Source organism: Octodon degus, unplaced genomic scaffold (genome assembly GCF_000260255.1).
Source record: "Octodon degus isolate 3935 unplaced genomic scaffold, OctDeg1.0 scaffold00069, whole genome shotgun sequence".
Classification (NCBI taxonomy): domain Eukaryota; kingdom Metazoa; phylum Chordata; class Mammalia; order Rodentia; family Octodontidae; genus Octodon; species Octodon degus.
In genome coordinates this window covers 8,910,021-8,977,332 of record NW_004524645.1, presented here as the reverse complement: position 1 = coordinate 8,977,332, position 67,312 = coordinate 8,910,021, and the positions used below count along the sequence as shown (strand labels likewise).

The 67,312-nt window shown below is 39.5% G+C and overlaps 1 protein-coding gene across 1 annotated transcript; it reads right to left on the bottom strand.

Annotated features, from left to right (window-relative positions):
• Positions 1-12,247: 12,247 nt before the first annotated feature.
• Positions 12,248-45,577, bottom strand: Grpr (gastrin releasing peptide receptor). The gene is made up of 3 exons (XM_004635078.1): positions 45,144-45,577; positions 14,557-14,908; positions 12,248-12,661 (listed from the first exon to the last, which is right to left on the bottom strand). The coding sequence occupies exons 1-3, from the start codon at positions 45,551-45,553 to the stop codon at positions 12,272-12,274; spliced, it is 1,152 nt and encodes a 383-aa protein (XP_004635135.1). The 5' UTR covers positions 45,554-45,577; the 3' UTR covers positions 12,248-12,271.
• Positions 45,578-67,312: the final 21,735 nt, after the last annotated feature.

The window sequence follows — 67,312 nt, the reverse complement described above, 5'->3', positions numbered from 1 at the left end:
CTCCTTCATGACTGAATAAAACCAGGGTTTGGCCCGGGGTAGACCCCTTTGTTCCAGATAGACATCACCATAGCTGGACTTAGGACCCCTTGGCTCACCATAACTAAAAATATGCTTTAGCACCTTTATTCTCACCATGGATTACACTGTAAGTGGTAGATTGGAATTAAGGTGATAAAATTCCAATAACCTATCCATGGGATTATAAATATAAACTTCCCAGACTGAGACAAGGACCAGTGTTATTGTTTGTGTGTATTTGTCTCCTCAAAGCCTCATGCAGTCATTGAAGTGTAGTTCTATAGTTTGTGATTAATTCATGATCCAAGGCTGGGATTATGGGTCTGAGTACTGCTGGGATTATGGGTGTGAGTGCTACACCCAGCCTAGGGCAGATAGCCTGAATCCAACATAAAGGAGACAGACTTGCTCTTTGTTGCTGTTGTTGCTGCTACTGCTCTAATTTGCTCTTGTTATTTTGCTATTTTCCACTGCCATGAACTGCTGCTGCCCTCTGACATGTGCCACTCTGCCTTGGAGCCAGCTGAGTGTGGACTGAAACCTCCACACACTGTGAGCTAAATAAACCTTTCCTTCCTTCATTTTGGGTGTCTAGTATTTTGTCCCAGGAATTAAAGAAGAGTGAGACAACCAGGAAGGGCTCCCTATAATTCTTTATCTCTTTTAGTCATCCTTGGATTGAACTTCACATTCTCAGCAACTAGACTATCCATCCCTGCTTTTTGGGGAGTTCCTGTCACATGAAGTATTGTTTTCCATCCTTTGACTTTCAGTCCATGAATTTCCTTTTGAGTTAAATGTGCTCTTGTATGCAGGGTATTCTTGGGTTTTGTTTCTTGATCCACTCTACCAGTCTGTTTCTTTTGATTGGTAAATTCAGGCCATTTACATTGATGGTTATAACTGATATTTACTGGAATATTTTTGTCATGTTATTTTTCTGTTATAGGTTCTGTAATTTTCCCCTTTTTTAATTAACTGCTCTGCTTGGTGGTTCCTTTCTGTTATTGTTCTTGAAGTTGTAGTCATTTCTGTCTCTTTATAGAATATTTGTCAGTACTCTTTATAGGGTTGGTTTGGTGGTCATGAATTTCTTCAGTTGTTCTTTTTCATGGGTCTTAAATAAAAAGGATCTCCTTTCTCCATTAATTTTGAAAGGTAGTTTTTTAGGGTACATCAATCTGTGTTGTAAGTTGTTTTCTTTCGGGACCTGAAATACTTCACTTCAAGTTCTTCTTGACTTGATGGCTTGTGTTGAGAAATATGCCATGATTCTTTCTTTTTTTTTGGACCCCGGGCTTGACTTCGGGCCCATGTGCTTGCCAGGCCAGTACTTATTCTACTGAGTTATGTCCTTGGCCCTATGTCATGATTCTGATGGGCTTTCCATTATAGGTGATCTGTTTCTTTTTGCCAACCATTTTTAATATTCTGTTCTTTTGCTGAATTAATATTCTATTCTTTTGTGGAATTTCTGGGATTTTAATTATTGTGTTTCTGGATATAGTTTTATTTTGGTTATGGCTAATTAGACTTTTATATGCCTCATTTTTCTGTATGTCAGATTCTTTTTCCAAGCTTCAAACATTTTTTGCTACTGCCTCTGAAAACAGTCCTTATATGTCATTTGTGGACTCCTGTTGTTATGTTGACACATATCAGTCTTCTATTGTTTGTTATTTCCTTGTTCCTTGTTATTTTAAAGAGATATTTCCCTTTAGAATTGCTAACTACAGTGTTGTCTTCAAGGTGTGAAAGTCTATCTTCAGTTTCATTCAAGTGGTTTTGCTAACATTCAATGAAATTATTAATTTCCTGCATATCTATTTCAATCTGTTTTGTGCATTCTAATTCTTTCCTGTATTATTGATTTAATTTTTCCTTCATTTCTGTATTCTCTATTTTGTATCTATGTTGTTCTTTGATGCACTGAACAATTCTTTCGTGATTGTTGTCATTTCATTTTTACCTGCAAGATTATTTGTGATGTCATTTTTTCTATGGCTTGATAGAGTTGTTTCTTTACCTCAGTTGTTACCATTTCAGATATTTCAAGTGCATGACTTATAATTTCTTCTATGTCCTTGTCTCCTGTCTTTTTTTTTTTTTGGTACTGGGGATTGAACTTAGGACCCTGCACTTGCTACGCAAGGACTTACTCTACTGAGCTATCTCCCCAGCCCTCCTGTTCTTGTTATGGGTGGACTAGAGGTCTAAGATTGCCTTTGGCTCCTTTGTTTTGAAACTTTTGAAGCCCCTAAATTTCAGCAGGGTTTATGGCCAATATCAGGGGCTCAGTGTTCCTTCCGCAGTTTTGGGCTGAAGCAAGCTACTGCTTAGCAAGGCTCCTGGGATGGTTCTTACCCTTGTCTTTGAAAATAATGAGTTACTGGAACACAGCATTCCTGGTTTTGTTAAATTGTGTCTATAGCTGTTTTCTTTTTAAAAATTTCTTGTTTCTATTAGTATATGTTGTGACCTACAAAAATCCCATACATCTTGGGGAATTGGTATGTATGCATACTGAGTCATCATTTTTACTTCCCCTCCCCCCTTGCTGCCCATCTCCCCCATCCTTAGATCCCCTCACCATCTCCACATAATATACCTCCTTGTTTCTTGTTGTCTTTAATCTTACTCTTTGAATTATTTATAGTTTGGGACTGTCATATAAGAGAAACCATGTGATATTTAACCTTCGGTGTCTGATTTATTATAACTAGCATTATGGTCTTAAGGTGCATCCATTTGCCTACAAATGACTCAAATTTATTCTTCTTTATAGCTTAATAGTACTCTATTAGGTATATATGCTACACTTTCTTCATCTATTCATCAGTTGATGGGCCTATTGGCTGTTTTCAAAATGCAGCTATGCTAAGTTGTACTGCTATAAATGTTCATCTTTATGAACATTGAACACAGTTCTGTCCATATTCAAGGGGGAGGAGTCAGCTTTTGCATTGTTTCCTTGAAAAGATGGTTTGCTCTTTCTTTTGTATTACAAGCCATTGGTTAGCACTGCTGAGCCTAGTGAATAGAAAGGTTGCCCAGTGTGTTATAACCTAGCCATGTATCAATTTGCAGAAAGAATTGATGACTCTGCCTGCCTCAGTGACATCATTTCCAAGCCAATTTGTTTTCATTTTTCCAAATTTCTATAACTGAGCATAGACACAAATTATGATAGTTTCCTTTAATGTTTTCATTTGTGAAATAAGAGGGTGTGTCTGTATATTCTCTGAGGTGTCTTCCAACTCCAATAATCCATGCTTCTAAGAGAATATTACAGTTTCTCTATTACTGTCTGTGAAAGAATAAAGCTTTTTCTTTTCTGAAATGATATGCACAATGTTTCCAAAGATACTCCACACTTCCTAATAGAAAAGCCCACTTGGTCTTCAGCAGGAGCTCTGAGCAGTTAAAGTTAACACAGAGCAACTTTAAATGTCAGTTTGGCTTTTTAATTCCCAAGTGTCTTTAAGCTTTTCTTTTGTCTATCTTTCTGTCTAATCCATGCAAATTGGAGACACAAAGTCTACCTCAGGTACAGTTATGACTACCTTTAGTTGTTTAAAATCTTGACACTTGTATATGCTACAAATCGAGAGAACGGGAGTGTATGGCAGGGGAAGTGGTAAGATATCTGGGGCAGAGCCTCTTCTTTCTAGATGATCCCCTCATGGTGGCTACATGCAACCTGGTATTCAAAAGCCCCTTTGCATAGCTGTCAGTATAATACCACATGGAGTTTACTGACTGCTTCTGAGAGGAACCCTTGGTGTTACCTGTTCTTGCCTCGGAACAGAGAGTCTTGACAGCCCTTATTTACATTCATCAAAGTGGTGTTGTTTCTTGGCTGTCAACATTCTTATATTAGTCCATTAGACTAGGTGGACAAGATTTTTTTAAGCTCATGCTTCTAAGGGTCCAAGATCAAGGGTCATGATGGCCTTCTTGATGTCAGAATCCAGAGGGAGGGCCAGGTATCCTATGGCAAGAGACAAGGAGTATATGTGTCTGTGTGTGTGTGTGTGTGTGTCTTCTGATCTCATGCCCTCTTCTCAAAAAATCACTGGGGTTCAATTATGAGACTCCATTCCATGGCCCTATGTAATCCTTATCATCTCCCAAAGGCCCCAGCTCTAGCTGTCACAGCTGGATTACATTTTCATTCTTTAATACTTCATAATAGGAATGAAGTTTCAACACACAAACCTTGGACAACTCTCAAACTATAGCATTCCTTATTCAGAATTTCATGACTGTGTTATTTCTGGTGCTGCCCTATGTTTGTGCTTGAGAAATTTACATATTCCTGAAAACTTGATTACTGACTAAATCAATGCACACATTTCATATAGTGGGACTAGTGACAGAGGAAGAAAGAATTTGCTCCCTAACCTCTGACCCTGCAGGCATAAGTAAAACAGTTTGTTGAAGTAAGTGTCATTTGTCATCACTGTCTTTCCAGATGCTGTTGTACAGTCTGTTATTCCTTTTCTTCACAATAAACTATTGGTTAGATGGAAAGAAAAAAGTATCATTCAGATAGGGAGTAGGTTAAACATCTGGAGCTATAGGCTAGATTTCCTTATCTTGATTCATAATTTTTAAGAGCTTTCTTGCTCTATGATTCTTAGCGTATTCCCCAAAGCAGGAGTTCTCAAAATTTAGCATTCAAGTCCTAAGGAAAGTAATTTAGAATGACTATCAAAATTATAAAAGCATATAGTCTTTATTTCTGAAATTCTATATTCAGGAATTTTCCTACAGCAATATTTGTTCATGCATGAAATAGTATGTTATTCATTGTGACATGGTTGATTATAGGGAAATATTGGAAGAACCTAAATGTTCTTTCAAAGAGGGTGGATAAATAAATTAAGGAGTATTGCCAGGTATGGTGGAGCATGCATGAAATTTCAGTACTTCAAATGCTGAAGGAGGAGGATCATTGCAAGTTCAAGACCTGCCTGGGCTACAAAATGAGTTCAAAGTGAGTTTACACCTGCATACCTAAACCCTATCTCAAAATGAAAATTAATTAATGTGTATTATATAGTTGCAAGAAGGTGTGAGAGAACACTTTATATACTGGTATAGAAAGATCTTCAATATATTGTATGTAGTAAAGGAGTAAAACAATGAATATGCTACCATTCCTGTAAATGGTGGTAGAACACAGGAAAACTCCTATCTGTTTTTATTTGCATATGTGTAAATAATGCTCCAGTATCCATAAGAAGGAATTTATAACAGCATAACCGATGGTCACCAGCTTCAGAGAGGTGATGATAGGTGCCGAGGACTTTGAAGACAAGGGACAGTGATAGTTGAATAAGTTTTCACTGCTTACATTTCCATGTTTTTTATTTTGAACTGTAAGGATGGCTCACATATTTGAAAGGTCATTACACATTTAAAGAATCTAATAGAACAAAGTAAAACATTAGGACTGATAGATCACGTGGGGTACTTATTTGTAAAGATGGACTTCAAGTGTTCCAAGTCAATATAAAGATTGAAGAATCTGAGTGTGTGTGTGTGTGTGTGTGTGTGTGTGTGATTTTTTTTTAATGTATCTGGTACAGGGTCTCACTATGTAGCTTGGACTTATAGTGATCTTCCTGTTTTCAGCCTCCCCAACGCTGGGATTCAGGCGTGCACCATCATGCTCGGTCTCAGTGGCTGATTCAGCGTGCCTGGGCGTGGGCCCAACATGGCCTGTGATGTCAGGGGTGGAGCCTGGTCCCTGAGCTTGCCTAAGAAAGCACTTAGTCTGCTGAGCTATCCCACTGGCCCTGAGAATCTGTGTTTTGCAGCAAGTAGCCTGGCTGATTCTGAAGTGGACAGCCCAAGGAATCCAGGAACTGAGGGACACACAGCCACAAAGTACATTCACACAGTTGCTTTTTATTGAACATTAGATACATGCATCAGTATGTTTCATAAATTATGCTTATTACTTTAAAGAATGACAACAATATCTTCTATGACACAAATATGCAGCTTACTAGACTGGATTTGACCTAATGTCATTAGACCACATACTATGTGATAGAAGGATTGGAAGCATTTGTTGAAAAATAATATTGCAGTTCAAGAACATACTTTATAAAGTTTTACACAGCCACACAGTTAGGTTTGCACATTTAAAAGGATCGGAATCATTCACATTAATATTGTCAATTTCTTCTAAATTTGTCCAAAGAATCTAGGCAAAGCCAAGCCATGATGTTATTTACACTAAGTACCACACCTGGAACGTGTTCTGAGTTACTTAACAGAGTACATTTTTCAATACAATAAATATTTATAGTTAATACAAACATGTACAATTATACTTCACAAAAAGTTTTTTAAAACAAGCCATAAAATAACATTAAAGATATTTGTGTTATGTATTTTTACAACTCATTGAATTGACTTTTTCAACAAATCCTATCACTGCAAGCCCTACCAGCTTGGATACAAGAAAGGCCATATTCAAATCACTAAAACCCAAATTACAGCAAGCATTTTAAAAAGAGAATCAGTTTTGCTTTTTTGAATGTTATAAATGTATTGTCAATGTTAGTAGCTACAATTGAAGCAAAGTGGTGAAATATTTGGATTCACAAGAGGCCCAAATTCGATAATGTACTTTATTTCATATTGAAGCCCTAAGCTACATCAAAATTTTCAAGCTTGTCTGAGACTTAATGAGGGCTTGAATGCATGAGGTTTTATTAAAATGATTGTTTTAAAAGACCATAAAATTATGAAAGTCCTTTCAGGTCGCTATATGACACTGAGAATGAATTTTCAATTTGGAAGGGAAATAAGGCTTATCTTCTAGTAACATATGATCTCACAGAGTGCAGAGAGAGGATAATAGCTGGGTCAATAACACGGTAGCCAGGGCTGGGCTCTCAGATTCCTAATTCCCTGCCTGAGTTCCTCACCTGGTACCTTAGTCCAAGAGGTACGTTCTATTAGAGGCTGTTCATGTAGCCCGGGTCCCCAGGCTCCATGAAACCATCCATACCTCACTCTTATGCAGCAGAAGGAGGAGTGGGCAGCTCCACCTCTTCTTGACACCTTTTCTCCAACTAGAAGGACTGCTTCCATGTAGGTCCTCTCTTTCAGTCCTTCACCAAGTTTTGTTTCCCTCTTCAGTTAGTCACAAGTAGGAAATTTTCCCTAAGGCTTCTGCTCACCAGAACAGAGTCTCTGCATGGGGGTGAGGGTACAAATACCTATACCAAGGGACTTCCCTGCTCTATAGATTTGTGCTGCTTATCTACCTCACCCTCAAGAAATTCTTAATTTATGTGTTTGTATGCATGTTGTGTGTATTCTTGAACTCCATCGCTGGCTCAGGCAGCTGGCCAAATCTGGAGTAAGGACTAGAGTTTTCCATTAGGTACTGTGAACTGAGTTTCTCTCACAGGCTGGGTTTCAAAAGTGGTGCTGATGAATGTGGACTCACGATTCAGGTTCACATTTATATTGTGCCATTCAACTGTTTCATGTGACCTTAGGGTCACTAACTAATCTCTCTGAGCCATCACTTTATATGTCCAGTATTGCATTTGGCACGATGGTGCTTGGTAAAATTGAGTCACTTCTTTCCCAGTACTTCCAGAGCCATTGGACTCCATGCAGGTTTGGGACAAAGGCAACATATTTCATGGGCTGTGGTTTTGTTTCCAAGGATCCCACCCTTTGGGGCCTTCCATTTCACTGTGATATGGAATGCTGTTCTCACTGTCTCTCCTGCAGCAGCCAATGATGACCCTGTTCCTCCCTTGTGTCATTAAACAGAGTTACTTCCAGGGGCAACACAATATCTGGTAAACTGGGAGACAATGATCAGCACTGTTCTTCTGTGTCACATATCACAAATTGGGCCATGAGAGTGAAGCATAGCAGAACAAAATGAAATTGGCTTAAATTGAACTAGATGAAATTTCCTTTTCGTAAATCAAATGTGCTCTAAGATTGACACTTTCAGGTTTCAGGCTCATAGTTCCACGGGCCTTTTAATCTAATGGTCACCAGTAAGTGAATTTAATATTTATAGATGCCCATAGTGGAGGATGTAAAGCAGTTCTTTGGCCATCAGGGAAGGCTTGGATTAGGTAAGGTAATGAGTGTAACAGTGCTTTATAGAGCATGAATGCTAGGTAAATGTAATGTATTCTCTTGACTTCATGATGGACATGTACTATTGTGACCCAAAGGCTCTTAAATTTAATATATGTGTCACATTGAAAGTTAATTTTTTTTTTAAATTTCACTGAATGTATTACTAATGTGGAGTTTTAGTGAAGTTTGTTCCCAGTGTGTCATTTGTTGATTGCTCTGGATATATTTAGCTAGATCTAATGCTTGTTCCATTTTCACCTAACAAAGGATGTCTTTGGGGCCAGAATTATAGGAAGAGAGTGCACAATATTTGCATTGTGGCAGCGGGGTTCCTGGGTGGGGCTGCGCTGGCCCTTCAGACACTGAATCAAGTAAAGCTTGTGAAAGTTTCCTTTCACTAAATAAATTCCACAAAAAGCCTGGTTCTCAGTGAAGAATTTCTGTTTGTAGCTATTAATCCACTTCCACTTCATGAGATTGTTGTCAAAACTTAAGCTAATGTGCTCCATTTCCTGAAGAAACCCCAGGCTGGTTCTAACATATCCTTCCAGCCCCAGACTCCTCTCCATGTGAGGGGTGCAAGCAGTGAGAAAGTTTATATCCCCCAATTTTACCAGGACACACATGGGTGTCATTCATTGAATTCTCCTATAGTCAGGTTTCCCTGATTGTTTCTATCTGGAATCTGAGAAAAGTGACACAGCCACATTTTGGTCCACAGATGAGGATGGCATTCAACATATCTTCCCCAAACTAAGCTAACTCTTACCAGAAATCATCTGATGCGTGAATAGACTCAGAAAACAATGACTGACTGCTACTCCTGCCACAGACAAGGACTTTATAACCCGAGTATGCACATGTTGTACAGTCAAGTTCATTTACTTCTATTCATTGTGCATTTTCACAAGACGAGCTTGGTTCATTCAGTTGCAGTCTTTTCCAAATAGTTTATTTACCTAAGCATTTTCTACTCTCCAAAAGGAAACCAAATTGTTGGTGGGGCAAAGAGGGAAACCCAGGGCTTGTTAATGGGCAGAAAGCCAGTTTCAGTGGAATAAGAGAGCAGCCAGAAGAGCAGGGCTTAGCCATGCATGTTTATGGGGAATCATAAAAGCATCAAGAGGGAGGGGCCTTGTCTGCACAATGCAGGGAGGATCATCTCGCTGAGCAATATCACTCCCAACAGCAGCTGCACCTTCCCTGTCGGCAGCAGCTGTTGGTGGGAAGACTGCTTTGTTTATTGCTTAATCTATCACTGTTGAGCTTCCTGCCTCAGGGAGGCTCAATTTAAGATAGATTGAAAGGTAGTATCTGTCAATTGAATAAACACAGATGGTTTTCTACAGCAAAAATTGATTTTTTTTCCCTCACCAAAGACATAAGTGCTAAACGTGATTATGTTTAGAAGCCAGGCATGAAATGTGTCAGCTCAAGCCCCTGCCACACTGTACCCTGCTGAGAGGTGATGCCACCTAGGTCTTGCGTCTCCCACATGAGAGTTTTTTTTTTTTTTTTTTTTTTTGGCGGAACCAGGGATTGAACTCAGATCCTTGCGCTTGCCAGGGAAGCGCTTATTCCACTGAGCCATCTCCCCAGCCCCAGAGTTTTGGTTCTTGAGGTGAAATAACTCTTGGATTTCCCTATATAAGGGCCTACTTATGTCCTCCATAGTAAGACAATCTGAGAGAACCCAGTAGTTAATTCACAAAATCAGTTTTACCAGTTCTTGGTCACTGGTGACAAACATCTCTTCCAACATTTTCACTTAAGAGTCTTAGAAGTAACAAGATTTGCCTAAGGACACACAGCTATTCGCAGAGCTCAGTCTTTTCACTCACTTTCCAGATACCAAGAAGGAGACATACGAATCTATGCCATAATGTTAACTCCAAGAGGCAAGAAGATGAGTCTTGCTCCCAAAATGTATATGGAAAGCAGGTGGATCAGAGAGATGTGTAAAACAGTACTCAGATTCTCTATACTAGAAATCTAGGTATTTAGAATGCTATGTATATGAGCAACTAATCAAGTATAGAATCATTTATAGTCAGAGTTTTAAAGGAAGCCAAGGGCAAAGTTGTGGAACAGTAGTTGAAAATAATAGGTAAGTGAAGTTGAAGAAGGATGAGTAGGAAGAGCAATCTTTGACTAATGAGAAGATTCAGCAGTATGTTCCCTCATGTTTCTTTTCTCTCAGATTCTAAAACATTGTAAGCTGGTCTGGGCTACACAGTGAATTCAAGGCCACCCTGCCACACATATCAAAAACCCTGTTTCAAAAGTCAAAACAAAACCAAAGAGACATAACTATAAACAAGGAGGAGACTCAAAAAATTTTAGTGATTTAATACTTGTCACTGTCTTCTTATTCTCATGAAGAAAAAATGAGTCCAGAGAAGGGAAATTGACAGCCAAAGTCATATAACCAGAGACACAGTTCGACCTCAAGAAATCTTGGTCCTTTCAGCTACACTGCCTTCTTGCTTTTCAGATTATGTGATGTAATTATGGACTAGGCAAGCAGGTGTCTGCAGAACATAAGAACAAGTGGAAAGGAGAAGTGAAGAGGCTTAGCTGCAGCTAATACACCTGTGAACACATCTTTACAACTGTTTTGGTCCTAACTCCGAAAGCTCCCCAGGCAGTGAGCATTTTTTTGATGGAGACAAAAATCTTTTCATCTGTGTCACATGGAAAAGAAAGATGATTGTTTCTCTTACCTACAGAGAGCAATTCTGAACTAAAATTGCCTCAGGATATAAGGGCTACATATTGAGGCACATTTGCAATATTTGGATTCATCTAAAAGTGACTCAAAAAGTTTGTGATCTGTCAGAATATGCCTATCTTTGAATCAAGAAAAATGTGAATTGGGGCTTCTATGGCAAGACAGGCTAATCATTGTAGAGCCAGTTTTACTCAGAAAACAGATTTCAGTCTGGTCTTTTTCTGCAGATAGGCTATTTCATAATTACTCTTTAAGTAGAAATAAATCTGTGCCTATTTTTAAATGGTTCTTAAAATGAAGCCCTTCTTATCCTTCTTACACATATTTAGCTAGAAGTACATGTTATTGAAATTGTGTCCATTTTCCCCCATAACCTTAGGGGAAGCATAGCATCAATGTAAACATGTTTCTATTTCCATTCAGAGGTGATTCCTTCTTTTGTATGTTAAAATCAGTGCATTAACAGAGTAGCCAAAGGTAGTCAAATCTAAATAAACACAAACCCTGTACACCAAGAATAAATACTAACATGTATGGATTTATAGATATTTGATGAATTGATTGCACAGTCAAGTTTTTTTTTTCTACAGGATTTTTCTTCTATGGTAAAATGGCACCATGATGATTAAAATTGAGTAACAGCGATCAGGTCTTTGAGGAATAAGAAGTTAAAGTGTGAGAAATCAGCTACAGCCACCCCTGGATCTTTATGCATGTGGTTATGTATTTGGTTGTATTTTTGCCTTGAAATTACATATTAAGTTGTTTCTCCTGCGTTCCCCAGTCACATCTTTTAAAAAATGAATGTTTAGAGATTTGTCTTACGTTGAACTGGCTTCAATTATTCTAACTTTGCAGAGTGCTTCTCATCTATGTGGCTCTTTCAAAGGGTTGACTTTTGTGGTGGGAATGTAAATGAATGTTGTTTCTTGGTTTATGTACTACAATATTCCTGAAAAGTATGTTGTCAGATTTTTAAAGTATTAGCATCTGCTTAAAGCAGTGATAAGGTGAGGTTGATCACAAAGTAGTCAATGCATGGTTTTTCTGTTGTACAAAGCTGGTCGTTCATATACAGTATCTATAACTTACTTGGTCAAACCTGTATACAATATGTGGGCTTGAAGCTTAAAATGATAATTCCCTATTTGGCCCCTTTTCTAAAAAAGGGAAGGTTTGTTTTCCATTAGAAGAAGCACTGACACGTCAAAAAGGAAATGGAAGCCTTAAAGCCTACTTTGAAACACAATAATGATCCCACTGGGCTGATTCCACCCACCCACCATGCACCAGCATAAATCTGGAGCCTTCAACAACAAACTCAAGGCTCATGGCTAGCCACAAAGTAAAAGAAGGAGCCTCCAGGGGCCAAGGTCAAAAGTTAATCTACACATACCCCTCATGACAGATGTTTCCATTGATGAGGCTGAAGGTAGCAACTGAAGGGTTGGTGCTCTTGAAAGAGGTCATACAGGTGGTACTTCTGCCAGTGCTGTGGGAGCGGTTCATCAGGCCAGGCCTGCAACAGAGGAGCTGGGTGTTGAACTGTTTCCTGAAACTCTTGCTCAGCAGATAGAGGGCAAAGGGATTCACACAGGAGTTGGTGAAGGCCAGGAGGCGCGCACAGATGCTGGTGACGAAGTGAAGCATGGAGGTGTCCACTTCAGAGTAGTGGTAAGAACGGTACAGGTAGATGATGTGGTTGGGGAGCCAGCAAAAAGCAAAGAGGGCCACAAACACCAGCACAGTCTTGGCCAGCCGCTTCCGGGATTCAATCTGAGGAGAGAAACCACATGGAGTCAGGGTAACCAGGGAACAGTGTGTGGCCAAGGGAGTTGAACATTCAGTCAGAGAAACAGAGAGGAGAAACATTCTCACACCGAGAACCATTAGGCAAACACAAGCTCACACACACAGCTGTAGAAAAATAATTCAGCAAGAAAGAGAGTCCAGGGGCCGGGGAGATGGCTCAGTAGAATAAGTGCTTCCCTGGCAAGTACAAGGGCCTGAGTCCAATCCCTGGTTCTGCCAAAAAAAAAAAAAAAAAAAAAAAAAGAAAAAGAAAAAGAAAGAAAGAAAGAGAAAGAGTGAATCCAAAAAATGGAAGAAAAGCAACAGAGACACACAGAAAGAAAAAAAGTCAGAAGCACACAGATGGATGAGCCAGGAAATGGCAAGCCACAAGGGAGAATAGAGTGGGAGCAAGCTGCTGAGACCAGATCTGTAAGCAAAGTTGATTACATGCTTGAGTGAGTTGCTCAATGAAATTCTAGCGTGAGCCCTCTTCCTCGGGAGACTAGGGTGCAGTTTATCAGTCATAGAACTTCATGCCTTTCTTTGCTCCTCAGTTAAATAATTTCTTCTTCCTTCTTATGCTGCAAACAGCAGCCAGTTTTGTTCTTCCTCACTGGCCAAGCCAAGGTAAATCCCTATTATTATTAATGTATAATCTCAATTTATTTCTGGACTGTACAAGAAAATTAGTCAAAGCGAGGTGAGCATTTTCCATTGTTCCCAATGCTTTCTTTGACCTCGAGGGGAAAAATTTCTCTCATTAAGGAATTTTGACATAACGTGAAAGGCTAAAGTCAGCAACTTCTGACATTGCCAGTCCTACGGATAACCCACTACTATTATGGACTACTAGATTATATTGAATTATTTTGCTGAATTCACACACCTACAATATTTAAATGGCAATGGAATACCCATCTCTACTAAAGCTAAACAAAGGGGATACAAAGGAAGGACCATTTTGTATCTGTATACACAAAATAGTTAGGCTAGATATACAGCTACTTTCTCTTAATTCAATGAGAAGAAAGATTTGTACTAATAGTATTTGGAGAGGATATCATGTCTGCATCTTGTACTATGAATAACCACTAAGAAGATAACAATATGCAATGTATTAATTATTGAAACTGTCTTGTTAATCGGCTTTGAAACTATCTCATTGCTATCTGTTTCTCAATAAAATTAATAAGAAAAAGGAATTTTGGGTGCAGTGCATTATTGTCATGGAGAGCTCTTTCAAGAAAAGAAAGTTTTGCTGACAACTGCCACTTTTCCTTGATAATTGAGACAAAACAAAAAAAAAAAACATGTTGAAAAAGGAGGACTCCAAAAGAGTCAGCTGTTCATCCTATTTTTCCATCATACATAATCACAAGATCTGCATCTTGGCTAAAGGCAAGAACTGACAAAGAAAAGAAATCCATAGTTCCCAGTTTCTGCCATTTGACCAGAAGAGGAAAATTATGAGGATCATAAAGGATAGGAAGGTTTAGCACACATGGAGGGCACTGTGCATGCTGCTAAGCATTGCATATGGTGTCTCCTGTAATCCTCTAGTCACCTTATAGTAAGAAAATTGAGGTACAAGAGACAGAGAATAAGTCATGTCTGGATTTGACCTCACAGCAGTGTTAGCCTTTCTTAAGCAATTTCCTTCTTTCTGTCTTCTTGCTCCCTCTGCCTTGTCTTGGTAACTCTCTAGCAAAACAATGTGTTTAGAATTTAAAGAAGCATCTGGTTGCACAGGTCCCACCTCCTTTCCTTGCAAAATCAAGCAACAGGGAAACCTAAGTTCTGTATTTTTCAGTGGAGACCAAAGGAAATGAAAGGGCCCAATTCCTCAAGGAGGAAATGAACCTATCTTAAGCACCCACCTGCTTCTTGACATGGATATTTCCTTCCACAGGAAGATTGTAAGCACTCTGGATCAGATTTTTGGCAATGAAGTAGTAGTAGACCGAGATGATTGACAGTGGGATGATGTAAAATACCAGAAAGGAAGCCATGGAGTGGATTTTTGGGTGCAACTCATTTGAATGTGGGTATGGGGCACAGCTAATGAAGGTCATGTTGGTGCTCTCCTCGTGGAAGGGATGGAGATCAGAAAACACAGCTTCTGGGATGGCCAGCAGCATGGAGACGACCCAGATCAAGGCGGCTTTGAGGCAGATCTTCATCAGGGCATGGGATGCCTGGATATCCATCGGCCGGACAATTGCTTTGTACCTGGAGCAGGAAAGAGGAAGTGTTCTTCAGAAGTTATCTAATATTAGGTATGCCCGGGCGAGAGTTGGAGGAAGGCAAGTTAGGCACCTGAGGCACAGTATTTAAGGAAGTGCTCACTCTCAGGCTCATGAACATGCTGACTCTGAATTTCCATGAGGGCCTCCTTAAATTCAGCATCCCAAGCTTCCTCCTGTCTCATCCTACCTGGGCTGTGAGGGGAGCCCTTTCTCCTTCCCCTTTCTCCACCAATAACGTTCTGTCCACATTCTTGTGCTTCCTTTCCTCTTTCACTTTTTTCTCAGTTTAGAGATGTTTTTAATTTTTTAAAGAATACAAAAATAGTAAAAAAAAAGAAAAAAAAAGCTTTAGAAGTGATGCAAAATTTCATTAAACAAAGTAATAGGAATTCAACAATGGTTGCTGGATTGCATGATATTGCCATTCAAATTAATTGTTTAGGTTACCAATAACATACAAACCTGAAAAATTGGTTAAAAAACACAAAATAACAAGAATAAAGTTATAAGAAATTAAAAAGAAGAAAAAATAAGAATAAAACAAAAAAATTAAGCATTAACTGCTCCTTTCTAAAGACCAACAGAAATTGGCATTACAGTTATCCAAACTGTCCTGCATATATGCATAAATACATCTTCATCAATTCTATCTTTTGACCTTTTCATCATTTCAATTGTTCCTTCCCATTGAATAAATTCTTTCCCTTTCACAGTATCTATTGATGTTTATAATTTTTCATTCTTTTTTAAATGATAAATAAAATTGTACATATTTATTGCATACAATATGATAATTAAAATTATATAGACATTATAAAATGGCTAGATTGAGCTAATTAACATATGCACTACCTCATATGCTTATCTTTTTTAATGGGACACTTAAAATCCATCCTCTCTTTCCACATGCCTAAGGCTAAAATTAGACCCGTGTCTATCACCATGCACTAAAGTCAAAATGAATCAAAGATGTAAATGTTGATACACTAAGTCTACTAAGTAGACACTTAGTCTACTGGAACAGAAAGTAGGTACAAATGTTGAAGATGTAAGGAAGGATAGGCAGACAGTTCATGAACAAAAACCGAACTGCACAGGAAATACTTCAAAGAATTAACAACTGGGATCTCATCCTTTCAATAAGATTCTGCATGTCAAAAGAAATCACCAACACAATAAATGGAAAACCTCCAAACTGGGAAAAAATTATAGCTGAAAGTCCCTAAGACAAAGGTCTTCTATCTAGAACATATAACTTTAAAAAAAAATCAGGCCCCTAAAATTCAAAGACCCAATAACAATTTGGTAATTAAGATGAATACATACTTCTCAGAAGAAGAAATACAAATGGCAAATAAATATATGAAAAGCTGTTTAACATCTTTGTGCATTTGAAGATGCAAATTAAAGCAACACTGAGATTATATCTCACCCCAAAAAGAAAGGCTATCATCAAGAAGACAACCAACAACAAATGCTAGAGGGGTTAGGGGAAAAGGAACCCTTCTCCAATACTGGTGGGAATGTAGACTGGCACAACCAATATGGAAATCAGTATGGAGATTCTTCAAAATAATAGGATTAGAGGTCTCATTCAACCCAACTATTCCCTCCTGGGTATTTTTCCAGAAGAACTGAAAATATCATATCACAATATATGTACACCCATATTTTAGCAGAGCAATTTGTCATAGCTACATCTTGGAAATCACCCAAGTGTTCATCAACTAAGGAGTGGATATAAATGATGTAGTATTGTTATGCAAGGGAGTTTTACTCAGTGATAAAAAAGGTAAACTTGAAAGTTTTACAGTTAAATGGATGCAACTAGAGACCATGCTCATAAGTGAAATAGAGTTCTACATACATGTGCAAACATTGTATTGTCTCCCTACTGTAAGAGTAAATAAAATCTGAAAGATACAATAGATATGCTGGCAGGAAAAGAAACTGTTCAAAGGGAAGGAACAACTGGGTTGAGCGAAAGGAGAAAAGAAAGAAAGAAAGGAAAAATAAATATATATGTAAATACATGCATAGCTTGGATAATTATACTCTTGATTTCTGCTGGTCTATTGAAAAAAGTGGTTAACATTTATTTTTTTCTCTCTTCTTTTTAGTTTTTTGGACCAATTTTGCATGCTTCTATCTGGTAGTCTGAACAACTAATTTGAAGACAATAATATGCAATATAACAATCATTGTTGAATTCGTATCTTTTTTAGTGAAATTGTGTATCATTTCTAATGTGTGGGGTTTTTTTTTTACTACTTTTTTATTCTCTTTTTAAAAATCCACCCTTTTAGTGACTTTTAAAAATACAATACGCTGTTATTAACCACAGCCACCTGTTTACAATTCACAATAGCTCAAGACTTTATGAATACTTCTTAGAGAAGTTTATGCTCCTTTTATTTTCCTTATTATATCAGAGAAGTAACAAAGAACATTGTTGTTCAAAAAAAAGACATAAAGACAAGGCACTTGGATTTTGTGGGGGTTTTTTGCAAATGATTCCTTTTGAATATTCAAATATAATTCGAAGAAATTTAAGTCATTGAATATATTTTAAATATGCCTCTTCTTTTTTTCAAAGGATACAGAACAAATGGCCCACTGGAAACACTATCCCCAGGAAGAGTCTGTAATTATCAAATTAATCTTTTCTTTGCCCTCCTACTCTCTTTATGCCTTATCTTCTCTTGAAGTGCACGTTTAGGTCCTTACTGGTTTGTGAGTTATTTGTGCCCTTATCTTGGTTTGATTATTCTGGGAAAAAGAGACAGACACAAAGTTAAAAGCATAAAAGGTCTATTGAAGAGTAATACCTGTGAAAAAATGTGGAAGGCAGCAGGCTTGGATAGAGGAAGCTCTAACCTTAATGCCAACCTGAAAAAGTCCATGCCAGTGAGTCTGATGAACCTTCTTGGTTTGCTTGGACTTAAACTTTCTAGATCTATCATTAGAAGTCCTGTCCTGCAAAACTATCAGTCCCAGCAAGCAGAATGAGGCACTGGTCATCCTCCACCAGGCCACTGGGAAGTGTGGGAGGATAGACTGCCTGGTATAGGCGTTCTATCTTAGGGCTAATGGCCACCCACCTGTCCTATCTCCTTGGTTCACTTCAAAAATAGTGTATTTTTTGTTATATAGATCTTGCTTTATCTTGGTCTTAAGCATCCAGCAGAAGAATATAAAATTGAGGTATAGAAAGTAAAGCCATATTAATATGCTGAGCTGTAAAAGGCTCAAGTCAACAACTTCTGACACTGCCAGTCCTACAGATAACCTACTACTATTATAGACTACTGGACTATATTGGATTACTCTGCTGAACTCATGTGCCTACAGTATATGAATGGCAATAGAATACACATCTCTGACAAAAGTAAAAAAAGGGGATATAAATGGACCTTTCTGTAGTGGAAATAAATATATATCTAGATCTATACATATATATCTGTATATACAAAATAGCATAAATATACAACTACTTTCTCTTAGTTCAATCAGAAGATTTTGAACTAATAGTGTTTAGACAATCTATCATGTCTGCATCTTGTACTAGGAACTACTACAAAGACAAGAATATGCAATGTATTAATTATTGTAACTGTCCTACTAACTTGTTTTGAAACTGTCTCATTGTTACTTCTTTCTCAATAAAATTATTAAAATACATATTTAAAAAAGAATAGTGTAACTTCTACTCCTGCCCAGTCTCGTCACTGGCAGGAACCACCTAAGAGATTATAGCCTTGGCTTTAGAGCTGAAATGGACCCCAAGAAAGGGCTGTTAGCTGGAGACTACCAACTTATCAGTTCCTCAGAGCGGGGCTAGGGTTGGAAGTCTCTTTTTCCAGAGTCATGCAGTATGTCTAGGGTGTCTGATATAACCCCTATCTCACCTAGACTAGTAGACCACACTCTTATCTCATGTGCACCTTCCTGGAGAACTGCAAGAAAATGGGCCTTTTGTGGGCAGTGTGTCTTTTTTCATCTTGGCATCCATGGGCACTGGGGTAGACACATATTCCACAAATGTTTGCTCAGTGGAATGTGGGCTGCTATAAAATAAAAGTTAATGTAGTTGGAGATAACTAAATGAAGCTGTTTGCTGCTGAAAAGGCTGTGTTTAGGCCGGGTTCTACTTAAGGTACTCTTAATGACTTTAGTGTGTTCCTGTACTCCCACTTATTTCCATGTTGATTAGACCACTCTCAGATACACCCTGACTGCTCACTTCTGGTGGGAAAAGGGAATGAGTCAGTAAAAAACAGCAAATTAAGAAAACTAAATCTGGCTTGTGTATTGGGTTCAGGGAGGCCTGTGGTCATCTAACTTTCTCTACAGGGAAACGGTATCTCTAATACAGGAGATTTTTGCTATAGACCAAGACACATTCTCCAAACATAGAAGTGATTATTTTTATTAGTATCTGTCTGATTTCTATCTAGATCTGTGTTCCCAACTCATGAAGAGAAGAAAAGGCTGTATGATTCACTGGACATCCCCCAAACCCAACATTCCAGAACAGTACCTCAGCCCTCATTCTGTGTGCTCAAGTTTGCTTTCACTTTAAACAATTACAAAAGAACATAAACGTTCCATTTCCTCTACATTGTTCTCTATTCGTTAGCCATTTCAAACTTTTTTATTCCTAACGTAGAATGTAGGTCAGACAAGGAATTTATTTTTTATTAGAAGTATGTGACCATCTTCAGCAAAAGCTACATATGACTGAAGACACTGTTAATACATTTATTAAAGATAAAATGGTAACTGGCTTCTCTCTGTGTGTTCTGACAGGTAACAATCATAAGTGCCACCAAGTCTCTGAATACAGGTGGTTCATTCTTGCAGAGTCAGAAACCAGAGTGAAGAGCTTACTATCATCCATCTCTGCCTGGAATCGCATGTGCCTAGATGCAAAATACCATGGGATCTATTGAGCTACTATGTCAAAGTCACCATTTGTAAAAGATACTATAAAATATTTTTTCTATAGTTTTTCCATTGAAAATCGTTGGATTCTAAATCTAATTAAGCCTCCAGATTTACGTACCAATTTTCAAGAAATATGAGGCTAGGAGTATCTATTAAATGATAGGCTACCTTGAACATGATATCAGCTCAATTCTGTGATAGAAAGTTCTACAACAATCATGACCCCATTTTTTCAATGAACACATGTCATAGAAAAGAAGAAAGCATAGTTACAGACAGGCCACAATGTGGAAGACATAAATCAATGCATTGTGTAGACTTCTTGTGGATGTTCATCCAAATCCAACCACAGAGTCATAGAAAGGTAGTTTTGAGACTACAGAAGAAAATCCAACATAGAGGCAATATTGGTGACATTGAGGAATCATTTTAATGTATTGCATGGAATAATGGCATTATAGTTATGTGTTTCTTGGGAGACTTTGTTGAATGAAGACATACCAAATATTTCAGTGGAATGATATATGTAGGATTTGGTTTAAAAGATTGCTATGAGACTGGGTATGGTGGTGCATGCCTGCAATCCCAGCACTTGAGAGGCTAAAAACAGGAGGATCACTATGATAAAATATCTGCAACATATCAAAGAAATGAAAGCAATCCTAGTCACTAAGCTCTTGTCTTGAACAAAGTAGGGAGTGATGACTACACTATCTTGTTCATGGTACAGACAAACCCAATATGTAGGCTTTATTATCTCCATTCTGGAGGTGAGAAATTGAAGTTTATGAGGTAGTGGAATCCACATTAAGTTTCAGACAAATGCTGTACACAGACTCCCACAGCTCTTTCAGAAGGAAATATGGGTAAATCTTATAAAGAGGGAGAGAAACAGACTGGACCTTTCTCAAATGCATATAGAACATACTGAATGTTTCCTGTATGTTTAATGGTTCCAGAGTATTTCAGCCTATTTCTTTTCTGGTTTAGACTGCTTTGCCTAATCTTTCAATTCAGGGAGAATGATTGAGTGGCTCCTGTTTTGAAATGATGACGGGTTGAACTGGAGTAGACACCCTGCCTAACCTGTTTAATAAATTGTCTGGTCAGCTATTTAAGAGTCTCACTTTTTCTTAAACATTTCACCAGAAAAGGAGAAAGAACATAGTCAAGGATTGATGCTGAATAATGAAAGATCTTGATGTCAAAGAATGAAGCTGAGATGATGCAGCTCTACGTCATCCAGAGGGTCCTGCTACAATAGAACTCCTGCTATAATACTGTAATTCTTTCATCCCCTTTTCCCTTGAGTTAGAGTGGATTCTGTTCTTTAACAATCAAAAAGCCTTATCTATAACAAGTACATGTGATTGCCATTTAACATTGTCACCAGATTTATTTCCATGATCCTTTCACATATATAATCACAACTTGCTGCCCCCTGAAAGAGTGATCAACAACTCTGAGCTGTACACAAGCGATACACAGTTTCTTAAATCTCCATCACTTCCTTGCTTACCTCCTTTCTTCATGCTCATGCTGTGTCGCCATTTGTCTGAATCAAATCCTTGTAAATTCCAGCCTAAGTATCATCTTGAGGAAACTTTTGCTAACCAATATAGGCCTTAAACATTCACATCCTGTCTACATTTTATGAGTATCAACTCTTCTTATTCTGTGTTTACTGTGCTGTTTTAAATTAATCATTTTCTAGCTTGCTATGGGTATGTCTTTTCTACCTGATGTTCCCCTAAGTTTTCAGAAGTCATAAACATATATATTATTCTCTTCTCTTTTTTTCTATTGTTCTGCATACCATTATTTAAAGTTGAGGCTCAGCAAATACTTTCTGATTAGTTGATTAATAATATATTACTTGAGGATGTGTCTCTTATTTCCAACATCTCACAAATGAGAGAGAGAGAGTGATACACTTTCACAGGTTTAGTAAGAGTTTTCCATCCAGGCATGTTGGCAAACACCTTTAATCTCAGCACTTGGGAGGTGGAAGCAGGAGGAACACCAGGAGTTCAAGGCCAGCCTGAGCTACATAGTGAGTTCAAAAGCCAGCCTGAACTGCTTAGAGAAACCCTGTCTCAAAAAAAGAAAGAATTATTTTTCCATAGACTGATAAATTCACTCCTCTGTTAATATGGGGCTCAAGACAGTTCTTTCTCACCTCTGAAAACATCTGTGGTTCATGAAGTAGCGGGCTTCCACACTCTGGATCAGGAACCTCTGCCCATAGCAAGCTGTATCTTTTATTTCAACATGGACAATTGATTTATTGTTATGGATTAAGCATTTCAGCCCTTACTTCTTCATAATTACCAATGCAAGTCTGCAGGAATTGTTGAGCAATAATATTTTTAAACTTCCATTCCAATTCAAATACATATTCCATGGAAAAGACTGAGACAAAGAAGAAAATTAAGTAAACAAAATGGTCTCAGAGTAACCGATATGTTGTCTGCATTTAAATTGGGATCCTACCTAATAAGATTGTGCAGAATTGTTTAACACTGGCTTTATTTTCCCCTGAGAGTAAAACCAAGAACTCCTCTGAAGAAATGTGAGTCAATTATTAGCAGGCTTGTAAGCTGACTATAACCCAGAGCAGCAGACTGTAATCTCCCTTTGAGCTAGTGTTCTGTAAATAGAGAATTTGCTGACCCTCTGTGTGCATCCAATGCTATCCATGAGGATATAACAGATTAAACTCATCCTTTTCTGTCTTTTCTAGGCTACAAGCTCCACTGCTATTCTCTACCCCTTTTTCATATCTTTTCCTTTAGGCTTTTACATAGGCTTGAGATCAGAGCAGAATCTCTGAAGAAATGGTGGAACAGAGGGAAGTGAAAGGGAAAGGAAAAGGAAGAAGAGAAAACATAAGTTGGAGAATAAAGAGAAGGAAACAAGGGAGAGAAGATGTGAAGCAAAGGGAGAGTAGGGAGAAGAAAGAACCCAAGGTCACTTCCCAACTGGGTTGTCAAAGAAGTATTCTTCAGCACAAAAACTCATTTGGACCTTGAAGAGCAAGCTAAGGCAAGAGCATTGTGTGGCTGGAGAGAGATAGGACACATAGAGGAAAGCACAACTCATTTTCTCTAAGAGTGCTTTAAGAATAAACAATGGATGGGCTGGGAGAGATAGCTCATGGCACAAGTGCCTGCCTGGCAAGCACAAGGTTAAGAGTTCAATTCCTGGTATAAGAAAAAAAAGAATAGATAGTGATCTATCCAAATAAGACTACCTTGATGAAACATAAACTTTCCATGCCAAAAGCATGCTTTCCAAGCCTGTGGGGAAGAACAGATATTAGCATCATATACCTAGCTGTTTGTAGAGTTGACACAGCTGCACCCCTTGTTTTCCTGCCCAGGGTTTGGTTGCAATGATTTATGAATGAGGGCAAGTATGCAATCATATGAAACTTGAAAATGTTGAAGAGCAAGGAACTGAGTTCATTACTTCTTCCCTTTTGCAAGAGTCTTAACCCCTATTGCAACAATCCTGAAAGATATCTTCTTTGCCATTTAAAAAATGGAAAAATGATCCAAAGAGCTCTTTTTTTTTAACATTTATTTATTTATTTTGTGTGTGTGTGTGTGTGTGTGTGTGTGTGTGTGTGTGTGGCCAGCTCAGCCCACCAGGGGGTGGGGCTGGCTGGCATGTGGTGCTGGGGGATTGAACCGCGGTCCCTGTGCTTTGCCGAGCTTGTTCCAAGTAGGTGCCTTAGACCACTGAGCCATCTCGCCAGCCCCCCAAAGAGCTCTTCATCAGGGTCCCATGAGGGCAAAAGTGTCAAGGGCCATGGGATTTATAGTGTGACCTTGATCAAACTTAACATCACCAATAGTAGGACAAATCAATATCGTGTACCTCCGATGCACTGTAATGGGAAGAATATACACGGCTTCAATGTAAACAGTTAGTCTGAGTCTAAACATGAAGAAGCAATTAGAAAAAGCCATTCTGGCATATTCCATGAGATAACTGGCTTGCACTCATAAAAATATTGCTATTTTTCAAAGAAAATGTAGAGTTATTATTTTACCTTGAAAAAGATAAAGGAGTTACAACAAATATAATACATAAGCCCTGAGTTGGTCTTTAATTTTTAGAAAGAAGTTGTAAAAGACATTTTGGGGACATTAGGAAAAATTGATTATACGCTACATATTAAATAATATTAAAGAATTCTTGTTAATTTCATTCAATGTGAGCATGACAGGGTTGTGCAGAACAGTGTCTTAGGAAATACTTAGGAGTGAAAAGGTCAGAGTGCTTGCACCTTGCTTTCCAAAGTTCATCAATACAAGACAACTAGGACAAAATTTAGGAAATAGTGCTTCTTGAATGTGAATGGCTTATATAAAATGTAGAATTTTTTAAAATGAGATAACAGCGATTCAAATAAAAATTCGAAATAATGTTACATGTTTTATTCCACTTTATTAAAAGTCAGTTCTTTGTCATAAGAAAAATTTGATTAAAATTATAATTCTCATGCAATTAAATATCATACCAAATTGACACCCACGGCAGGTACATAGCGTTTGTCTTCTCTGTTCTGTTCTTCCTGTTCTCTTGGGCTGGTAATTTTAATATTATCTCCAAACTGAGGCTTTGTTTTGTTTCAGAAGCAGTATTTTCAAGTCACTTGTCTATTTAGGGCAGTTAGCTTAATTGAATCTGGGTTATGCGCAAACACACATCAGTGTGCCAAGCCTGGCCAAGAACTGGGAGAACAGGAACAATAGGGTTCTCTAGATGGCAGTTCTTCATGGGGTGGGGCCTGAGCTCCTGCTGCCTGATCTGCACATGAAAGGAAATCCTCTGGCATAGATCAGCTGGGGAGGCAGGTCTCAAACTGGACCCTACTTTATTTACACATCTGTTTAATTCATTATTAATGTTTAATTCATCTTTATATCTAAACAAGAAGCAACAGGACCAAGAAGTAGATCATTCATGTGGAGTGTAATCATGCATTTTCTTTTTCTCATTTTCTTCAGAGACATTAGGAAACAGATCATATACTGGGATAGGATCGCCCCTGAATAAAATCCTCAAGTGACCAATTTGGGAGCTGCACTTTCCTCTCCATCATGGTCTCTTCCTATGGAAACCCACTCACTGTTTCCTTGAGAGTAACTTGGCCAGGGGAGAAGATCTCTGATTTGTTCTGTGGAAAGGACCAGAGTCAGGGTGACCACTTTCCTCTATGGAAAGTGCTGCCTCTCAGGAAGAAAAAAAGGCTGTTTCCCTATAAAGGGCAGCTGTTTTCCTCCTCCAGCAAGTAACTGACACATTTGTGGGTCAATGATGTGGGCAACCTGATTTGTACATATATGCTTTCTTCAAAGTCTCACTTGGCTACTGCCTTGTGGGAATTTCTTTCTTGCACACATTATAGAGGAATAGAACCACTCTGTTCCTGGGTGCCAATTAGTTTGGTTCTATTAACAACAGTAACCACCACCATCACAACAGTTAACATGTATGGGATATTTTACTAAGCACTGGGCAACTCTGCTTTGAGCTTTGTTGACATTATCACTTTTCACCCTCACCACAATCCTGTGTGGCAGGTATTAGCACTACTGCTCTTTTCCAGATGAGGTCATTGAGGCTAAATCACTTATGAGGTCATCTGCGCTAACCATTGGAGATATAGTTTGAGCTCATGAAGAATGTTCCCAAAGCCATAAAGCTTTCTACTAGGATGGCCCTGTGCTTGACCAAGCAACATGAGTTTTCTGGTACTGAAAGTAAGGAAGTGAACCCATGAAATTATCAAAAGGTCTATCTTTAAACTGGTACAGCCATGGTGACAGCTGTGTGTTCTCAGGCAGAAGTAATGTCTAATTTCTGTTCTTCCTTGAGTCTTTTCTATACAATCTCTTGTCTTTTTCATGTATGTGGAGGGAGGGAACTCTGAAGTTCCCTGTGACCTGAGGCCTAGAACCAACAAATGTAAAGTTTGGGATACATAGATATAGATATAGATATAGATATAGATATAGATATAGATATAGATATAGATATGCTGAAAGGGATCATCTGAGAGAGACTGTGGAGGCTCCAATGTCCAATATACACCTTGGTTAGGTGAAAAATGGTGTCAGGGAACAATTCAAAGCCACAGGCTAGATTGAGGCTAGAAAAAGAAACACTGAAACTGGGAAAGGTTCAAAAATAGAAGTCCTAATTCTAGAATATGAGGGATGTAGAGGCTCAGAGATAAAGTGGACATGCTCAATCAATTGTTGAACATTTTATGCAACTTTTGCATACGGAGTTGGGCAATTGTTGACCCTTGGGCCAAAAATGAGTTGGACTTGGATGATCTATTTCCAAAGCTGAGTGCTAGTCCTGTAAGAAGCCTACTGGAAGGGGTCTAAGCAAGATAAAGTACTTTCCAAGTCAGTGGGCATGTTTGCACATGATGAAGGGAAGCAATAACCTTGTCCAGTTTCAGTGGGTGTGAAAACATCCTGACACAAGTAGTTCATGGACCATTCCTCCAAAATGTTATGGAGGGAAGAACATATATTTATACCTTGTTAGGCTTTTCCAGAAGTTTATGAGCCAAAAAGTTGGAAGAACATTTATAGATCCCATTTGCAAATTGTACTTAGCCTCGGTCTGCAATGACTCTGCTGTATAGCACAGATGACACAGAGAAAAGGCGAAAAGCACGAAGACAGAAAGCCACCTACACTTGCGGGTGGAAGGTGTAATAGATTCTGGGTCACCAATTATTTTCCTAAAGAGCATGCACCTCTGAACGGACTCTGAGATGAAGGTTTATGTCCAATAAGGGAGGGGACCCCAAGGAGCACAGGCAGGGAGTAGGGAATGAGGCAGGAAAGGAATGGAGGCCAATAAAGGGAACCACTGTAGGCAACTGGGCATCTTTATGCTGGGGACCCATTTAGAGACTGGGGAGTACATGTTATTACTGTGACCCTTGGGGACAAGCAGGTTAAGGTGTTTATTCACCAACTCTTGTAACTTTTTGGCTGAAAATTTTTTGGGAGTTTTAATTCTGGGACCCTCCAGCCTGCCCCAAGCTTTCCCTTGAACCAGTGTTCACCCCTGGTCTGAGAAACACAAGAAGCTGTAAGAAACCTCCAGGATGCTCCAAGAGATATGGATCAAGCTATTACAGGCATTCTGGTCCCTTCAGTTTATCAAACATTTATACAGAAAAGGAAATTTCTGAGAAACATTTTCAGTTTTATTATTTTCATTTTTGAATTTCTTTGGGGAGTGTCTATAGGGTATTCAGGGTCTTACTACTAGGTCAGATTCATAGTGTTCTGCCTGGTTACAGCCTCCCAAGAGCTAGGATTACAGGTGCTCGCCACCACGCCCAGTCTCATTGCCTTCTCAGCGCACCCCAGGGGTGGGGCTGGCACAGCAGGCCCGAAGATCAAACCTCCAGCCTCAGCGCCAGCTTGCAGGCATTTTCATCCATTGAGCTATTTGGTTGGCCCCAGTTTTAATGCATTTCAAATTATTAATAATAAAAATGGAATTTCTATATTATCTTAAGTAAATATATTACCATTTTTTCCTAAAACAGAACTCATTAAAACTTAAAAATACCATCATGGCACATAAATCACTGTGTCTAATTATAAAAACTTAATAGCACTGTATTTAAATAAATTTGTGTCAGAGGTTCTAGAAATGCTGAAATGGTGACCCGACTTGATACCTTACTGGATCCACTAGAATGATGATGCTGGCAGTGTGGTTTTCAGGTGGTATTCAAAACAGCTGGAAAGAGAATCCAGGTTCTTTATTGCTTTTTGCTATATATTTTTATTATTTAATAAAATTTATATAGCACTTACTACTCCCTGCCTAACACAGTTCTTGATACATTTGAAGAATTAACTTTTAAGGGCCGGCCAGATAGTTTAGCAGACTAGAGCATGTGCTTAGGCAGAGCACATGGATGGGTGTTAGATCCCCAGCATGCTGTGCTGGCCCTGCCCATGGGGCACATTGAGATTGCGATTGAGACCGGGCATGGTGATATGAGCCTATAATCCCAGTGTTTGGAAGGTAGAAAACGGGGATCACTACAAGTCCCATCTATGTAGTCAGACCCTTTACTAAACACATAAAAAAAGAATTAATTTTTTAAATCCATCTACCAATACTAGAAGGTGAGCATTAACTATTCTGATCTTTTTTGGTAACATATGAAGAAGCTGAAGCACAGAGAAATTAAATAACTTGCCCACAGCCACAAAGCCACAAGTGGCAGAGCTGGGGTCTGAATAGAAGTCCCCCGGCTTTGGAGTCCAGACTTTAGTTCACGAGATTTCAATAGTTTCATTTTCTTCATCTGTGAAATGGAACAACTGATGCCAACCTGACTTGCTGAGACAAAGAGCTACTTGAGTTCCAAAAAGGAACTGTGAAAATAAGCAGTACTATTTGGTTTATTAATTTTTTAAATGATTTATTTATTTATTTGGTGCAGGGTCTTGCTACACAGCTCGAACTCATAGTGATCCACCTATCTCAGCTACCCCAGAGTTGGGATTACAGGCGTGCACCACCATACCTGATTTCAGTGGCTGGCACAGCATGCCCAGGGTTCCAGGGCTGGCTGGCACACAGTACCAAGGATCGAACCTGGGTCCTTGGGTTTGCCAAGCAGGCACTTACACTGCCAAGCTATCTCCCCGGTCCCTTAAGAAGCACTATTTAAATGAAAGATTACAGTTGCACTCTCTGGGTAGAAATTGCTGTCCACTAGAATATCAGCTGCCTAGGATTTCCAGGTTTTGGAAAACACTTCTTGATTCCCTTCTGAATATAAGCAGCAGTCATACTAGTAGGACAGCTCTTACATTTTTGTGACTTGAAATTCCAATATTTCATTAGGAAGTTAACACCCACTTCATTATTTAAAAAATCAGAACAGTCTTATGATGTATTTAAGGCAAGTATTCATCCCCATTTCCTTTCTTTCAGTTCTCTATGAGTTCATGTCTGTTACATAATGATCACGTTCCTTGTGTGGAGTTGGTTCACATACACAACACATCTCAGTCCCCTTTTTTCATCCTTTTTCTTCCCTTTGCTTTCATCTGTAGATTGCTTTCCAGTTTGCAAAGATCTATCCCTGATTTCTATTATCTATCTTTTATTTTGCTCCTTATTTATACTTTCAGTGTCTCATATAAAGGAAGCCATGCAATATTTAAGCTTGTGTGTCTGATTTATGTCACTTAAAACTAGGGTCTCATGGTGCCTCCATTTTCCTACAGATGACTCAAGTTTATCCTTTTTTAAGTCAGATTAATATTTTTTTCTACACAAAAACCACACATTCTTTATCTACTCATCTGTTTCTTATCCTCATTTTAAGGTCAGAAAATAGAGTTTTATGAGTGATTTGTTGAAAGCTGACAATTGGAATCAAACATTCTACAAAAGATCTGTTGAAAGTCAATGCTTTTGAATTTATCTCCTCTATGAATAATGCTCTATTAAATGTGGCCCCATCAGGAAATTAATAAGCGAAACAAAAGGAAGTAAAGAAAACAGAAAAAGAAAGGAGCTATTGTTTAACAGGTACAGAGCTTTAAGTAAGGAAGATGAAAAAATTCTGGGGGTGGATGGTGGTGAAAGTTGTACACGCATGTGAATGGATTTACTGCCACTGGACTACACATTCAATGTGGTTAAAATAGTAAATCTTGTGTGTATCTTACCACAATAAAATGAAAGAAGAAGTACTTTGTAAGGATGCAACTTCAGAGTTATCTTAAGAGCCAACTGCAATTGTTGCCCTGAATCAGGAAAGATATTGACAAGGAAGGTAAATGAGAGGCACATGGCTAATTTGAAAGTCTCTCTTTCAGTTACAATTAAAAAAGTTACCCCGACATGCCAACACTTGCCCAAAATGCCAGCACTCAGCAGGCCAAGGCAGGAAAATTGCTATGAATTCTAAGCCAGCCTGGGCTACATAGTGAATTCAGTGCTAGTCTAGACTACAAGCAAGAACTTGTTAATAATAATAATAATAATAATAATAATATGTGCATATGCATGAGAGAGACAGAGTGAGAAAGAACTTTTATAGAAGTACAAAAAGCTTATTGTAAAAATTTAAAAAGAAGAGAATTCTAAAAACAAAATTGAGTACTAGCCATAGGTTACATGTGTGATATTTCCATATATTTCATCCTACTTTTTACTTTGCTTCTTGTAAGGAATTAAGAGTATACAACTTTGTTTTTTTTCCCCAGTACTAAAAATTGAACCCAAGGCCTTTGTACTGAACTATATCCTGAGGCCATTTTTATTTATTTATTTATTTATTTATTTTGAGTTTTGAGACAGGGTCTTGCTGAGTCACTAAGTTAGCACACTGGCCTTGAACTTTCGATTTTCTCGCCTCATCCTCCCAGAGTACTGGGACTAAAGGTGGCCGCCACACATGTGTTGTATCTTTTTTCAATGATCTATCACCTAAGCACAGATGCTTGTGACCCTGTCTCCCCTAGTTAGCGGGCAGTGCTTTGTAGGTGGCAGCAAGTCTCTTGAGGCACCTCCTCCTTTCAAGGAATACTGGGGCTCTGCTTTCACAGGTTCTCCCTGCCTTTTAGCTCCAGGGAGACACTGCATGCCTAGAGAAGCGAAGCACTCCCTGTTCCCCAAAAGCACCACACCTAGCAATATAAAGCATATTTTAAGCACTTAATTTTGCACAGCGCTCTAGTCTGAACAGATGAATGCAAAAGCACACAACAAGCGAGACACTCAGTGACCTTGTTGTACATTCCATCCTGGAAATAAAAAAGATTGATTCACTCTGAGTCTTAAGAGGATGAATCTCTTAAGAATCATGTCTATGTCTTGTTTACTTTATGCTTGCTTTATTTATTGCATAAATAAATCAGTGAAACTAAAATCCCGAACTATCCATCCAATTTGGCTGGTAGGTAATGGTGTACTTCCCAGTAAGAAAATAGATTCAAGATGCCTAGGATAATGACCCTTTCCTCCCCTGGCACAGCCCTACCCAAACTCTCAAGTCCTCACACCCCTAATCTCTGGCCACTGTCTCTTCATCCCTTGCTCAAGAGATCTCATGTACCCAAAATACTTCCCACTCCTTTAACCATTTCAGGTCTAGAAGAATCGCTAGGAGCAACAGGAAGTACCCAGCCCCTGCCCCCACCCCTTTTATTTTACCATTTTATTTGGGCAAGCAGCATTGTGCACCTCAGTGAAATATTTGCAGGAAGTGATGGAAAGCCTGTAAGAACAGACCCTGCCTTCATGTCCATCACCCACACAAGCTGCAATCCAGCTAAGCCTTGATTTAACACCTTCTCATTTTCTTCATTTAAACAACTGCAAGCAGCACAGAGTGCACAGGGCATGCTGGGAAAGACCTTGTGTTGAATCTCAATTTTACTATTTTCTAATCATGTGCTAGAGAACCCTCATTTCACCACTGAAAACAAGGCCAGTGTTTCGGATTCCTGTGCATCCAGAAAACTAAGTTGCAACAGGATCTTGCCTTGTGACCCTAGAGAATGACAGGGATGAAAGATTTTGTTTACAACAGCCCCTCAGAAGTCTGTCTTGGATACCAGGAGAGAGATCACGGATTCTTGTGGGCCTACTCCACTTAACTGTGAACTACTCCCTGCTCAGTGATCTCACACATATCTCTGCATCACGTGCAGCAGAAGTGGATTCACTTACAAATCAGATCCTCTGCCATGAGATAGGAATGATTTTTGCATTTTTAGTGATCCTGGGAAAATCCAAAAAAAAGAATATTTTGTGACTTGTGAAAATGACATGAAATTGCAAATGCAGTGTCCATAAAGAGGCTTAATTGCAACATGGACAGGGTCTTCTCTTTACACACTGTCTACAGCCACTTTCATCCTACACAGACAGAATTGCATGGTCACAACAGAGGTCTCAGGGACCCCAAAACCTGCCATGAATGTCATCTGTGCTTGCACAAAAAGTTTGCCACGCCCTGGCCTACGTGCACGGAACACAGCATGGCTGCCGCTTTGTTGTTCTCTGCCTGTCCACTCCAAAGCTGCTCACTTCTTCTTCCAACACAGGTGAGCCCACCTTCCGTCTCGTGCTGCCTGTGCAACTTAGATATTTGTGCTAATGGAGCCAACAGGCCGCTGACCTTTGTCATTGGTCTTCCAGTATTAAGCACTCATTGCCCAGCATTATTCATCAGTTTATTTGCACATTTAAGTACTAGTTTGGCATTTGACGCTCAGCTTGGCAGTATGAATACAAAATTCCCTGGCCACTGAAGATGCAGCATGTGACTGGCAAAGCAACATACAGTATGTAAGAAAAGCCCTACCAAATGAGATAATGATGTTTCGAATGGCCTGTGAAAGCCTCATGGTCCCAATCTCGCTACATCAGCATAGCAAGTGCTATTATTGCGATCCACACAACTAGGCATGTGCTTCATTACAAAACTGTTTCCTACATAACCACAGAATAAGAAATTTAGAGGTCATCAAGTGCCATTTCCTTAAATTCAAGCAGAGATGAACCCAGAGACAACTCAAAGCTGGTTAGCTGGGAACCAAGCCTAGAGTCTAGGTCTTCAAGCAATGACTTTTGTATTTGACCATTGTGCTTTTGATTCTCAGGGCTTATAAAACACAGACAAATTTCACACTAAATATTGACAACACTTGCCTTCTTCCTGTAGTATTTAGATTCTTTAAGTCATCACTTTAGCCTTCAGTTTCATCTCTATGGACAATATACAAAAAACATATCAAATTCTGATTTTTCTGCTCATCTGAGATAGTTAACCATTTAAAAGTATAAGAAAAGATAATGATAGAGCTTTAAAAAATCTTCTGATTGCTATTTTTAAAAGCATTTTTCATGTTTTCATGAGAGAACTAACATAATATTGTTGGTACATAATTTTCTACTGCTTTATTTTGCTTAAAGTACTGCTGATAACAGAGCCCTGACCTAAGTATGACACTGACCAAGTCAATTAATAAGCCACCTCACGAGAGAAAAAACATTGGAAAACTTAAAGTTGACCTGTATTTTTTCTATTTGTATGTGGACAGCATAGAGAAATACGTGAGTGACAATGACATATTATTGTCATGGTAAGTGCTTATACTAGAAGATAAATTATATGCCAAATTCTGTACAGATGTTCTTTGTTTAATGACTAGCCTGTTAACCAGTGTTTTGACTTATAAAGGAGGTGCACTATTCTGACTTATGACCTGCCTTTTTTTGTATAGCTCTGTATATCTTGGTTATAGTGCCTTAATGTCTTTTTTATATAGTATACCTTGTTTAGATATTACTGTAATTTTTGCTCATTATACTGTAAAATACTGCAGTTTTATGCTTTGTTATACATTACAGTACTACATGTAAAAGTTATGAAACAAAAGCAAAGTCATCAACTTGCAGTTTCCTTGGAATATTCCTTTGTTCTAAATATTGTGATGTACATACTATATACAGTTCTTCATTTAGCAACTGATTCACTTAACAAACTAGCCACAGAAATGTACTTCCATCATTAAATGAGTACCTCCCATCTGTCTGTATTTGCTTCTCTGTTTCATTTCTAATTTACCTTTAGCTACTACTACTACTGGCCAATTGGCCTAAGTACAACTCAAGAGAAAAGACAGAAGGGAGGGAGAGAGAAAGGACAGAAGGAAGGGAGAAAGGAAAGAAAAGAAAACATAAAGTTAAAAAAACAATCTCAGGATCATTTTGATTTCTTCTTTTCCATGAAATCCCAGAACTATTATAACTCACTGCATAAGTAAATGTTGGCTCCAGCTCCTGCTTCTTGGGGTTAAAAGCCCTGGCCTAGCTGCAGATCCCAGAGGCTTTGATGTACCCACAGCCTGGGCAGAGGCCACTGCTAGGGGTGTCTGCTGAGATTTCAGACTTTCTTACTTTGAAGCACTTCTCTGTCTCTAAATTGCTGACAATGTTTGAGGCTCTGCTGATCCCATAGCCCTGCATAGGTAGCTCTAAACTTCTCTTTAAAAGAACCGGGACGTATGGGGTCTCAGCAGCAGCAGATCAGGGCTTCAAGAGAGGCAGTTTGTGATTTTCCCCTCCTGCTAATGGCAGACCAGCCTGTTGCTGACGAAGTCTTCTGAAATGAAGTTAGAAAGAGCTCTTTGAAAACATCAGAGAAATACCAAGGAGATAATGATGTGTGGAAGCAAAGTCCTGGAGAGAATGGAGTGCAGGGATGTAGTTGCTATTCAGCATCCTTCTCCCCTTAAGTCATTTACAAATTTCAATCAGCAGTTGAGAAACTAAGAGCTGAGCAGAACTACCAGGGGCTTTAGGATGGAGAGGGACAGTAAGTGGAGTTCAGAGGATCCTAGGTTAACATCCCGGGGTGTGAGATAAGACAGCCAGAGGGCTAAACTCTAATAGCAGGGAAAACTAGAAGTAGAGCAACTCTCACAAGGAACAAAACCTAACTTCCAACCTGCTCAATCCCTGAGTCAGATAAATGGTCTCAAAACACTTACGGCTCTTCATACACAAAATCATGCAGGGAAATAAAAATTGCCTCATGTTCCAGGAGACAACATGAAATGGCCCAAAACAACTGAAGGAAATAAAAGGTGAGAGGAAACAGGTTTCTAGAAGTCCCACATGTTGGAGGTTGTCAGAGAGAGACTTTAAAATATATTGGGACTAATTTGAAAAACTGATTTGTAAAAGAGAACCAAATATAAATACTAGAACTGTAATATGCAATAACCAAAAATAAGAGTTGAATGGAAGCGCCAGGTGCAGACTAGCAATAGTTGAAGACAGGATTAGTGAACTTAAAATGACCAAACTGAAGTACAGTGAAAAGAAAAAGATGGGAAATATAGAAAAGAAAGTAGAGATTTATGGGATGTGGAAAAATAGTAAAAATTAAATTGCGTTTAAAATAGTCATCAATTACAGAGGCTGGCCATTGCATGAAATTACCTGCCTTAATAAAAGCAAAAGCAACCAAAGGAGGAAAGAAAACTTTGAAAGCTTAAGATTGACCTGTAATTATTCTATTTGTCTGTGGATACTATAAAGAAGGAAAAGCAATGGGGCAGAAGCAATATTTGAAGTTATACTGATTGAGCACTTCCTAAAACTAACTAAAATCTTCAAGCCACAGATTTAAGAAAAGCTTTGATCCCTCATCAGGAAAATAGAAACCACATTTATGCAAATCATTGTAATAATGCTGAAAACTAAAGACAAAGAGAAAAAAATCTTCAATCAGTCCAAAAGAAAAAAAAAATCAATCCTCTGAAAGGCACAACAATAAGACTTCTCCAAGAAAGTCAGAGGACAATGAATGACCACTTTGGAGCAGTGAAAAATAAAGCTGCCTTCCTAAAATTCTATGCCCAGTGAAAATATCTTCTAAAAAGTATATAAATGCAGACATTTTCAGACAATCAGAAGTGGAAGCTAGGCCTGGTGATACACTCTAGGAGGCTGAAGCCAGAGGAGTGAAATGGTGAGCCCAGCCTTGGCAACTGTCTCAAAATTTAAAAAGAAAGAGTCTAGGGATGTAGCTGCCAAGACTACTGAGCTATCTCCCCAGCCCTCCAGTGCCATTGTAAAAGAAGTCAAAAGGATGTAGCTCCTTTCTTAATGGAGCACTCTAGGAGACTGAAGCCAGAGGAGGAAAAAGTAAAAATAATTTTAGCTCTACAATCTAAAATTATATCTAAAGGTGAATAAGAGGGAATGTAAAGTATGGACAAACAATAAAGATACTGTTATATCTTGTGAGTTTTAGAATACATGCAGAGTTAAAGTATAGGATAGATAAATCACCAAACAAAAGACAGGAGAGAATAGGAAATGAATTTTAAGTGTACTAAGATGCTTAGATCATTCAGGAAGTAGGAAAATTTTAATTTATGGTGAATTCTAATAAGTCATCTCTGGGGTAGGACCTTAAAGTATACTAAGAAGAGCCTGTACAGTCAGGAATTTCTTAAAAGGGGAAAAGACATTAAATATGTAGTGTTAAAATAATATTCAATAACGGAACTTAGAAAAAATGGGGTATACCGATGAATGTCCATTTTGTATCTGTGTATTCAAAGTGGTTAGGATAGATATATAGTTGCATTCTCTTAATGAATAGAATGATTTGTTCTAATGGTGTTTGTAAATAAGATCACAAGTCTGCATCTTGTACAGCAATTAACCACTAAGAAGAATAAATGCAGTGTATTATTTGTTGAAACTGTACTTCTGATTTGATTTGGAACTGTCTCATTGCTATCTGTTTATCAATAAAACTTTGAAAAAAAATAAATAAATTTTTTTAAAAAAGGTAGAAAGGGAAGAATATGATTACAAAACAAGTGAGACTAAAACTCAAACAATGAAATGGAAGGTTACATTTAAATATAGAAATAGAACTGAATTTATCAGTGTCTGTGTTTATAAGCCAGAAATTGTAGCTAACCTTCAGGACCACAAGCTTGATAAATTTCTATTATTTGTAATTTACCCAATCTGTCACATTTTTTAATTAATCTTATCGAGAAACAGATATCAATGAGACAGTTTCAAAACTGATTAACAGGACAGTTTCAATAATTAATACATTGCATATTGCTGTCTTCCTAGTAGTTATTCATAGTATAAGATGCAGACGTGATATTCTGTCCAAATACTATTAGTACAAATCTTTCTTCTCATTGAATTAAGAGAAAGTAGCTGTGTATCTTTCCTAACTATTTTGTACATACAGATACAAAATGGTCCTTCCTTTGTATCACCTTTTTCTGTTTAGTTTTGTCGGAGAAGGGTATTACATTGCCATTTAAATATTGTAGGTGCATGAATTCAGCAAAACAACCCAATATAGTCCAGTACTCTATAATAGTAGTGGGTTATTTGTTACTGCAGCAGAAAAAAAGATTAAGACAGTGATCTTCTAAATTTTGTTAAAATCTTAAACACTGACACATTACCAATAATGAGGTATGAAGTTGGAGGAAACTTTCCTGCTAATTAATACAAACTTAATTTTAATTGATCATTCTAGAAGATTGACTTATCCTTCTACTTTCTCTGCAGAAATGAATATTGCCAGGACTGGGGAGGTAGCTCAGTAGTACAGTGCTCACTTGGCATGCATGATGCCCAGGATTCTACCTCGCACACCCAAAATAAAAAGAGAAATATAAGTGAATATTACCAAATCATAGTCATACTTTTCTGGATTTCTTGGTGATTGTAGGATGTATCAGCTCATTTAGATTTGTAATTTATTGAGATTTCTAAATATGTATAATTTCTGCAACATCCATTTCCTTCTTTCATTTTTATTCTTAATTTTTTTAACCATCCCCCCTGGCTCCATAAAACCTGGATGACTTCTTTCCTCTATGGTTGAAACCACTATCTTCCTACTGTCACTTTGTTCAGAAATAAACAATTCATAGACCAAAATCCATTACTCCAGTTTCACTCAGTAGAATATACCAGAGTTTGTTCATTCTTTTATTTCTGGTTTCATGCATCCAACAATTTATCTGCAGGGGCTAGGGGTTCAATTCCCAGGCCTGCCGTGCCAGCCCCGCACCTGGCGCATGCTGAGATGGCAATTGAGACTGGGCATGGTAGCACGTGCCTGTAATCCCAGATCTTGGGAGGCTGCAAACAGGAGGATCACCACAAGTAGGATCTAGTAGTGAGACCCTGAACACCCTGTAGACCCTTCCCTAGAATACAAAAAAAAATTATCTATTTGTTTTTTTACCTCCCAGTGACAGAACAAGGTAACAGGTTCTGGTTTATTGAGTACCCACTGCAGGTTACAAATTGTTCTCATGTCAGAAAACTGTGCTACAGGTTACAAAATCTTCTAATGTCAACCTGTTCTAATATATTAATGAATGAGATAATCTTACACTTTTTCTGGAGTTTATATTCTAATGGTACAAAACAGTAAATAAAGTGAACAAAATAATTCTCAAGAAAATAATTCTGGATGATACTAACTCAAGAGAAAGGATAACATGTATCCATACAAAAACTGTACTTGAATGGCCCTACTAGATTGACTCATAATTAGCCAAAATGGAAAACAAGCCTAATGCACATTAAACAGAGTGGATAAACAAACTGTGGTATATCCATGCAATGGAATACTATTGAACAGAGAATAGTAGAGGGTTACTTACACATGCATCAACATAAGTTGAAAGATACCAGACTCAAATAGCAACATACTGCATAATATCATTCATGTGACATTCTGGAAAAGATCAGTGGTTTCCAGGAGCCAGGTATGGAGGAAGGAAACAGACATAGGACGTGGGCAGAGATTTGGGGGGGTATGATAGAAATATTCTCTGTCTTGACTGTGGTAGTGAATTGATTGTATAAATTTGCCAAAATTCATAGAAATTCACATCTAAGATTTATTGTGGGCAAAATGCACTTCAGTAAACCTGAGCAAAAGAAGCTGGATAATGAGCTAGTGTTGGTCACTCTGCTGAAGGGTGTGGCAAGAAAGACTTGCTAACTCTTACCTTTTTCTGTCACTGGGAGGTAAAAATTTCTAAAAAGAGGAATGGGAGTCTAAATTATTATATTCTGAAAAACATGTGTTTTAATTAAGAGAGAATTTATGCAACCCCACACACCAGGAGGATTTATGAGTGCAAGAATGCAAATTTAGTCTATTTTTAAAGGATGTTATTGACAGGCGCAGTTCAAAAAAAACCTCACCAGGGAGCCCTTTAGGGTTATGCTGCCTGATTCATGATCTAGTTTGTGCTTTTCGTGTCTCCATGCATATTAAGTTGCCAGAAACGATGCTTAATTAATCACATAAAAGCTTGACGCTTGAAAAGGTAACATGTGAGAGACGAGATCAAAGTTCTTGGCTGGTCCTCTCCCTTTCAGTGGGCAGGTGCTCCAGCTGAGACAGCCGGGATGCAGAAGAGCACCTCCAGCATACCTGCCCTTTGATCACTCCCAGAACCCACAGGAAGCTGAGAAAGTCCCGTCGCTGTGCACAGACATGAGCTTAACTTCTCTTCTTCCAGAAAAGCACTGTGTGCCTCAGAAAGCTCAGACTCTAGCGAAGTCATAGAGTCACGCAGACTGCTCCAACTGAGGGACTTTTAGAAAAGATGCTTTATAAGAAGTTAAGACTTCTGCAAAAGGGGCCAACCTCTTTGTAATCAGTGAAGCTGGGTATACAGCAGAACAATCTTGGAGGTCACTAGGGTGACCCCTTCTAGGCACCCACAGTGAAGTTCCTCAGAGTAATGTCTTTCAGAACAATGGCCTTTGCAGGCTGTAATCCCACTGGCCAGAGATGTGAAATGGAATCAGACTGCACTCCAATGGTTTCTGAAGAAAAGTTTCCAACTTCCCTGAAGGAAATGGAAATACAGGAGTAGGGTTTTTGACTCTGATTTTGTTGGTCTTTGTCAAATAAGCATTTGAATTTTAAGATGACTTCTACTTCTAGCTACTGGGTTCTTTTTTTCATCATTTTCTCACTGCTCAAACGTCAGTCTAGCCATAGTTATTATACCTTTTAAAATTTTTATTAGCATACAATTGCAGTACGTACTGATTACATTCATTGTGGGGAATTGATACACGTGTGCAACATAGATCAGTTCATTTTTTACTCCTTCTTCTCCAGGCCCACAACATTTTGCCAGCATCTGATTCAGTTATTTATAAGTCCTTATGAGGCTAATTATTATACACACAGATTAAGACCAGACTAACAGACCAAAAAACATAGAAGTAACATAAGACATTTTGGGGGGGCTGCTCAGCCCACCCTGATGGCAGGGTTGGTGCAGCATGTGGTGCTGGGGATTGAACCATGGTCTCCTGCACCTGCCTACGCTTGCCTAAGCAGGTACTTTAGACTACTGAGCTATCTCGCCAGCCCAAGAAAATTTTATTAAATCAAGGTACACTTTTAAATACATGGCCAGCTGGATAGAAATAACTTATTCTCTCTTTCTCTTTTCCTATTATCTGACTTTTACTTTGTACTTTATTTATATATTAAGTTTCTCATATAAAAGGGGACATATGATATTAAAGCTTGTGTGTCTAGTTTATTTCACTTAACATTTTGGTATTAAGGTGTATCCACTTTACTACAAATTTCCAAATTTATCCCTCTTTATGGCAAAGTACTACTTCATCATGTGTAAATATCACATTTTCTTTACTCATTCATCTGTTGATGGACATCTAGACTGCTTCCAAGCTTTATCCAGGATGAGTTTTGCTTTACACATGGGTATACAGGGATCATTGTACCATGATATGTTTAACTCTTTGGGGAAGATGACCAAAAGGGGAAACAGCTGGGACCTCTATTTTAACTTTTTTGAGGAATCTCCACCATGGTTTTATCAGTTTACATTCCCACCAATAATGAAGAAGAATTTTCTAAAAAGTTATTGTATTCTTATTAGAAGTTGGGTGGGCCCAAGTTTCATAGAAGACAGACTCCATCAAAGCTTCCCATGTGCTTAACAAAGCAAACTTGTGGAATAACACAGTAGTACTGTAACGGAGGATGCCTCCCCCCGGCCAATATACTTCAGTTTCTTAGTTGCCCGAGTAGCAGTTCCTGTTCCAGGTCCAGTTGCTCCTATTTCTTAAAAATGCTGGTCACTATAATGTACATTGCATGAACCAATCCCCAACTAACAAGTCATTCTGCCTCTATACTTCTTATTTGCTTATCCCATATAAACTCTAAGCCACCAGAGATTGGGGTCTGATATTCTGGGAATGATCCTGATCAGTGCCTGTCGACATAAATAAGTCTGCCTTCAAATCCTGGGTGTCATTTCAGTGTTTCTGCTTGTCACTGCAGTACAAAGCGAGGTAGATTTGGTAATTGATAAACAATACAGGCAAAAACATCTTGAGCAAAGACTTGAACTGTGCTTCGCAGGGCTCATAGGATGTGAGCAGACAGAGGGACCAAGCAATCACAGGAGTTTGGATAGAGCAGTGTTTGCTCCGGCAAGTGTTAGGCCAGGGAAACATTAAGATAGACTCATAGATCCAAGAGGGCCTGAACAAGAAGATGGAAAGGTCTTAATGCGAAGCTGTGTGTGGTGGCCCATGCCTATAATCCCAACACTTGAAAAGTTGAGGCAGAATTATCCTTGTGAGTTTGCTACCAGCCTGGGCTGCATAGTGCAACCCTGTCTCCAGAAAAACCCACAATGAAACAAAGTTCATAATGTTGGTCTTAAAAGTGGACCCCTTCTCATGTATCCTTCAGAAAGCCTCAGAACCCTAGCAGTAGGGTGCCTGAATTCTCTACACCTGTGATGGCATTGGTCCGCAGGACTTTTTCACCCTCCTCATTTGTAGGTATTTTCCAAAGAAGGTATTTCACAGATAGGACGAGCCTGAGCAGCTGAGAGGCTCTGGGAGGAAATCCCGATGGGCTATCTGAAAGAGCACCATGGGCATGGGTCCTGGGGGAGCTACCTGGAGCCCATGGACCGGGCAAGCTCATGTCTGCACCACCCAATAGTACTGGCTGCTGGGATGGGACTATTCAGTGCCTGTGTAGCCAGGAAGTAGCCCCTGGGCTCCTGTGGCATTGAGCGCTTCACATGTTGCTGTTTCACCAAGGAACTGGATTTTACACTAAAGTATATAAAATCTCTACTCTCCTCATTCTTGGTAAACTACCTAAATGTTTAAAGAATATGTGAGAGAATTTTAAAAAGACAAGTGAAATAATTCAACACACGATGATAAAAGATGTCAAAGATTATTCATGTCTCACATAATAAGTTCGATGTTTAGATAAGAATCAGGAAATTTGGGCTAGAGTGACTCACTTCGGGCTTTAAGGAGGAGGCTTCAGCCAGATTCTGAAAGAGGCAAGATGGCAGATAAAAATCACAAATTTTTAGAACCTGGAGGTATCATAAAATAATCTAGCTCAAATGTCATCACTTTATAGATGATTAAATTAAGGCCATAGGGTTAAGTGGCTTAGTCCCAGGCCCTCATCTTCAGTGATGACAGAAAATGGCTAACACGCAGATGCACCGATGCCCATTGAAAGCCAGACACCACAGAGAATGAGGAACTGGGTGTCATACTTGAGAAAGGAGAAAGCGTTCTAGAGAGCAGTGTAACAGGAACAAGTCTGTGAGGCCACCACGTATGGGGACATCTGTGCTTGTAAGGGCAGAGGGTCTGGGAGGAGAGTGAGGACAGGGACCAACTCTGAAGGGCTTGAATGTAAACCTGCGACTGGCCAACTGGGCTAATCCCAGACTTCCTGCTTCTGCAACTGCCTTAAAGCTTTCCCTTGTCACAGTGGCAGCGGTAGAAACTTCTCTGGAAGTGTGTTAGTCTTTTCATGCTAATGCACACCCAGGTCCACCTGGGGAAGGATAGCACAGAAGAAGGGAGATCAGCATGAACACTAGTACGGCTGGCCAGCCTATAGAAGGCAGGGATGGAAGACTCTCACTGTGGTCCCGGTCACACCTCAAAACCCTGATTCAGTAGACTTAGGACATGCCCTATAGGATTCTGATGTTCATTCAGTTTGGAGGAGCTTTTAATTTATCTTTTTATGAGCCTATCAAATAGAGAATCCTGCTTTGTAAAACTGATATTTGCTAAATCTATGCCCCTATGACCCAGTATTCCATACTTGGACATATATCCCCAAAGAAAGAAACACTTTTGTTCCCCAAAAGTCATGATAAGAACATTGAAAATGGTTATTATTAATACCAAACTGGAAACAACCCTGTGTCCATCAGTACTAGCATGGATAAATACACTATGGTGTATTCATATAGCACTATACTCTGTTTATGTGCACCAGTATCGATGAATGGCACAGAATAACAAGGATTAGAAGACAGGTGTCATGGAGTAATCACTACGTAATTCCACTTATACAGGATTAAAGAATCAGCATAAATATTTGCTTGTGACGGAAGTCAGAATTACCTCTCTGTGGAAGTATTAACAAGGAAGGAGCCTAAGAGAAATTCTGGGGTATTGGACTGTTTTATATCTCTACTGGGTACTGGTTATGCAGTTATATAGACATATGTGACAATATATACAGCTGGTTTAACTTGCTCAGTTTACTGAGTATATAGATTACACCTTGTTCAGAGAAAAGTATATAAAATACCTACTTGTACAGGCAATCCCACGAGGTTCCTATAGGAATCCTGCAACTTTTACAAAATGAGATAAATAGAAAAATAGTCTTATATTCTTAAGTAGCTCAATACCTATGCTCTTTGAAATCAGTTAGATGCACTGCCTGTAGCTCAGGAGAGCATCAGCTTTCTAATGCCACAGCAAATACCAGAAGTTGGTTATATAGGAGCTCATAGTGATTTCTCAACGTAGGAAGGACACAATCAATCTAAACTTACTGAGGACACACTACAGCTGCCAAAGCGTTCAAGCCAGCTTTAGAAAGAGTTTTGCCTTTCTGCTGATGGTGAGCTGGGTCTGCTTTGAAACTCTGGGGATGAGGTCCTGCAGCTGCATCTTTACATTCCATGCCCTCACTTTCCTCTCTGTCTCCCTCCCCAAGAAGGCAGTAAACACCATCTGCACCACTGCATTCATCAACCCGGAAGCCGAAATCTCGCCTTCCCAGCAAGAAAATTACCCTCATCCTGAAGTGCCCTCTGCCATTGGTAACCAGCCACAGAGCTTCTGCCAGTTGCAACATTTGCCAGCCCCGAATCAACACCAAAGCTGCATGAGGTCATTAGTGCCTGGTAGGCAAATATGCAGGCTGTGAGCACACCTCAAGGCCAGGCGAGGGAATGTGGAAGCCCTGGCCCGTGCTGCAGTAGTCTCTCCTCTGGGCCATTAATTTTTAGTCTCTGAAAGTGTTGTGTGTGCTGAGCAGTGGACCTCAGGCAGCTGAGCACAAACACATGTCTACAAATACTGATAATGCTGCCTTTATTTGTCCATTCCCCCACAAGTTTGGCTCTCCTGAGAACTATGTGTTCCTCCACGAAATGAGAAGCCAGAACCACATGCATTAAAATGTGGCACATTTTCTTCTGAGCATAAACTTTGAGGAGCTGCTTCTGTGCTTTTTTCAGTGCACTCTCAAGCCCTGTGTATCTCTAGCATATCATACACAATGATTTTGAGATTAAAAACTTGCAGTCTCTGGTTCGTTGAACTGTTTTTTTTTTGTTTGTTTTTGGAGTTCAATGGCACATTTTTTATGCTGTGTCTGAAAGTCTAATCATTACTGTGTCCAATTTTCAGAACCCAGAAATACAAAAGCTATGTTCAACAATTTGTGCGAAGAACCTGGAGATTATTTTCTTCCCTGCTAATTCAAGCGAAGTGTATCTACAGGATAGATAAATTTCTAATAAATGTTGAAGAGTACAAAAACATTTTTAAGAATCAATACCTGCAAATTTGTATGCAACGTGTTCACATAAGTAATGCAGTTCTCAAAGATACATACATATTTCCGCCAGAATAAACCCCTGTACTGGACTGGGTTCCCCTCAACCCCCCACCAGCCCCTTAAAGGTACTGTATGCAGGAGGATGTCAGTAAAGATAGGAAAATTAAAAGCGAAGCTTGAATGGAGTTTTCTCCACAGGGGGAAAAATAAACCACTTAAGAGAGATTCAGAAGAAACAGCACACAACTCTTCAGTCACAGACAGCTACATAGAAAATCAGCTGTGAGAAAAGTTTAACTGTCTGGGGAAAATGAATTTCTAAGAAATGAGGCTTATTTTCTCCTCTGAGTTACTTCTGAAAGAATAGTTTTGAGACACACAGTGAGACTTCTCTAGCCTCTGAAGGGCTTGAATTGCTCTTAAAAATTTGCATGAGGTGGAAGCTATGGGATGTGGTGCTCAACTCATTTTTCAGGGAGGGAGAAGTTAAGAAAATGTACATCTGTCCTCTACTCAGATTCCCCCACCCCTCGCTTGCCTCCTGTCTCCACCAGTTACCATTTTCTTTCTAGAACCAATATGCTTAACTCAGTAAATGATTCACAGAACAGAAACATGCCTGGAAGGGAAGCTGAGTTGGATTAAAACTTGCCTTTGCATCCACAGCCCAGTGGGTCATGGGGCAATGTGTCAGCTCATTTTTTGAGGCCTCGACCACCCGGAGAGAGCAGGCAATGTGGGCCAGGCTTACCTGTCTGCGGACAGCGCCGTGAGTGTGAAGACAGACACCCCTACTGAGGTAAGCTGGATAAAGGGGATCAGCTTGCAGCCCATCCTGCCAAAAAGCCATCTGTCGGCCAGGTACCTGCTGGCATCCACAGGCGCACACGTTACCAGGAGGAGCAAGTCTCCCAAAGCCAGACTGGAGATGAACAAGTTGGGCACATTTCGCATGGACTTCACTGTGCAGAAGATCTTGATCAGAGTGATGTTGCCGATGAGGCCTATTAGGATGATAATGCCGTAAATCGCAGGGATGACATAGACGACCCCCGGGTGGAACCAGTCGTCACTCACGGGGATATCCGTGCTGTGATTGGAGGTGTTGCAGTACGTGAGGTGCTTGCTTTCCAATTTCAGGAAACAATTACTTAGCTCCATCGTTAGCCTTCTCCTCACTTCAAAGTACCCTGAAGATGCTGCTTCTTAACTTTTGATTCTGCAGTTAGGTGAAGACGACTAACTTCTTTAATAAAAATACTCTCAACGCATACCTACTATGATACTTAAAAACTCGTCATCACTGTTTTGATGCTGATGCTGTTCTAGTTTGCACACAGCCAGCTCAGTCCGTGTGTGAATCCAGTAAGTTAGCAGCAGAAACTCAGCCCCAAGAAAGGCTCCCACAGAAACCCACTCTGGTACCTCTTTCTACCTCAGTCCCGGCCTCAGTTCCCCTGGCTGCAGTTTCCTGAGAACTTTTGGCTGTTTTCATACAGCATTCCCCGTCTTTCCTGATATTTAGAATCTGAAGGTTTAAAGTGGGTAGAAAAAACTGCCCTGAGCAAACCTCAAATCCTATAGGCAGGATGTGGCGCGCGTCACCAGCTCCACCAGCAAACGGCCGGCCGCTCTGCTGAACCGAGGATTAGACAGCGAACGCCGGCCCCCTGCTGGCCACTTCAATCACTGCCCAGCCTCCTGCTTTCTCCGAATGAGAAGCAACGGGGCGAACTGCCCTTCCAACCGGGCTCTGCAAATCCTTTGGGTTTCTCATGTAAATCCGCAGCGTCTACAGGAGGTAAGTAATAAACGTTGCTAGCACTGTGGAGGCACTGCACATGTTTCTGGCGCCATCTCCAAGACTCAGATGGCACTCACATCTCGTTTTCTCATCTTTCCTGATAACATTCGAATGGAGTATGGAGATTGCTATAAAAGGTCTGTATAAATGAAGAGCACACAGGTGGACAGGGTGTCCGTGTGTGGCTGTCCCACTCCGCTTCTCAGAGCAGGGCTGGTACTGAGAACCAAGGCACAAGACTCAAACCTTCAGCAGAGCACAGCTGGGCAACCCGGAAGCGCCGTGCCCAGGGGCTCTACCCTGGGCTTTCACCGGGCCCTTCCTTCTCCCTTGCTGGGGAGCCAGCTAGAGTATATTCTTAATTCACAAAGAGCAATCTCCTCCCTGGAAAAAATGGGTCTTTCCTCATTTGATTGAAAAATAACACTAACTGGCACTTTGATGTAGCTATTTGTAAATTTTTATTGGACATTTGCTACATTTCACAACAAATTTCCCCTTATTCTTGAGTGGGAAATAAGAGACTGTAAAGAGTTCCAGGTCTGCCTAAGGGACTGGGGGGCTGGTGGAAACATGTAACTTAGAGTCCAAGAAGGATTAGGAGAGACTTCATCAGGAATTACTACAGATCCTTTAACCAACAACTTGTAAACACATTATAAGGAAACATTTTCAAAACTTCTGTACAGCAGGCTCTTCAGGCATGTTGCAGAAAGCTGATTGTCACCAACCCTGCTATCAAAGGCCTCCTTCTGCAGGACCCCTGAATAAAGAGATTTGTACCAGTTCCCATGCCAGAGTCCCCCAAAAGGCTCCCAAGAGTGCTGCCACAGACATTTCCAGGGCAGATGCAACACCAACGTGGCCCCCATGCTTCTCTGGTAAACATGAATGGCTCCATCTTCTCCTGCCACAGGAAGCAGCCAGATGCTGCTTGCCTGGAGGCAGAAGCGCTTCTGGTAGGAATTCAGCGCCACCAGTAATGAGTCATAGACCACGAGCCCGGTGGTGTTCATCAGAGGTCGGCAGGTTCCCATAATGATGCTGTCCTTGGGGACTCATCCATCCTGGCTCCTTCTTCTATTACCTGACCAACTTACTGAGGGGCTGAAGACTCAGGCCCCTCATCCATACAGTAGGGATCGTGTGTCAAGTTAAAGAAAATGATCCTTGTTAAAAGTAAGGAGTATTTGGCCCCCAGTGAGTACTCAATTAATAATAGGTACTTATTACTTTAGTAAGCGTATTATTTGGGTATTGAAGAGGAAAGTTTTACTAGTAGAAAGGTGACTGATCTTAGATACACAGGCAAGGGGTCCCACACAGATGAGTAATCTGTGACTTTTCCATTCACTTGAGGGAAATTTATAGAGAATTGGAAGTTTCCAGGTTCTAATATAAGTAGCTGAGAAAAATCATATGAAGATATGCATACCTGCAGCTCTTTAACCTCCTGTTCTTTATTTTCTTCTCTTCTCTCTCTTTTTTTGGTATCTTAGGGAAAGGTCTACAGGGTGTTCAGGGTCTCACTACTACATTGGACTCATAGTGATCCGCCTGCTTACTGCCTCCCAAGAGCTGGGATTACAGGTGTGCGGCACTATGCCAGTCTTGATTGCCATCTCAGCGTGCCCCAGGGGCAGGGCCTGCACAGCAGACCTGGGGGATCGAATCCCCAGCCCCTGTGCCTGCTTGTAGGTGCTTTAATCCGCTGAACTATTTGGCTGGCCCGCTGTCCTTTCTAGAAGAAACTATCTTTACTTCAGAAAAGGTGGTACTTGATCTCAAACAGTAAGTGTTTGGCAGGGCCTTTTGAGTGGAGAAAATAGTATATGTTTAAACAGAGGCAAAAGGAAAGGGAGGGCACTGAGCCACTGGATGGCTACAAGTCCAGAAAGGTCAATCCTATGGGAAGAAAAAGGTGTGAAAAGAGCAGTAGGAGGGGCAGATGGGTGACACTGTGATTCCTTCTTTGTGTGGAGAGATGGACCCCAGGATCACCTCTCTGTGCTACATTCCCAGTCTTCTTTTAAATTTTCCTTAATTATTATTTTGAGACAGGATCTTGGTTACTCTCACAGTTCTTCAGGATGGACTTGAAATTGCTCTGCACCTGCCTCTACCTCCCAAAGGGCTGGGATTATAGGCACATGCCACCACATTGACTGATTCAGTTTGCTTGCTTGCTTTCTTTCTTTCTTTCTTTCTTTCTTTCTTTCTTTCTTTCTTTCTTTCTTCTTTCTTTCTTTCTTTCTGTGGTACCAGGGATTGAACTCAGGACCTTGCGCTTGTGAGACAAGTGCTTATTCTACTGAGCTATCGTCCTGGCCCTGATCCAGTATTCTTGCTAAGAAGTTTGCTTTAGAGCTTTGGTTCACAAAGAAGACACTGAGTATGGCTTCTCCTTATTTCTGTCCATGTCCCTGTGTGTTGTTTGTCTTACCTCTTCAATCCAATTGGGCAGTTAGTGTCTCTCTTCTCATCAGGTAAGTGGATGCTGACGGGTGTTGGTTTCTCACAGCTGGTGTTCACAGTGTGTTCCACAGTATTATCAAATGTTCCAGCCGTATTTTAGGAGTGAAAATGTGCTGAGGTTGGTCACCTACTATTTTCTAGATCAAGGATGTTTTAAAAAGATAATTAGATAATTTTGATGTCATTTCAACTAATTGGCTCTAATGACTCCTTCCATCCCTAGCAGTATGGGTTAGCCTCAAGCAGGGCAGCAGACACATTCAGACCTTTGCTGAACTTTGTATTTAGTGATGAGAATGAGATGCCTGTGACATATGATAACAATGTAAAACAAGTATAATACAGTCTCTGTCCTCAGGGACGGCAGTTGCTGAATAAAACTGAAGCATGACTCAACATTTTTCTTATATGTTGGGCCAGAATGTTACCCCTACTTTTAGTTTAATCAGTAAAGTCACATTTTCCATTCTTCCAGAAAAATTAATGTTCTATGGGATTTTAATATAATGGAGGTACTGACTTGGGAAAATTTAGAGTGGAGACAGATTTGTGCATGGTGATATGTCTTCCAGTAGCTAACAGTCTTGCTGAACAACAATGCACATACACAGATAAGCTCATTATACTATGGGGAGAATTTCTAATTATAATCAAAATAAAGAAAAGGTGATATCCTAGGCTGTCTGGCAGATAATCTGTCTGAAACAAAGGTGTACAGAGGAATGAAAAAAGAAGAAATAAAAGATGTTATATCTACTGGGGAAGACTTTGCATTTAAGATTTCAGGTTGGCCTTTAGCCCAAAAGACACAGTTCTTTAAAAAAAATCAGCAAGATTTCTTGAGCTGCCTCACAAAAATATAAATTCTGAGACCATACCCCTGACCTACTGAACTGAAATGCCCAGATGTTATCACTGGGCTGTGGGATAGGCTTTTGCATGTGACAATCAAAGAATTAGACATAGATCATGACAGTAAGGAAAAAGCAGCAAGCTTTAGTGAGATGAGAGTATACTCAGTGAGCACACTTGTGCCTGTGAAAGGAAAATGGCATGAGACCCCGGAGCGCGAGATGCACAGGCTTAAAGTCACGCTGGTTCTGGGGTGCTTCCCCCAGGGTCTTCCAGAGCATGACTGACAACATGATTAACAGGGTGCTGCTCATGTCAGCTGAGTCTCCTGTACATGTCCTTTTCTATTATTTGCTCTGCCATAATGGGATGTACAAGATGCAGTCCATAGGCATGAACCTTCAACGAGCTCCAAATGAGGAAGTGTTACTGGAAGTCACAGTGGTAGGTCTGGTGTGCATGAGACTTAGTTTGGAGTTTTGGAATTTTGCAAGGCAGGCTCAGGGGTCTTAACTTTTCTTAGCTCTGCCTCTGTGCAGTAAGCCCTGGGACAAGGGTCATTGAGATTTCCCTGCAGCATTGTTCAGGTTCAGTGACTAGAAGGAGTAGCCTGTAGCTACACTTGTACTATCTATATTATAGGAATAGAACTCAAGAATCAGTATTTTTCTTTTTTTTTTTTCTTCAATACTGGGGATTAAACCTAATACCTTCATACTGAGCTATCTCCTGAATTCTTTCTTTTTTTTTCATTTTTTTATTTGAATACGATCTTACTAAGTTCCCCAGGTTGAGTTTAAACTTGTGATCCCCTGCCTCAGCCTCCCAGAGTGCTGGGATTACATGCGGTACCTCCAGGCCTGACTAAGAATTAGTATTTTTCATGAGGTCCCAAGGGATTCTAGCACACTGCTTGCTGAAGACCAGTGATATGGATCCAGAGGCCAGGGCAGTATGACGGTGCTTGTTCTGTCCTCTCTGCCAGGGAAGAGAATAAACAAGGAAGCACGTTTAGGAGACTGTTGCTATGGGCTCTTGCTACTCAAAATGTGCTCGTTTGTTGAGCCAGCCGTTCAGACGTGATCTGAATGATTGCTAGAAATGCAGACTCCCAAGCACTACCCCAGACTTCCTGATAACCTGCATTTTCAAAATAATCTGCATTTTAACAAGATCCCCAGGGCATTCATGAGCACATTAAAGTTCAGAATGTGCTGATCTAGGCATTAGGGAGATCTGGCAACAATGGTTAAGAAACCAGAACAGGAACTGGGAACAGATGGGACACTGGACTCTTAAATTCAGAGCAGAACCAACAAATACATCACTTCAAAACTAAGGTAAGAACCACTGAATTGGGGCTTTTGGACATTCCTGATAAAAGCTGAGAATTGCCCTGTGTTACATGGTAGATAAATTGGTTTTTCGACAATACAGGGGTAAGAATTCCATCAAAAATGGAGAGAATGCAGGCAATGGAGAAGCCAAAGATGGTGCTGTACTTTTTAAGGTTTATTTTTCAGAGAATAAACAGCAAGGGAAGGAGGGAAGTCAGTTGGGAGGGAAATGCTGAATCTGGTTTTGGGTATCTTGAGCTCGCTGTATGAACAAGCACACTAAGTTAACTCAGCGGAAACAAGAGATGAAGTCCGAGGACAGAAAGGTAAATAGTTAAGATGACTGAGAACTAGAATGCTGCAAGCCAACAGTTTAAATAGATAGTGAAAGATTGACGGAGAAGCCAGTGAAGTTAGGTTTTGAGAAGAAAGTCATGCAGTGAAAGTCAGTGGGTACCGAACATGATTTCAACACTAGATTTGTGACAACACTATAGAGAAGGTGCTTAAAAGATTGCAGCAACCCTTGTTTGAGAAGAATCAGAGATGTCAAATTTTAGTGCGGCAGCAGGAACAAACAAGGCAGATGACTCTATCCAGATCCTGTAAAGCTGGGGTCATTTGAGGTTCCCTTTTCTGTTCTCAACACTCTGTGACTTTTCATGGGGCTTGGGAATGTAGGCAAAAGATGAAAGAAGTCAGGTCTCATTTTGAGTCCCAGGAAGCTATAGAAGTAAATGTAGATGCCCACGGAAGTCTAGGAAGGAAGAGGATTAGCTTCTCCATTAGCCCTCCAAGGCTGGGAGCCCATCAGTTTGATGGTTTTAAAGTATGCCCACCAGTCATGGTATGCTGCTCTTTAAGAGGCGGAAGATGAATCTCCCTCCTGTGGTGCGGGAGCTGTACTTAGTGATTCCCTTCTGACAAGTAAAAGGAAGGTGGCAGGGACAGTGTGTGACTTCTAAGACTGAGTGCTGAAGAGTAATGGGCCTTCCCTCTCTCACCTGCCATATCAGGAGGATGCTCAAGCAACCCCACTGTTAGGGCTGCATAGTACAGAATGGGCTCTCTTTGTCACAGCTCTGTGAGTGTGTCATTTTGGAAGTAAGCCCTATGGCTAAAGCGTCAGTTGAGACCCTCTCTGACTGCAGCTTCCTGAGAGCTTGTGTTATTGTTTATGTCTAGATGCCTCCCTGGAGCCTCATGAACTCATAGAGACTGGGCTTTTGTAAGGTGATTGCCTTATGGAAGATTCTGGCTAGCTTTCTGTGAGAAGCTGGGGCCTGCTTGCAGGTAGATCACTGCAGGCTGACCTGGAATGGTGTGTCCCCCTCCCCCTCCGCCCTACACTTCCTGCTTCCTGGCTACTATGAGGAAAGGCGCTTTCCTCTGCCCTTGCACCATGCTGCCTTGAAGCCAGGCCACCACGGACTGGGGAGGGGCCTGGCAGGGTGGCTCTGGCTCAGGTTTGTCTTACCTGAGACAGTACCTGCTTCCTGTTATTTTTAGACCATTACTTTACGTTATGCAGCAATAGATCACACCTGGTCAGTAGAATAGGCGGAGAAGAGGAAGAAAGACAACTGCCAGAACCAAAATCACACAAAAACTCAGAAAAAGCAAGTTCTATAAACTTGAGCAGAATTTCGAGTGTTTGGGCAGGGTGTCAAGAGAAGGAAAGTAAGGTGAGATCCAGAAAAGTTACGCAGACTAGAATCCATTTGTCATCCAGTATCACCAAGTTTCTTATCTGGATAAAATGTATGGATTTTAAAAATATTATAAATGAGCTGAACTTTCTTGCTCAGTCACCCTATACCTGGAAATTAGACAATTTATATTCCATTTGCCCATCTGCTCGGTGAGTTTAGGCAAGTCCAACTGATTTAATGAACATTATTTGTTACTGAAGGGTTCTGTGCTATAGCTTCTCCATCCATGAAATACAGGGACACCTCTCCCTTGCCTGCACCCCAGGACAACTTGAAACATCAGTACCACCCAGTAGCACTGAGGATGCTGTCCCTTTTGGCTCAGCTTTCTCCTTTCAGCTCTTTCTTCTTTTCTCCTGATGAGTCCCATCACTGCAGCCTGAGACTCCCTGAGCCAGTATCCCTTTTTTAAATGTTTGATTTTGAAATAACTTTAGTTTTAGAAAAAGTTGTAAAACCAGTACAAAGAGTTCCCATATACCTTACAACTAACTATCTTCCTTGATTGTGAACATCTTATAAAACTAAAAATTAACTTTGGCACAATACTACTTTCTAAACCATAGACTTGATTCAGACTTCCATCTTTCCACTACTGTCATTTTATGTTCCCAGGTCTGATCCAAAATACTACATGATATTTAGTCACAGTAATTCCTTAGTCTCCTCTTGTCTGTGAAAATTTCTCAGGCTTTCCTGTTTCTTTATGACCTTGATTCTTTTGAACAGTACTCAGTGGGTATTTCATAGAATGTCCCTTAATTTCGGTTTTCCTGATATAGTTGATTAGACTGGAGATAGGGTTTTATGGTGAAGAAAGGATGGGTATCTTATCACATCCTCTCAGGAAATATATATATATTAGCTTCTGTGATAAATTACCACAATGTTAGTGGTTTATAACAACAGGAATTTATTTGCTTGCAACTGAGATCTCAGAAGGCTGAAATGTGCTTCATGGGGCTAAGCTTGAGTCGTTGGCAGGAGAGTTGCCTCTGAAGGCCCCAGGGAAAATGGCTTCCTGCTTCCTCCAGCTTCTTCTGGCGCTCCCAGCATTCCTTGGCTTTTGGCCGTGCTTCTGTCATCACTTAGTCCTCTCTTCAGTAAGCAGATCTTTCTCTGCCTCCGACTTCTAAGAATCCTTGTGGCACATTGTTCTCACTTCATTAATCCAAGAAAAATCTTCCTATCTCAAACTTCTTTTTTTCCATAGTTTTATTGAGAGACAAATAGCAATGAGACAGATTCAAATCAAATTGGTAGGACAGTTTCAATAATTCACACATTGCATACATTCTTCCTAGTGGTTATTTGCTGTACAAGATGCAGACATGATATCCTATTTACAAACACTATTACAACAAATCCCTCTATTCATTAAGAGAATGTAGTTGTATATCTATCCTAACCATTTTGAATACACAGATACAAAATGGACATTTATCTATATCGCCTTTTTTGTTTAGTTCTGTCATTTGAATATTATAGGTATGTGAACTCAGCAAAATATTCTAAAAGAGTCCAGTAGTCCATAATAGTATCAAGTCTTCCGCTTGACTGGCAGTGTCAGAAATTGTTGGCCTGAGTCCCCTACAGCTCAACATAACAGCATGGCTTTACTTCTTATACTTTGTTATGGTTTCTGTGAAGTCCCTTTTGCTATGTAAGGAAACATTCACAGCATGCAAGGATTAGGATCTGGATATCACTGGAAGCTAGTCAGCCTATCAAGTGGTACAGAATTCCAGGATTCTCCACTATAAAACTGAATTTTGGGTGACAGATTCCTTTTATTTTTTTTTATTTTTATTTTTTTGCAGTACTGGGGATTGAACTCAGGACCTTGCACTTGCCAGGCAAGCGCTTATTCTACTGAGCTATCTCCATGGCCCAGGATTCCTTTTAATTATCAGAAATGTGATTTTACTCACACCTGAATAAACAATGATTTTGACATTATGAAATCATTCAACACTGATTATTTGAAGTACTCTGCCCTGCCAGACCCAGTTCTAGATCCTAAAAATACAAAAATTAGCCAGCAATCATTCCTGCTTTTAAAGTGCTATTTGCCTAGCTAGGAAAAGATTTCTATATTTTGAAAGGAAGCTATTGTGTAAGCATGGACAAGTATTCCTTTAAGCAGTCCAGAAGTTGCTTTAGCAATGACCTTTAGTTGTCTAGTGGGTTTCAAGGCATATAAAATTAGAAACTAATGTTCTTATCATTTCTGAAGTCTGATTGGACTTCCTGTGACTATTTTCCAATTTTATATGCTCTCTTGGATTCTCTTTTCAAAGGTAGTCTCATCTGACAGGCGAACCAATAAAAATGCCAGTGGGGTTCTCAAGAGAAACTCCAGCTTTTATTTTGTTTTCCGCCAGCTTTATGGGATAAAATAGGCAGTATGCACCCCCAGAGTCCTGGTGCTCGTGTAACTAGCGTGAATCCACACCTCACATTTCACCTTTCTTCTATGGCCTGTAAAACATCACCATGTTCTTCTCTAAGGGAAATGCTAGAAAACAGGCTTACCCCTAGATTTCTCTGCCCCTGCCACTAAGACACTTCAAACTCAGAGTGGTTCCAGGGGAACGCTTACTCAATATAAAACTGTGTTATGTTTACTGCTTGGAGGAGGCTCACCTTAAATTAACTTCCCATCATGCCTGATATCTATATCCCATACCAGGTGCTTCAGGTCAAATACCCTCGAAAGGGAACAGCTGAGAAATACACAGGGCCTTTACCACTCACATACTGCAGGCCTCAAGTTTCCCTTAGCCCCATCACAATAAGTCAGGGGCAGAATGCTTTTCGAATTGCTTATTAGCTACCTGCTTTCGATGCACTCATTTTAAAACTCTGTGCCTCCATTATTTCCTATATAAAGGGGATTTAAATGGCATTAAGATTTGCCCTTAATGTCTTGCTGTGAGATTTGAATGAGAGCACGAATATGAATACATCTAAAAAGATGTAAAGTCCAAAGCAACTTTAAGTGACTGTGTAGCAAGTTGTTATTAATTTTTAGTTGTGATCTGGTATTTTAGTTGTTTATGAAAGTCTTTATCTTTTTCAGCAGAGGTCATTACTTTCTCTTAAGGGGTAAGATGGTGAGTATCTTGGTGGACCTCAGGTTCCCTGTCTGGGAAGGAGACAATAGACAGCAGCAAAATGAACAAGTAGGGCTGGGCTCCAATAAACTTTGTGTACAAAACAGAAGTTTGGTACACGGGGCAGAGTTCACTGACTCTGTTTGAAAGGAACTGACTGAACTATTTAGGGATGAAATGATGTAGTAGCCAGGATTTACATCAAAATCATGGAAAATGGAGACATAGCATGGGGCAAGGGCCAGCCAAATAGCCCAATGGATTAAAGAGGCTGCAAGCAGGTGCAGGGGCCAGGGGTTCAATCCCCGGGGCCTGCCAAGGTGGCCCCACCTCCCGGGGTGTGCTGAGACAGCAATTGAGACTGGGCGTGGTAGAGCACACCTGTAATCCCAGCTCTTGGGAGAATGTAAACAGGCAGATCACTACGAGTCCTATCTAGTAGAGAGACCCTGATCACCCTGTACACCCTTCCCTAATATACAAAAAAAGAAGAAGAAGAAGACATAGCATGGGGCAAAATGAGTCAGTCCTGAGTTGATAGGTGGTGAAGACTGGGGAGAGATATGCGAAGGCTCATGTTATGTATTTGTCTATCTTGCATATGGTTCAAATTCCCAGTATAAAAAGGTTTTTATGTTGTCAAAAGAGCCATTCATCACTAACACGACGAATAATGCCAACCAGTTCCTACTCACACATCTGTGAGACCCTGGCTGAGGGCTATAGGTGAAGCATCTCTGAAAGGATGGTGGCCGCTTTCCAGTCACTGAGGTATGCGTGGCCCCTGCTCCCCATCATCTTTCAGGAGGGACAAGGTGCAAGTGTAAGGGGTACATGTGACTGGGGACGGAACTGGCTTTAGAGTGGCGGGTGAAGTGCCAGCCTAGGAAAATACCTCTGGGTCCAGTAGGGACTTGGACTGATGTGCTTTCCTTCTTACCCTTGTCCTTCACCCTTTCTGATTCCTTCCCATAGATATACGAGTGTGTTTAAAATTCTACTTGTGGCCCACAGAAGCCAAGATAGCCAGATAGATAAGGCATAGTACAGGAACTGAGCAAAGAGGTGGGAACACAGGATATAATGATAAAAATAGCCACTATTGGTTCCAGGCTCTTGTGTTCTCCTGGGAGTCCTTACAGCCACCCTATGACGTAAGACCAGTTCTACCCATTTACAGGTTGGTAAATAGGGCACAGGGAGGGGAAGCAGCTTGCCTGCAGTTAAGTGGTTAATAACTGTGTCCTTGCAATCAGGTTTTTAACCATCGGACCACTCTGCCTCTCAGGGGACAAGGAAACTGTCTCATTGCTATATGTTTATCAATAAAATTTTGAAAAGAAAAAAAAGAAGTAGAAATAGAGAGATGCCCACTTTTCAGAGGTCTCCTAGGTAGTGAACATGGACAGAGAAAAAGGGAAAAGGTGTGCTGAAACACGAGTAAGTTAGAAACTAAGGATAAAGAAGGAGCTGAGAGACTAGTGGAAAAAAACAAGATGGAGAGCCCTGCAGCTGTGATTTCGAATCCTTTTTCAGCAATGGTGCCTTGTGTTTTTGCTTTCGTGTGTGTGTGTGTGTGTGTGTGTGTGTGTGTGTGTGTGTGTGTGCATGTCTGGGGATATAAACAGGATGCTCCGTTCCTGTCTCTTGTCTGAAGGCACATTTTGTTAATATCAAAGTAATTTAAGATATAGAATAGAGAGCATAAGAGTGACAGGACCTCAATTGTGCTTCCCCTTTCGATAAACAAGATGAAACGTCCTCATGGAATCAGGAAGCAAATTATGCAACGTTTTGTTGGAAACACTTCTGGGTTTCAGGGTGACTCTTAGCAACAATGTCCATGCCCGTATTTCTGATCTCAAGGCAGAGAGGCTTTCTGAGGAACTAGGGCAGAGGTTGCTACGCTGCTTTCTGTATCCTAGCACAGCCCATCCCCCGTCTTCAACCCACTCACGATCCCCTCCCCAATAGTGAGATGCCATCTTTCCAAACGAATAGTTAACCTATGTTGTTAGGATTAGCGATACCTCGCTCTAGTCATTGAGAAGCATCTATTCTGGGCTCGGCATGAATGCAGCAGTAGAGCTCTTAGCTTGTGGAAGGTTCTGGGTTTGAGCCCCAGCCCTGGTGGAAGCAGAGACAAAACATGTCCACTCCTCTTCCTTCATTTGTAAGCCTTCCTTTTCTCCTGATTGTGGTGGACAATGGTCTTTTTCTTCGCATTTTGTACCATTAAAATCCATCGCCAAAGCACATTTCTTTTTAAATTTTTTTTTATTTTATTGAGAATATCAATATCAATGAGACACTTTCCAAGCTGATTAATAGGACATTTTCAATAATTAATACATTGCACATTGTTATCTTCTCAGCAGTCATCCACAGCACAAGAAGCAGCTAGGAAATCCCATCTAAACACTATTACTACAAATCCTTCCTCTCACTGAACCAAGTGAAAGCAGCCCTACATCTATCCTAACTATTCTGTATATGCAAATACAAAATGGTCCTTCCTCTGTATTTCCCCTCTCCAGGTCAGTCCTGTCAGAGATGGGTATTCTATTGGCATCTAAATACTATAGGTGCTTGAATTCAGCAAAACAATCCAATACAGTCCAGCAGTCCACAATAGTAGTGGGTTATCCGCAGAAGTTGACTAGAGCCTTTTACAGCTCAGCATATTAATATGGCTTTACTTTATATGACTCATTTTTATACTTTTCTGCTGGATGGTCAAGACCAACATAAAGCAAGACCTATATAACAAGAAATGTAACTTTTGTATCTGATAAGGTCAGTCAGGTCCCCTCAGGATTTATCCTGTAACCTGTACTGCACTTTGTAGATCCTTTGTCAGTGTCAGCCATGTGGATGAGTCACGGCCATTGTTTGACCAATTTGCTCTCTGTGAAAGCCTGAGAGAAAGTTTTCTCTCCAAGCACATTTTCTTTTTAGTCAAAGGTCTCGAAATGTGGCAACTGCTTTTGAGAAGAGCTTGGCCAAACCCTGCAGGCTTTGAGGGCAACTTAAGAGTGAGGCCTCCTCACATCTATAGCAAAGAAAGGCTGCTTGCCAGGTGTATAAAAATAACAAAATAGAAAATTGGTAACTCCGAATAGGTCATAGCAGACTATGATGTTCTGAAGCATTTTGTTGGAGATTCAGAGACTTCAAATGACTGGGGAAATAAAACATAATTAATAATATTTTTAAACTTTCAATTTAAAAATCATTCAGGTGAGAACAATGACACCAAAAGAGAAATGAGGAGATGCTTTCATTGCTAAGCAATCCAAGAGCAATTTAAACTGCATTCTGCAAGAAAAATACCTTTTACCTTGTCCCAGAAACCAGGACAGGAAAAACCATGCTCAAGTTTTTCCTTAGATATACAGTAACTATTTTGAGCCTAACATGGGAAGATTCACTCTTAAATTTCCCCTGCAAGCTCCAGGTCTACTCAAGGGTATTTGTCTATAAGGATACATACGTGAAGAAGGATAGGGATTAGAATGAGCATTTGTTGGGTATTCACTATGTGCCTCATACAAGGTGATATGAAATGATTCATATCTCTCTGTATTTTGAGCTCCATTTAGTGGAGTCTATTGTTAGTCTGATTTTAAAGATAAGGAAACCAAAGTCCTGGGAGGTTTTATAATTCATCCAAGATTATGTAACTAAATTCAGCAACTAAGGCAAGCCTAATTTCAAATTCAGGTAATCTCTACCAGATTCTAGTGCTATGGGATTTCTGAATAACCCTTGCTAGTTGGAATCATACTTTTTAGATCTCAAAGGAATTCCCGTCCCTTCATAGTCAAGAAAACTGAGACACAGGAGGTTAAGATGAGTGTAAGTCAGAAACTAGGTCTCCTGTGAGCTCTTCTAACTTTCTTCTGCCATTGCCAACCATGATGTTCTCTCAGGAGGCACTTCATCAGAGAAACTATGGTATCATCTTCTTCCTCCTCATCATCACCACTATTAACACCTATTAGTGAAGTCACTCTCTCATCTGAGAGCTACATGTGAATTACTTATTTTTTACACCATGAAATACAATAGTGAACATTATTTTTTCCATAATTTTATTGAGAAACAAATACCAATGAGACAGTTTCAAATCAAATTGGTAGGACAGTTTCAATAATTAACACATTGCATACTCTCTTCCTAGTGGTTAACTGCTGTACAAGATGCAGACATGATATCCTATTTACAAACATTATTAGAACAAATGCCTCTATTCATTAAGAGAATGTAACTATATATCTATCCTAACCATTTTGAATACTCAGATACAAAATGGACATTCATCTGTGTCCCCTTTTTTTGTTTAGTTCCGTCATTTGAATATTATAGGTGTGTTAACTCAGTAAAATATTCTAAAAGAGTCCAGTAGCCCTTAATAGTATTGGGTCTTCCACTTGACTGGCAGTGTCAGATAGTGAACATTATTGCATCTACTTTGCAGTTCAGGAGTCTCAGGCACACAGAGAAGCTAAAGCTAAAGCACACATCTAGAAAGGAAACTCCAGAGCCCATTGCTTAAGGACCATGCAGTAATTACAATATGCCCCAAAACGGAAAGCCCTGATCTTTTCTTTTACTAGACACCTCTTTCTAAGAAGAGAATGGCTTGCAATTGAGTCTGATCAATATTCATACTGAGGGCCAGCAAGATAGCTCAGCAGACTAAGTGTCTGCTTAGGCAAGCTCAGGGATTAAGGTTCAATCCCTGGCACTACGTGCTGCACTGCCCCCACCACCCTGCTCTGGGTGCGCTGAACTGGCCACCGAATCTGGGCGTGGTTGCCCACACTTGTAATCCCAGTGCTGGGGAGGCTGAAAACAGGAGAATCACTATGAGTCCGAGCTGTGTAGTGAGATGCTGTACCAAATACATTTTTTAAAAAATCATTCTGAGAGAAAGCATGAAAGGAAATGACTTTTCAGTTCTGTTATTGATAAAGTTATTCTTGCAGATTTTCATGGTCCTTCTCAGTTTTTTGCTGAGCTATATCCCTGGGTCCCTCTAGTTTTCTACTTCTTTCCTTTTCTCCTCAGTCTTCTCTCCCTTCTACCCTTCCCCATTAGAAATGTGAAGTGAAAGACTACAACAGTAGGTTGGGGAGTGGGGCAAACCTACTGTAGTTGGTCTCCATTGAAATGTTTGGTATAGACACAATATCATCTCTTCCTATGAGGTACCAATAGAAGTCATAGCTGGCACTCCTGAAATAAAAGACAGATTAACAAAGATACAGAATATATTGTTTATCACAGAGAACATGGACACAGAAGGCTTCAGGCATGAAGGCTCAAGACCCAGAGAAAACTCTGTTTTTATGTTTATGAAGAATGGACAGTCAGGTAGATATGCACTTCAATGAAAAGGGAGTAACTTAATGATAATAGATTCAGAGAGGATGCTCAGAAAATCCTGTCTGGATTTTGCTTGGCCTACTGTGTGACAATTCCTTCCTCCCATATACAGGGTAGGACTCTTCTGAAATGAAGGGTTTATGGTCTACTATCAGACAAGGTGTGTCAGAGAATTTCTTCATGGCCAGCTCTTCCACAGAAAAGGTAAGAAGATGGTTAGACTTATATGTCCAGGTTTTATGGCTCATGAAGGGAGAGAGAAGTCCTAATTTTGTGATTCTCTTAGTGAAGAGGAATTTTGGTTTCTATGACCTATCTTGAGGGAGAAAAAGGGGGACAAAAATCAGGAAAAGGTCAGAAAGAGGATTTTCTTCCAAAGCTTTTCTAATGTCCTTCAGTTTGAAATACTCCCCATGCCAAAGCACCATACATTGGGGTCTCATTCTTAAAGCCCCAATACTTCCTACTTTTCACTGTTGCATGGTGGCCACATGTATGTTCCAACATGGTCAAGAGTGAAGGGCATGAGTGAGAACCATGTAAAATTGGTAACACACTGCAACTATCAAACTTGGTTCCTCCACTGATATGAGACATGTAACCTTAGACAAGATTCACCATCTCTATATAATTCTCTTTTATCATTTATAAAATAAAAAATAAAATATAATTCACAATGCAATTGTGAGAAGTGAAACATAGCAAAACTCAAAAAACAATGGTTCTTTCTAACAAGACTGCTATCAAATGTTGCACGCGATATTCACAGCCATCTCTATAATAGTCTCTTTTTTCCATTTTTCCTAGTGGTTAATTGCTGTACAAGATGTGGACATGACATGCTATTTACAAACACTATTAGAACAAATCCCTCTATTCATTAAGAGAATGTAACTATATATCTATCCTAATCACTTTGAATACACAGATACAAAATGGACATTCATCTGCATCCCCCTTTTTTGTTTAGTTCTGTCACTTGAATATTATAGGTGTGTTAATTCAGCAAAATATTCTAAAAGAGTACAGTAGTCCATAGTATTGGGTCTTCCACTTCACTGGCAATGTCAGAAATTGTTGACCTGAGTCCCCTATAGCTCAACATAACAGCGTGGCTTTACTTCTTATACTTCATTTTTATATTTTTCTGCTGGATGGTTAAGACCAAGGTAAAGCAAGACCTATGCAACAAGAGTTGTAGCTTTTGGGTCTGATAAGGTCAGGGAAATCCCCTCAGGATTTATCCTGAGATCCTGTACCTCAGAATGTTTGTCAGTGTCAGCCATGTGTATGAGTCACGGCCATTGCTTGGCCAATGTGCTCTCAGTGTAAGCCTGAGAAAATGTTTTCTCTCCATGTGCCTTTCCTTAGGCACACTGTACATCATCGATCACTTTTCTCTTTGGCCCCATAATCTCCTTGATCAGAAAATTTGGGACACTACCGAGTTTCATGATGTTACAGTACAAGTTCTCATATGTCCTGAGTCTTAATTGACCTTGGAAGGCTAGGGTCAAAGAGTTGGCTTTGCTTGCAGCCCTCTTTTTTCTCTAATTTTGGTCTGCAAACTTAGGTTGTTAACCATCCAGAAGACAAGCGTATTGTTATTACCATACAACTTAAGTTGTTAAGCTTAACCTCACTATCTGTCTGAATATCAAACACCTTAGGCATAACATGGAACAGGTATTTTTCATCGAGTATCGATATGTTGAACTTTAAGTCCCTACAGAATATGATGAAAAAACATTTAAAAATTAGAATATATTTTTAAAATAAGCATAATTATATAATTCTTATATTTACACATAAGTCTAAAAATCTAACCATATATAACCTCGAAGCTTGACAATCCCACAACATTCCTTTTCCTGTCTCCTGCCTTCATTCACCACCCTCTTCTTTTGAACAACCATCTACCTGAGAGACATCAAAGCAGCAAGTGGCATGTCAAGACAAGCAGCCCATATTCAGAAGACCATAATGACAGGCACTCCAAGCATGAAACTACTATTACAAATTGCCATCTTCAATACAGTTGCTTAGTTCACAGGTGTCAGTATATATAGTTAGTCAGGGTGAGAATCTTTCCAATTAACTGCTAGATTCAAAAATCTTCTGGAGATTCTCAGGATCATTGCCTTGCCCATCTTCTACATATAACTGTATTGCTTGTCACTGTCATGTTTCCTAGCTCTTCTCCTTTCCCTCTCTTAGTCTCTTGAACTGTATTTTATATAAAATTAGTTATTTCATATCTTTTATGGGAAAGACTTTTCTCTATAATCATACTGCATTTGTGTGACTAATAATATAGGATAATAATATAGTATAATAATATACTAAAATATACCACATAATAAAAATTATACATCATAATACACTTTTTGATACATAAATTCAAATTACTTGATAAGAAGAGTAATGTGTCTTATTGATGAATAGTAGAAATTTTTTTAACTCATGATACAATATGAAGGGTTGTTGGAGTTTTAATAAGACATGCATGGTAAAATGTTTATTAATTGAATGTGACATTTGGGTAGTTTTTGCCTAGGAGGGACTAAAATATTAGAAGAGATGCATTTTTAAACATATGTTACATTTAGTTACACATTCACTCACTCTTCCTTATACTTCTTTATCCACCCATCCATTTAGTTATTCATCCATCTTCTGTCCATCATCCATCTTTCTGCTCATTCATCCATTTGTTATCCAGCTCTCCCTGCATCCACTCATTCACTTACCTATCCACTCCACTCACTCACTCATGGCAATAACTTGCAATGGCTGTGAGAGTTTTCCATTGAACAGAGGAAGAATGAAAGGAGAGAGGAAATAGATAAATTCCCTTGAAAGTTGTATGATAAGTCTACAGAGTTCCTTGGCTTGAGAAACTGTGTTTGAGAAGAAGGAAAACTTCTCGGATGCAAGAGACAGAATTTATTTTGGAATCTGAAGATTCTTGAAGACCTGACAGGATACCATAAATGGAAAAGAGAACACATTTAGGCAAAGAAGCTGGAAGAGAGGGTCAGTTGCACTGTGGGGATGGTGGATATTTTGATTTAGCCAGATGATGATAATCAAAGGTTAAGACAGAAAGGTGAGTGGAAGGAGAGTGTGGAAGGTCTTAACAATGGCCTGGAGTTGTTGGTTTTCTCCGTAGGTACATGAAGACACTGAGATTCTCTAGATACAAAGTAGCATGTAGCACATATGTTTAGTTAACTTTAATTAGCCAGTGAGTAGCTAAAATACATTAAAACAACAGTTCTGAAAATTTTCTCAGTTCACAGCATCCTGTTCTCTAATTATTTTCATGGTATCCTCAGGCCAAAAGAAATGCCTAATAATTCTAACTATTAACCAAGGTTCAAATAACTTATTCAATATTTATTTGTATCCTAACAACTTAGTAGTCACTTTTTAAATTTTAAAAATATAACTGTTTAAAATTTGTGACCAATTTATTAAGTAAAAATCTCACTGGGATACACTGCCTGAGTTCTCAAACCTTGAGTTCAGATTAGCCATTATCACCTTCTGATTCATATTGATTTCCACTTGGTGTTTGCTTTTTAATACAGCAGCTGATGCAAATAAGACTTCACAAAGACATCATATTTGCAAAAGTGATGCCACCAGGACTAATTGAAACTGTGAACTCCACTGAGGTAATACTTTGTGTAGAGTTGAAAAGGTACATGCATTCCTCAAAAAGTTAAAATATGTTACTGTGTCTTTGTGAATTCATTACAGTGTCTCAGGATACTTCAGCACACAACTCAAGAATTCAGGGTTGTTTGGGCTGGAGACATGGTTTAGCAACATAGAACCTGCCTGGCAGGTACAAGGCCCTGAATTCAATACTTGTTAGCAAAGAAAAAAGAATTCAGCGTTATGCCATTCCATTACTATTTGCCAGGTACTACCTTAGAAACTTTACCTTTGTTTTTAACTAAATATACACAATAAGATACTTACCAAAGTATCATCAGTTTTCAGATGATACAATTGAGGTAACAATGAGAAATTGATCACACTGGATATAAACCATATGTAGCATGTTTATTACATACAAAGGACACTGTGTTAACATATTCTGGCCTATTTTCCACATTAGATTCTGATTAACCTAAAAGTAGAGATGATACCTTATGTCTCTTAGTACTTGGTGTCCAGGGTATCCTATTTGATGCTATTTCCGAGGCATGATGGCCTTTTTGACGTTATCTGGTCAGTTTCATTTCCTCCATGAGAATACAGTACCTTGAGACATAGCTTGGATTGCAAGAAATTTATTTTTGAGAGAATTCAGGAAATTCTGTCAAAAAGTAGGTTAGTTCAAGGGAAGGGAGGGGGCTGATAAAGATCATGTTATCAGAGTCAAAGCAGAGCACAAGTCTGAGGATTACTCTTCTGGAAAAGCAAGGGAGGTGGTATTTACATACTCTCATCTGCTGTTGAGGATTGCCCCCAGGGACATGGTAATTTTTTGGCACTTTCCACCCAACTAAGAGGACTTCAATGGTCAGAAAAATGCTCAGGGAAGACAAGAGACTTTAGACTTCAGTATAAATCAAGTTTGCTCACTAAAGTGGTAGAGTCCAAGTAGATATGGGTGAGAGACAGACAATAAATGCTTCACTAAAAGAGTCTAGGGAGACAGCACTTATATAAGTGAGCAGAGGTCAAAACTTTTATTTCTATAAAAATGAATCAAAAACATGAAATTTGAAAAAAAAGAATGAATCAAAATACCTGGGAGGCATGGATAGTTTGAAAAAACGTATATAAAAGAATATAATTTTATGCTTACAAAGTAAAAATATTTTTTGTTTTTATCTCTTTGGCTGTTGGGTATATAGGGAAGATAATACAATTCAAGAGAAGTACATCACTGGGACACAAGAGTCTCACAAGGGTCATTTGAAAGGCTCTTGTTTGCTTTTGGTTTAAAATATTTGAGAAGGGCTAAGCTGGGTCCTCCATTACAAAGTGGCCCTGAAAGAGGAAAACATTTGGGAAATTGGGCTTTATACTATGTTTTTCTAACCAAACGAAAGTAAGATACAATATACAGATCTCTCAAATGGAAAGGAAACTTGAAATTGGGATCCCTATTTCATCTATGTCTTTAGAACCATGATGAAATTGTATTTAAGCAGGGGAAAACAGTCTTTGGTAATATGGAAAAATAATTTGTTAAAAACTCATTTTATAAATGTGTTTTCAGTAAAGTAAAATGTATTTGCTGTGTTCAAATTCAACTTTGTTATGCTGCATAAAATTGAAAAGTTTTCTATAAATTACATTTTAGAAATGATTTGAAAACTCTTGAGTAACAATTTCTGAGAGAAAAATACAAGAACTGTCAACTAAGCCACTAAAATCCACTACTCATCATTAATTTCTCTTTCCCAAAGAAATACTCAGCTCACTCCTTTGATGAATTCCATTGGTGACAACATTTTTATATTGACTTGAGTGGTCATCCTTCAAACAAGTATATTGATAAGGACTTAAGTCAGGCTTAAACTTTGATTCAATATCTCTAATTTATTTGCATCTATAAATTTCTTTCAACAAGTACACTTTACTGAAGGACAATGAGGGCAATGCTCTAGCACCTGGAGAAGAGTCCAAAATGGTCTTTTGAACATAGGGCTCTGGTTTAGTGTCCAAGAAAACCCAAAGGGCCGCTTGTCTAAGATATTCTAAGCATAAGCACCATTGTCCACAGATCTGCAAGGGGCAGAGAATGAAGGCTGCAGAGACTATAGCATCACTTTGGTGGCTTGAGGCTCCGCAGTTGTGAAGCACCAGTAATATGAGTATTTGCTAGAGGTGCTGGTTGTGCTCATGAGCAGCAACAAATATTCTTGGGAGATTCAAAGTAAAGATGAGAAAGCTGACTGACACATTCTGCTGTTATATGGGTCTCAGTTTTTCATCTATAAATTAAATGGATTTACCATATAATATCATATCTCTTCTAACTTTAATCATTTTTAATTAAGTTTTTGAGAAAGAAATAGCAATGAGACAGTTTCAAAACAGGTTAGTAAGACACTTATAATAGTTAATACATTGCATATCATCTTCATAGTAGTTATTCATACTACAAGATGCAGACATGATATCTTATATAAGCAATATTAGTACAAATCTTTCTTCTCATTGAACTAAGAGAAAATAGATGTATATCTATCCTATTTTGTATATAC

Excerpts from the sequence above, each read along its gene's own strand:
- Grpr (XM_004635078.1), bottom strand. The coding sequence starts at position 45,553 with ATGGAGCTAAGTAATTGTTTCCTGAAATTGGAAAGCAAGCACCTCACG. Across the intron at positions 14,909-45,143 it reads ACGGCGCTGTCCGCAGACAG|GTACAAAGCAATTGTCCGGC; the intron begins GTAAGCCTGGCC and ends TTCCTGCTCCAG. Across the intron at positions 12,662-14,556 it reads ATATCCATGTCAAGAAGCAG|ATTGAATCCCGGAAGCGGCT; the intron begins GTGGGTGCTTAA and ends TTCTCTCCTCAG.